General features: G+C 37.2%; 1 protein-coding gene across 1 annotated transcript; it reads left to right on the plus strand.

The window, feature by feature from the left end:
• Window positions 1–4238: 4238 nt before the first annotated feature.
• On the plus strand, window positions 4239–37056 carry LOC131042097 (linoleate 9S-lipoxygenase A-like). The gene is made up of 9 exons (XM_059212383.1): window positions 4239–4461; window positions 23736–23914; window positions 24174–24414; window positions 32879–33235; window positions 33365–33450; window positions 35673–35780; window positions 35878–36182; window positions 36269–36514; window positions 36615–37056. The coding sequence occupies exons 1-9, from the start codon at window positions 4239–4241 to the stop codon at window positions 37054–37056; spliced, it is 2187 nt and encodes a 728-aa protein (XP_059068366.1).
• The last annotated feature ends 35033 nt before the right edge of the window (window positions 37057–72089 follow it).

The following is a 72089-nucleotide window of genomic DNA, read 5'->3' on the forward strand; positions in this document are numbered from 1 at the left end:
GTTTGTCATTAGAAGAAAGTCTTCACTGTTCAAGAAGCTTCGCTTGGGCAAGATAGGGCTCCGCAAGGGTGCCTAAATGTTCTCCCATCTAGGCTCTTTGAAGCCCAAAAAGGTTTTCTATGATCAATTACTCACCATTGAGGTTCTCAAGGAATTTGAATTCTCCATGGCTAATGGCAAGGCCCTTGGGTGTGATTGCTTTCCTTGTGAATTTTACAAAGATTTATGGCCTTGTGTGGGACCTCATTTGTATAAGGTCTACCTGGAAGCCTTCCATTCTCAATTTTTTGGTCAGTTAATTAACAAAGGGTGCATCAAGTTCATACCTAAGGAAGGTGACCTCAAAGACATTTATAGTTGGTAGCCTATTACTCTAGTCAATGTCTCCTATAAGATTATTGCCAAGGCCCTGGCTCTAAAGATTTATCATCTACTTCTACAGATTGTCTATCTTGGGTAGACTAGTTTCATTAAATCTAGATTCATCCTATATAATATCATTGTGTTGTGGCAAGGTATGAAATGGGCTCGTCGATCTAGTGTCATCTTTGTCAAGATCAACTTTACCAAAGCATACAATTGAATAGAGTGGCCCTTCATTCTCACCATGTAGGGAGCTCTTAGTTTTGGACCCTGGTTCATCTAGTCTATGAAGATGCTATTTGAGGATACATATACTTGCATCACCATCAATGATCACCAATCTCTAACCTTTGGGCTGTTCAAATCTATTCACTAGGGTTGCCCTTTGGCTCCTTCCTTGTATGTTATGGTTGCTAAGGGCCTTGGGTATTTTATTGCTATCTCTATCTCTACTAGGTGGGCCAACGAAATTTCCTACCCGAGTCACCTTCACAAATTATCAATGGTCATTTTGTAGATGACTCTTTTCTCACCCTCATTGAAGATAAGCACAATGTCTTGGAGACTCTCCAATGTCTTAACACTTTTTGTTTGGCTTGTACGTCAATAATTCACCGGCACAAAACCCAGTGTTATTGACAATCCTTTCTTCTGAGTCCTCCCTAGATGCTCCAATATGGATGGAAGTAGATAGGTCATGGTGAAATATTTCAACTTCTAAGTATCCCTTTTTCTTTTGAGGGCTCTTATGTGGACCTCTCAAATGTAGTCCTCACTAGAATTGAGAAAACGTTGGCTTATTGGATCACCAAGGCATTCTGTTTAGCTGGGAAATTTCAGATTTTCTCTAAGATTGTTGCAGTCACCCATGTTTATTACTCATCTTGTTAAGATCCTTCGAAAGCTTCTTACAATAAGCTTGAGAATTTTTTCAAAGACTTTTTATGGGCCTCGGCGGTTGATCATCATGGCTTTCACAGAGTGGCTTGGAAGTTTCATTGTCTCTCGTGTGAGTCTAGTGGACTTGGGTTTCTTTTTACTTAGAAGAAAGGGGTCACTTTATGTTCTAAATGGATCATTTGTGCCACCTTTGGCAATGAGGCTTGGAAAATCCTTCTCTAGCATTGTATTTCTTCAAGGTTTCTTGTATACATATTGAAGGCACTTTCATTGCATTTGGCATGCTTGGGAAGTTGTTAAACCTTGGCTTAAATGGGATGGGTTCAGTTTCAAAGATGGCCTTTTTTTCAAGTAACACAATATTTGGTAGTCTCTACTCATTCAGCTTTAAAGGCTTCCCCTAGCTTGTGTCCTTGGAGTTCGTGCTCTACACTTTCGTAAGTGCGACATCTGCACACCCTAGGACCTTTTCTCCAGAGTTACTACGAATCTTTTCTCTTGGGAAGATATGTGAACTCAATTCCAACTCAACCGACCAGATCAACAAACATTTGACATGGTCGTGTCTACTCTACCTTTGAATATGCTACACAAGTCGGGTATTCACTTTGTAAAGCCCTAGTGGAAAGATTGGCATTGGTTCCTTGGTACCTCTTTTTACTGTCTCAAACCTCGAATGGGGAATCATTGGCTCTCTTTGCACCCACCTATGGTACCTACCTTGAATCTTTGGTGGCATTTGTAGTCCTCTCAAGTGGTTTAGAGTTGTAGATTCCATAATATTTAGTTTGCTATCATTGAGCCCAAGCTTGCTCAGTTTGCTTGGTGTATTCTTTTTCAAGGCTTGCTTTTGGACTCTCGCATAAGGCATATGAGTATTCATGATCCGCGTTGCCTTTTCTATGGACAAATTGACACTTTTATACACATCTTTTGATTCTGCCACCATGCTCAAAATCTGTGGAGTTGGATCCATGATTTATTTCTATCTTTCTAGCTAGAGCCCTTTTTCTTGGCATACGACCTTTTTGACCACATCCCTTCAAATTTACCCAAATTTTACATGCTTTCAGGGTGGAAATCCTCTTTACAATATAGAAAGATAGAAATGTTGATTTGTTTTCTCATAACTCAATTGACATTCATGTTTTTCTTTTTACTAAAGCATATATATGTGTTGGCAAATGCACACTCCATTGAGAAATTGTAGGTGATTGAAGGTATTTTCATTGATGGCAACCTTACAATTCTATGGCATTGGCACCGACAGATAGTTCACCGGCAGCGACAAAGATGATTACTGACACCCTGACCGACAGGATTTTATTTATTGCATAATATATTTAATTGTAATATCTTTTTGTAAGCCGACATGGCACATTGTAATAAGACTCATATAAGTATGAGATCTTGTAGGAACATTTAGTATGAAATGGTTATGATAGATGGATATAATGAGTGAATATTGTGGGTCACAAATCCCACCGAGGTTTTTCCCACACCGGGTTTTCTTGCCAAAAATATTGTGTTATGGTGTGCTTTCTATGTTGTGTTTATTGTTCTTATTTACTACATTAATTCTGGTTTACCAGTACTCTATTTTGGAATAAAATTTACTTAATAAGTTCAAAAAATCCATTAATTGGTTAGATACTGATTCACCCCCCCTCTCAGTATCTTTGGGAATCCTAACAATTGGTATCAGAGCTTGGTCCTCTATTTTCAAAAGCCTAACAACTTGAGGAAGATTCTGACATCGGTAGAGATGAAAAGATTGAAAAAGATAAGGAGAGATTAAAATTTAAGGCTAAGGAACTCAAATGTAGACTAGATCTGAAACTAGACATCCTCATCTCTTTGAGAAAAGAGATATCAGAGGCTCTTGTTCTAGGATATAACACACCGGAAGAGAAAATGCACATACTCACCGGTACCATTCAAAGGACAAAAGAAACATTAAAAGATAGTGAAAGGTTCACCAACAACCTAAATTTTGCATTAGTAGATTTATATCAGATTGTAATCCACTGGTTACAAGTATCCAGACAACAACTACACTCAATTGACATTGAATGACAACCTTTGTCATTGATGCCAAAGGGGGAGTAGTAGGATGAGAAAAATGATTGACAGAAGACATCATCTGCTCAGGGGGAGCACACAGTTTTGGAGCAGACAATTTTGGAGCACACAACTTTGGTAAGATTTTTGGACAACACATTTTGGATACTATTTTGACTTTTGCTCATGAGTGTTGCCATCAATGCCAAAGGGGGAGATTGTTGGCAAGTGCAAACTCCATTGAGAAATTGTAGGTGATTGAAGGTATTGTCATTGATGGCAACCTTACAATCCTATGGCACCGATAGGCACCGACACCGACAGACTCTACACTGGCAGCAACAAAGATGATTACCGACACCCTGGCCGATAGGATTTTGTTTATTGCACAATGTATTTAATTGTAATATCTTTTTGTAAGTTGACATGGCATATTGTAATAAGCCTAATATAAGTATGAGATCTTGTAGGAAAATTTAGTATGAGATGGTTATGATAGATGGATATAATGAGCGAATATTGTGGGTCACAAATCCCATTGAGGTTTTCCCCACACCAGCTTTTCTCGCCAAAAATATTGTGTTATGGTGTGTTTTCTATGTTGTGTTTATTGTTCTTATTTATTGCATTAATTCTGGTTTACTGATACTTTGTTTTGGAATACAATCTACTTAATAAGTTCAGAAAATCCATTAACCGGTTAGATACTAATTCACCCCCCCTCTCAGTATCTTTGGGAATCCTAACAATATGTAATAATGTGATGCTTCAGATTCAAGTGCAAGTTAAAAAGGTTGTGTTGGAGGTAGCCCATCTTCGAACCTTTCTAGAGCATTGGGGAAATGCTCCTTATACGGTTGCCAAAGTGCCTCCAAATCCTTTGGTCGACACCTTTTCCATTCCTTCTACCTCCCATGATCAATCTCTACCTTGTGGCCGCCGATGTGGATGTAGCCTTTCCATTCACTGTTCCTGGATCCTGCAATCTCAGGGTCCCTATAGTGAGTCTAGTGGTGATAGTGCTTTTAACAGGTGGCACTCTACCACGTGGGGGCTTTGCCTTCGAGTGGGGCTCATGGGGTGTGGACCGGAGTGCTAGTGGTGCAAGTGGGTGGCTAGCTTCCAATGGTGACAACAGTTTGTAACTTTTGGTGGTGATAGTGGATGACTTAGTTCCTCCAAAGGCTTCTCATGTCTGGCTTTGGCAATCTCGCCCACTCACAAGGTTCAAGACAAGGAAAAAGAAGATGCTACTACTAAAGAAGGGTCATCCCTCCCAAATGACAACCTTGACCTCATTGATGTATGGGATCCTAAGGATAATAGAGATCCACCTCCTTTGGTCACTACTTTAGGCGTTAGCTATTTCTCTTTGTGTTTTTTTCTCTCCAAACTTGACCCGTGTTTAATGTGTTTTTTGACAATTTGGACTCTACTCATTTGACTTTGAAAGGTGATTTTGTATCCCCTATTTTTTTATTTAAATAGTATACTTTATCTTACTTAATAAAAATGGCTACTATGAATAAAAAATGGTACTGTTGAATAAACCAATCATAATTTATATTTTTGACCGTCTAATTGCAAGCAATACCAATTTATTGAGAAATGTTAGATGAGTGTGTAACTAGTTTTATATCACAAGGGAAGTCCTAAATTTGAAAGGTTTTCAGTTGTCCCCTTTCTGTAGTGTGAATTTCCACAAATTTTTGACAAAATTTGTGAGCTTCTTTGTTGCAACGAAAAAGCATTTTTATATCACTACATGCTCACCCTAACTTGACGCTTCTCAAAATCATATGTGGACATTTAAAAAAAAATCAACTTTACAAAACTTACTTGTCAAGTCCCCTACTTAAAAATAAAATTTTAAGTCTACACAGTCAAAATATGCTGCCACATCAACGTGCATTTTTGTGAAGGTGTCCAAAATGGTCCCAAATTGCCATAAGACCCATAGGTGTGCACTAAGTCATGTTTACACATGCGTTGATGTGGCATCACTTTATTGGTTTTTTTTTGAATTTTAGAAGTACTTTTTTGAAGATAAGCATTGACATGACATTTTGAGAGCACCACTATTAGTCTAAAAGTGTCCATGTACTATAACATGTATTGATACCCCTATCCCTTATTGATTCCCCCTCCCTAGTCCAAAACATGAAAGGTTTTCAGCTGCCCCTTCCGTACTGTGAATTTCCACAAGACATTGACGAATTCTGTGAGCTTCTTCATTGCGACGACTGTAGACTATTATTTCTTCAGCCCTCACGACAATTTGCAACAACACAAGCACCCACTATGCAAGACAGAATTATTGGGTTGACATTTAGAAGTTGAAGAAGCACGTTGAAACCAAAAATGAGAAAGTTTTTCACTAATTCCAATCACAGTAAGAATGAACAAATAAATATTGAAGGCACTGTAGTTTTGAGAAAAGCATCGATTATGGATGTCAAAGATTATAGTGCTAGTATTGGAGACAGAGTAGTGGAGCTACTGCAGAGAAAGGTGTTTATTGAACTAGTCAGTGTTAGCCTAGCAGAAAATAACAATCCGAAATCTCTGTTAGCAACAGATAGAAAAAAGAATGGAAAGAATGGCAATCTGAATATAATTTGTATTCCAATAAAAAAACTGTACATTCAAAATAAAATAAACAAGCAGATATAAAGAGGAGGCAAAAACATTTGTAAACTGTTATACAAAACTGTCGGAACAGAAAAACCTAATAAATAAACTAATGAAAAATTAATCTAAACAAAACTAAACTCGTGAAGAGAACTAAACCCGTGAAGAGATATTAACATCCCCCCCTTAAACTGAAGGGGTTAAGCCAAGCATTTCTCTGAACATCTCAAACTTTTCTCTGCCCAAAGCCTTGGTAAGAATATCTGCTGGTTGATCTGTAGTGGGGCAATATTTAAGGTATATGGTGCCATCTTTCACATAATGCCGAATCAAATGAAACTTTGTATTGATGTGCTTGGTGCGATCATGAAATACTGGACTTTTAGCCATTTTGATAGTAGATTGATTGTCAATGAAGAGTGGAGTTGATGAAATCTATGGTGTCTGCAAGTCTTCAAGAATTCTTCGAAGCCATAAGATTTCCCGAGTTGCTTCAAAGGTGGCCATATATTTAGCTTTGGAAGAAGAGGCAGCTAGAACATATTGCTTTTTAGATCTCCAAGAGATGAGAGTAGATCTAAGATACATTAAATACCAAGATGTAGATTTTCCATCTGTAGAATCACCCGCATAATCAGAATCAGAATAGCCAACCAAAGAAAATTGGTTTGTCTTGGAGTATTTGAGCCCATAGTGCTGAGTACCTTGCAAATAGCGAAGAATGTGCTTGGCAGCTAACCAATGAGTTTCTCTACGTTGTTGCATAAACCTTGAAAGAACTCCAACAACAAAAGAAATATCTAGACGGGTAGTTGTAGCATAAATCAAACTCCCAACAAGTTTCCTATAGATAGTTGCATCAACTAATGCTGAAGGGTCATCTAAAGAGAGCTTAAGATTTTTCTCCATAGGAGTACTAAGGGGTTTACAATCAGTCATGCCAAACTTATGCAAAAGTTCACCAATATATTTTTGTTGGGTGATAAAAATAAAATGAGGTGTTTGAGTTACCTCAATACCCAAATAGTAATGAACATGGCCCAAATCTGTCATATCAAAACCTTGCTTTAGTTGTTCTTTCACATTTTGAATATTATTCTCATCGGGACCAGTGATAAATAAATCATCCACATAAACAATAAGATAGACAATAATCTTATCAAGTTTTCTAACAAAAAGTGTGGCATCATCAAATTCAAAATGCTAGAAATTCAACTTTAAAAGATACTCGGTAAGTTTTTCATACCAGGCTCGAGGAGCTTGTTTCAAACCATATAATGATTTGACAAGCTTGCACACTTGATGTTCTTTTCCATTGACTACATACCCATCTGGTTGAGTCATATAAACTGATTCTTTGAGATCACCATTTAAGAATGCCATTTTAACATCCATTTGTTGAATTTTCCACCCATATTGAGCTGCAAGGGCCAACAAAGCACGAATGGTGGTCCATTTTGCTGTAGGTGCAAAGGTTTCATCATAATCTATCCCCTCCTTTTGAGCATAACCTTTGGCAACAAGTCGGGCTTTGTGTTTGTCAAGTGTACCATCTGCTTTATATTTATTCCTGAAAATCCACTTGCAGCCAATAGGTTTACAACCAAGTGGAGGATCAACCAACTGCCATGTGCCATTTTTCAAAAGAGCATCATACTCATCTTGCATAGCTTTCCTCCATACTATGATATTTTTGGCTTCATTATAGGATGATGGTTCAGAGTCAATTATGAGATTGAGTTCACCAATGGCCTCCAAGTTCTATTGGTTTGAGCTTGGAGCCTTGCTTTGTAAGAGCTTCTTGTACTTGTTTTACCTATTTCATCAGGTCTTAAATCTTTCAATGTTTGTTGGACTTGTTTTGCCCACTTATGAGAAGACTTTGGTTGCACAAAAGATGTGACCATTTCATTACTAGATGTTGTATTAGTGTTTAATAGTTCAGAGAGTTCAAGCTCATCATGATGGGCTTCTTCTTGGTCATTTATTGATGGAGCAACGTGAATTAGATCACTTGGAGATATAGATTCTATATGTGGAATCTCACAAGAGTTTTCTATCAAAGGAGACAAATTTGTAATTGTATCAAGCTGTTTGAATTTACATTCATTATTTTCAGCAATGTTGGAGGTTTCAACAAATACAACATCACATGTAATAAAGAAAGTTTTGTTGACTTCATCATACAACCGATATGCTTTGGAAGATTCTGAATAACCAAGGAAAATACACTTAATACTGTGATGCTGTAACTTACTTCTTTTGTCCTTATGAATTAAAGCATAGCAAGTGGAACCAAAAATGTGGAGATGTCGGACAGAAGGAGGATATCCAAACCACATTTCATATGGAATAGATTGATGTAATGCAGATGATGGAGATCTATTACGAAGATAAACTGCAGTTCTTGCTGCTTCAGCCCAAAAATGTAATTTTATTCCTTTAAAATATAACATTGCACGGACCATATTCATGATAGTTCTATTCATTCGTTCAACAACACCATTTTGTTGAGGAGTACCTGGAACAGTAAGATGATGTTGGATCCCATTTTGATGTAGATAGTCCTCAAAAACTAGAGAAGTGTGTAGGAGAAAAAGCGAGACTAGGCTAACATGCCCTAATCCTACCTTTTGACACACATTGTGGAATACGAAAGAGCCTAGAGGTATCACACAATTGGCTACTTCTTTTTGTGGAAGAGAGAGCCACAGGCTACCTATTAGGGTTTCTATTCCTTTGTTGTAATTGAAAAATAGAATGATGTAAGTTCAATTCCTAACCCCAAAGTGCAAGTATGAACTAATAACAAGATTGCAGAATTGAGATTAAACAATGGAAAGCTGTAAACACAAGGACAAGACAAGAATGCAGATGCGTACCCAGAGTTAAAATATGAGTGAAAATGTTTAGGATGGGGACGCAGGCACCACTGTCTTGATTTTGCTCTTGAAACTGCTATTTTTGATGTCTGACAGAGGGACTAGGGCACCTAGCGCCACTGTCCCAGGGACTAGGGTGCCCAGCACCCCTGTCTTGGCAGGACCAGGGCGCCCCACGCCCCTGTCCTGGTCTTTTGCCCTGAAGTTTGGTGTGTAGCTCAGTTTTTGTTTGCTTCTGTCGGATCTGCAATATGCGGCGTCGTCCGAATCCCAAAATCTGCACTTATATCTGAAAAAGTACGTTGGGTGGCTATATAGGGTTTTACCTTAGTCAAACCCCCGCTTTGGTGATTTCCACCTCCACGAATAGCCAAGTTGTATTGTAAAAGTAGTGTGCATGCAGACCTTGTGTGTGTGCAAGATCCTAAAATGCAAGTAAGCAAACTAGAGCAACCTAGAGCAACCTAGAAAGTAAACCCTAATTACTTGTAAATGATAATGTAAATGCTCCAAATCAAGATGCAAAGTGATCTAAAGCATGAATACAAATGATATAATGAGGCTTATGCAAAGACATGAAAACAACATGAAATCATACCCAACCCCAAGGGAGGGGTACAAGCCAATCTTCAGTCGGTGATCCCCTATTGCTCTTCAATGTCTTCAAAGCCCTAAATGGATGAATGAAATTGATGAATGCTTGATGGGTAGATGTTGAATATTGTTGAAGTCTTCAAAGATCTGCTCTTTCGCTGCATAGAAGGTCCCTCAAACCAAAATTCGGATCCTTTCAAATGAAGAGAGAGAGCTCTTATATATGAAACCCTAGGTCTTAATTTCAACTTTTGGCCGACCTAGAGATTGAATCTCTCGCCAATTTCTTGGGGTTAAGCTTTATTTTATGATTGGATTGCGCTCCTAAAATTTTAGGAAAAATGTCGGGGACCATGTGCACTCCGGGCGCCATGGTCCCGACAATTTTTCACCAAATTTTTGGGGTCGTCGAATATGATAATTTTAGAGAGTATCCCGAAGTTACAGGTGATTTTGAGATGTTTTGACCCCCGAAATCAAGCCCCAAAGTTCAAAATAGGACCTAATTAGGGTTTTTGATTAAATGATGTATCGGAGGAATAAAATGAAAGGGGAACACTTTAATGAAAGGGCCCAACTGGAAGATGATGAAATAGGACCTTAGACCTAATTAATTTGATTAATTAGGTGCTAAAGGGAAAATGCGATGCAAAGTGCAAGATGCGCCAAGGCGGGAGCTAAACCAAGTGTGAAATTGTACCACTTTAGCAAGTGCGTACAATTTTCGATGCTACATTTAGCCCCCACTTTAGCAGTCATATGAGTACTACGTGCATATGCAAGCTAAAGTACAGGAAAGTAAACATTATTTGAAAAAGGATATATCCATAAGTCTGTCGAACGAAGCCCCCAGCGGTATCTATAGTACACAGTTAGGAACCGCACCCTACAAAACACACGTTAGATCACAAAATCACCTAATGCTTACTAAGGAAAGTGATGAAATTTGCGAGTAGCTATATGCCCCCTGTTTCGGCTTGCTTATTAGGGAGGTGAAACAGGATAGCATGTTTACTTACGACAAATTGTGTGAGAGATTATTGATGAGAGATGTTCACTAAAGAGGCTTCATCAGAGCACATTTTAGAACATCCAGGGAGTAAGGGAACAAAAACACGATTCCTACACAACAAACAGTTCGAAAATCGCATCTCCCAAACTCAAGTTATGATGAAATGTGTGATAGAAGAAAATTAGGGTTTTGAAATCAAAGGTAAAGGAATGAAAATATATACCTCAAAAGTGACTATTGCATTTGTCACTTTGTTGATTTCTGAGTATTGTTCATTGCAGTGGAGCCCACATAGCCATCATCATGCCTTCATGACGACTGAAGCGTCCCACGAGGATGGAGATCATGCGAGAGGCCGTGATTGGTGACGAGCCAATAGACGAGGTGAGTTGATTGAACTTTGACTTTGACTTTCTACATTTGTGTTGACTTTGAGTTTCTGTGATCAAATGCGGGCCTTAGATTCTAACCTTGGGTCCCACCCAGGGTGCCATGGTCCTATCAGGGCGCCATGGTCCTATCAGGGCACCATGGTCCCTAAAGGGTGTCATGGTCCTCTCAGGGCGCCATGGTCCCTGACAGAGTGCCATGGTCCTTGAAGGGCACCATGGTCCCTGATAGAGTGCCATGGTCCCAATCAGGACTTGGCAAGGGGTGTCAAGGTTAGCTTTCGATGTTCGATAGTTTTAATTTTTTGCATAGATGATTTTGATGATTGAGTACTGATTACACTGATGTTTTTGCATTGCAGGGTCTCCCATACATGAGAGAGCACACTGCAGGGCAGATTCTTCGCAGTCTGTGAGATCAGATTCCTCGGCTGACTCAGGCAGAGAAGGATACGTTATCTATGGTGGGTTTATGGTATGTGATCCTCATGCTGGCCATTCGATTCCATCCTGCGATGTTGATGGCACTTATGCAGCGATGGGATCCTGACGCATGTACATTCCATCTCCCAGTAGGAGAGATGACAGTTACACTTGAGGATGTGTACCGCATACTTCGCCTACCTATCAGAGGAGCCATCGTGACATACGCGACCGATCGGTCAGTGGAGGACTATCAGAGGGAGCAGATATACTGCATAGGGCGAGTCATGCCGAGTGAGATGAGAGGTCGCATCATGATCAGTTGGCTCTTACATCCTACAGGAGAGGTGCCCCTTGTGAGACGTCTTATGATTGCCATCATTGCACTAGCCGTCTGCCCTAATGGGTGGGGTACACACATGCATGGGGGTCTCACATGGTGCATCAAGGCTATGGAGAGACATAGGAGAGTATATGCTTGGGGTCAGAGTATGCTTGCACATCTCTATCACGACCTTAAGGAGTATGTGTTTGGACAGTGTTGTAGCTTGATGACATGCACACTTCTGCAGTTGTGGATATTTGAGCACTTTACATGCACCAGGCTTGTCGGCTATCCGATGAGTGTGGCTAGCGAGCGACCTAGGGTGTTTGCCTATCCACTTACCAGAGAGTGGAGATTTGGGGATCTACTATATTGGAGAGTGACATTCGATAGATTGACAGTTGAGGTGACAGTATGGAGACCATATTTGCGGATGCACAGATGGGATGGAATGGAGAGGCAACTAACATGCTTACAGAGGAACCGCCTACTGAGAGGACAATACTCACATATCATAGTCCCATTCTACTTTGACTGAGTACAGAGGCAGTTTGGGCTAGAGCAGTGTGTTCCAGCTGATGTACCTATCTATACTCAACACTCACGAGTCCTTCCCAGACCTAGAGCAGTAGGGAGACCTACGACAGATGATATCGAGATTATAGATATAGAGGGGTCCGATCAGGATGTGGTTACTGATTACTCCGCAGATCCTGGAGCATAGCGCAGGTATCTCTCATGGTTTGTGAGGACATACCCAGGGCCTATCTTTCCACCAGATTACCCGACAGGCCATCCAGGTCCACGGAGACATGGAGACCGAGATGAGGATCAGGGATCTAGATCGGAGGAGCCAGAGGAGGGAGAGGGTCATGAGGAGGTAGGAGATCCTGATCCACCCATAGGAGATTAGCCTAGTGCCGAGGAGGAGGAGGAAGGAGAGGAGGATGACACAGATAGGGATGATGATGAGGAGAACGAGGATGTGGGTGAGGATGCAGATGAGGATGAGGATGATGAGGAGGAGGAGGATAGAGATGATGAGGAGGAGTCAGATGCAGCTCCCCACCATTCAGGAGATGATACCATAGCCTTGGATCCTCCTCTTATTCCCCAAAAGGGGGAACACGAGGCGATACAGAGACCTATACCCATCATGCACAGATCATTTGAGTGTGGGGAGCCTAGTAGTTCCCAGTCACAGATGCTACCATATCACGATCCCTACTGGCGTGAGGGAGATCCAGGTATAGTAGGTTTATATTGATTGATTAATGTTTTGATGATATAGCATGGTACTAATACAAAATCTGTTCTACTGCTACAGCTAATGTGCAGGAGTGGCATTCCTTGATCCAACAAGCAGTGATAGATATTTCCATGATGGCATAGATCCCTAGTTCCTCACAGGTTGCTTATAGGCCTCAGGGGAACGCGGGTCGGCATGAGGACTTGTTTTCCCCATTTCAAGTATAGGTGGAAATATGGAGGGGGAGAGAGAGAGAGTTCTATCAGAGAACCTTCAGTGGGCACAGCGTGACCTAGCAGCAGCTCAGGCCGAGGCTACCTCGTATTGCGCGATCCTTATGGATAGGGATCGTAGGAGTTCCTCTCGGAGTCATTCATGGTCTATATCACGCTATACACCTATGGGTCCACCTTCACGGCCAGATCAGGAGGGAGCGTCTAGTCATCACTCTCCAGCCACTAGCCCTAGGGATGGGAGATGATCTCATGATGTAGGATAGGTCACATTTTGGATGTATAGTGACCTACTTTTGTATATGAAAACACGATCCACACACACACATATATGTATATATATATACATGCTTCTCTTTGTCTCAAACATGTTATCTTTAATGCCTAAAACAATGTATATTTTGATTAAAGTTAATACATTTGGTAGATGTACATGTATGTTCTGAATTTAATTTCCATGTGATTGATTTCTCAATGCTCCATGATTAAATTGATACATGTGTGACTTAATTAAAATATTTAATCAAGTACTACATTGATGTTAGAGAAGAAATATGTGTTAAGCCTAAGAATCATATAACTAATGTGATTTAATTTAAACTAAAACACAACATGATACAATTCTACTTAACACATAAAGACATTGTATAATATGCCAGGATAATGGAAATGTAAATCTTTCGCAATTTACATAAATGAATTCAAGACAAACTATAGAGTAAAGAAACACGCTTGTCAAGAACAAAGCAACATAGATTAAACAAAATATCATTTAATTCTATTTGCTCTAACAAAGATATGCTAACATATTATCCAATTTTGAAGGACTGAAAAGAAGATAGATGAAATGAAAGATAAGGAATGAGGAATTAAGCATAGTATCTATGCAAGTGCATAGCATTTATAGATTCTTTAAGAGGCGTACCGTCTACATCCGCTATTTTGTAAGCACCTGATCCATAACCTTCAATAACAATATATGGTCCAAGCCAATTAGGACTAAGTTTTCCCTTTTCTTCAGGTAAGGTATTCACATTGTGCTGATTCTCATAGAGAACTAAGTCACCTACTGAGAAGGAACGTTGAATAACCTTATCATTATAGCTTCGTTGTAGAGTTTTGTGATACGCTTGAATATGCTCAAGAGCATTTATACGCTGTTCATCAAGAATCTCAAGCTGTTGAAGTCTTTGTTCTCTATAAGAGTCATCATCTACTATACCTTTGAGAGAAACTCTAAGTGATGGAATCTCTAACTCTAAAGGCATAATAGCATCAGCACCATAAACAAGATTATAAGGGGTAGTTCCTGTAGCAATTCGTACACTCATTCGATAGGCCCAAAGAGCATAGATTAGCTGAGTACTCCAATCCTTACCATGCTTATTCACAGTTTTGCGAAGAATTTGTTCAATTATCTCATTGGATGATTCGGCTTGACCATTTGATTGAGGATAGTATGGTGTAGAAAATCAATGTTTGATATGATATTTCTCAAGGAATTTCTTCACGTCCTTGTTCTTAAATGATGTCCCATTATCTAAGATTATAGTGGAAGGTATCCCGAATCGAGAAATAATGTTTTCTAGAAGAAATTGACAAATCACTTCAGCAGTAGTAGAGCGAAGGGGAACAACTTCTACCCACTTTGTAAAGTAATCTATTGCGGTTATAATGAAAGTGTGTCCTTGAGATGAAGGAGGAGAGATTTTACCAATGAGATTCAACCCCCATGCAGAGAAAGGCCAAGAAGCTACATGAGAATGAAGTGCTTAGGTAGGAGAATGAGTCAGATTATTGTGTTGTTGACATTGATGACATTTCTTAACAAATGAAAAATAATCCTTCTGCATAGTTTGCCAATAGTATCCCATACGAAGCAATCTTTGAACCAAGGATTTGCCTCCAAAATGCCCCCCACAGGCACCTGAATGTGCCTCTTCAACAGCAATAGGGATTTTCGATTTGTTAAGATAGCGAAGGAGAAGACCGTTATAACCCCTTCGGTAAAGAACATTAGAAAGAATGATATATCTAGTAGACAGCTTGCAGATTCTAGCCCTAGTGTTCCTATTGGCAGAATCAGGAAAGGTACCATCGATCAAGTATCTTATGATATGCGAATACCATTCATCTGAGTCTATAAAGTCACAACATGTCACCAAGCTAGAATCATCTACAATAGCTGGAGAAATAAGGTTGTGAATAACAAATTTAAGATCAACCACAGGGGCCTCTAAAGATACAAGAGAAGCCACACATGCCATTGCGTCCGCATGTCGATTATCTTTTCGAGGAACAGGTTCCATGGTATAAGAATCGAATTTTTGTAACAAAGAGATAGCAAGGTCTTTATATTGTGATAATTTGTCTTGTTTTGCTTGATACAGTCCTGTTACTTGTCTTATAATCAATTGAGAATCTCCATAAATATGTATGTGCTTTACATTCAAAGCCAAGGCTCCCTTTATTCCTACTATGAGAGCCTCACACTCAACAATGTTATTGGTACATAGGAAATTGAGACGATAAGATAAGGGAATGGACTTCTTTGTAGGAGAAATTAGAACAACACCTGCCCCCGATCCCGTACGACACTTAGAGCCATCAAAGTATAACTCCCAAGTTTCATCTTTCTCTATACAAAGAATGAAGTCATCGGGAAAAGACTCAAGGTTAGGGAAGGAGAAAGGTGAAGGGGTCTCAACTAAGTGATCGGTCAACGCTTGCCCTTTAATTTCTCTTTGTGAAACAAATTTAAGGTCAAATTCAGTTAACATCATAACCCAATTAGTTAGGCGTCTTGATAAATCAGTTTTAGAGAAAAGATGCTTCAAAGGATCAAACTTTATCATGACGTGGACTTTTGAATTTAAAAGATAATGTCTCAATTTCTGAGTCGCAAACACCAAGGCCAAGCATTGTCTTTCTATTGTAGAATATCGGGTCTCATAATCGAGTAAGGTATGACTTATATAATAAACCAAACATTCCTTACCATCTTTATCATGTTGTGCCAATAATGCTGCGAGAGCATGAGAGGAAGCAACTGTATAAAGAAGAAAGGGTTTAGAAGGTTCGGCAGGTTGAAGGATAGGAGGATTAGCCAAATATACTTTTAAATCTTCAAATGCTTGCTGACAATCTTCGTTCCATTGAAAAGTGATATTCTTTTTGAGAAGTTGAGTAAAAGGAAAAGTATGATCCGCAAGTTAAGATACGAACCTATGAATAGCTTGAATCTTTCCTTGTAAGCTTTTGAGTTGAGACACATTTCTAGGAGGTGGCATGTTGACAATAGCATCTATTTTCTTAGTGTCCACCTAAATCCCACTATGCGAAACTATGAATCCTAATAGTTTTCCACTATCCACACCAAAAACACATTTTCGGGGATTCAAGCACATGTGATATTTATGAATTCTTTCAAAGATTTGATGAAGGATCTTAATATGATCTATACAAAGAATAGATTTGGCTAAAATATCATCAACATAATCTTCTAAAATCTTATGCATATAATCTTGAAAGATAAGGGTCATCGCTCGTTGATAAGTTGGGCTGGCGTTTTTAAGTCCAAAAGGCATCATCACCCAACAAAACGTACCCCAAGGAGTGGTGAAAGCAGTTTTGAATTGATCTAGAGGATTAATGAAAATTTGATTGTATCCTAAAAAACCATCCATGAAGGATAACAAAGCATGTCCTGCTGTAGAATCAACTATCATGTCAATGTTTGGGAGAGGGAAATCATCTTTTAAAGAAGCCTTATTTAAATCTTAAAAGTCAGTACACATTCTTATTTTATTATCTGATTTAGCCACAGCGACAATATTTGAAATCCACGGGGAATAATCAATAGGGCGGATAAATCCAGCCTCCAATAATTTTTCAATCTCAACCTTAACAAGAAAAGCTACCTTAGGATTCATTTTTCGAATCTTTTGTTTCACAAGCTTAGCATTGGGAACTAAGACAATATTATGAGTAACAATCTTAGGATCTATACTAGGCATGTCAGAGTATATCCAAGCAAAGACCCCAGGGAATTCATGCAATAAATCTGCATATTGTTTTTGTTCTTCTTCATCCAAACACTTTCCAATTTTAATAACTTTTTCTTCATTGCAAGGATCCATCTTAACATCAATGGTGTCACTTATGAGAAGATTACTTTGTTGAGGAATATCCTTTAACTGAGGGAATTCTTCCACAATCTCATCATTATCAATCTCTCTCTCAAAATAAGCTTCAGTGTTCAAACAATAAGGAAATCCCCTATTGTGATGATAATGAGGAAGGGTATCATATGCTCCTAAAAACTCAACTAAAGCATCATCGGTAGGAAAGACATCCAAAGCATAGGCACACGAAGGATCCCCATCAATATACTCAGGGTGTCTCATTGGTAGAGACGTAGAAATAACATTAACATTAATACATGGTCTCTTAGAAGCTTTAGTGCGCTTGTAGGGATTATAACCAAGTCCAAAAGTCTCATCATAAAGATTATTCCCTAGAGGAACCTTTATCCCTTGTTTGTGAGCGCCACAACCATTTCCATTATACCCATACTTAGCTAAAATATGAAAACCATGACCATAACAATTAGCCATTTCAGAAAGAGAAGGTGGTTTTTCATAAGACAAAGAATCAAATTCTTCAGAATTAGAGGTGTGAGGAGAAGAAGTTTGAGAAGCATCCACAAAATTATTGTTCATAGGTTTAGGTAAGGTTGATTGATCTTTAGTTTCTTCCTTCTTTTCAACTTTAAGCTCTCTAGGAGGAACCCTATACTCACCTACAAAGGTGGGATTGAAATCAAGAGATCCCCAATCATCTTCTGCGAGAACCTTCTCAAGATCAAAAGCCTTTTCATGTGTAGATTCAAGTTGAGAAGAATCTTCTTTAGGAACTTCAGACTCATCCAAATAATTTTGATTATCAGAGGATGATGATTCATCCATAGGTATCTTGTTTAAAGAGTCATCACTAGAAGAGGAAGGTTTAGAAGAACTCCCTTTGGAAGTAGATGTTTGCAAACAAGCTTGAAAATTAGTATCACCTATCAAGGTATATGTCTTATTGTTATAAATAAATTTAACTTGTCTATGCAATGTAGAGGGGACAGCTTGCATACTGTGAATCCAAGGTCTCCCTAATAACAAGTTGTATGTTAGATTTCCCGACATAACATGAATAGGAGTAGGCAAAGTAACAGGTCCCACTGTGATGGGTAAGGTGATAATACCTAACGAAGACTTAGCCACATTATCAAAGCCTCGAATGGGACGAGAGTCAGGCTTAATAAGGGATGTATCCACATTCATCTTATGCAATAGATTAATGCTACACACATTAAGGCCAGAGCCATTATCTACCAGTGTTCGTCTTATAGCAGTGTCATTTATGATAACCACAATCATCAAGGGATCATATTGATGTTGAATTTCACTAGTAGGCAATTCATCTTGAGTAAACACAATTTGAGCTTTAGGATTCATCACAGAGTTAACCAAAGACACTATATTACTAGATGTATTAGGTGGAGGAACATTCAAATCTTTCAAGGCATCTTGTAACATTCCATGATGAGCGGAAGAAGTTTGGATCAAATCCCAAAGGGATATCTTAGCAGGGGTAGCTTTAAGTTGTTCTATGAGATCATATTCCTTACCAAGAACTTGTGAAATACGTGGAGCTTGCGGAAGAATTGGTTGAGGATTAGGAAGAGAAACTGGATTAATAGGAGGAGGATTAGGCTGCCTATTATTTCTAGTATTATAAGTATGGGCAACCGCATGATAACTCTCTCTAGTTAATTGCTTGGCATAACTATAAGGACTTATAGGTTTTCTTCCTTGCACAGTGATGATAGGTTTATTCGGAGTAAGAAAGGAATCATGACCATAGCCTCCTTGAATAGTAAGGAGAGGTGATTTAGGAACTTGAAAGGTAGGAGAAGGATAAGCACCTTGGACTTCAAAGAGAGGCTTATTATGCTCTTTCAGGTTTATCATGTTAATTAATTTAGAAGTTTTGTTCTTGTTTACAGATTTTGACAAAGCCACAAAGTCATCAAGAGAATCATCCAACAAAACATGATCATATCTATTAAAAGGTTTATCTTTTGATTCAAAAGGAGACATCTCTTCATAGAGGGGATCATTGAAAACAACCACGTTACTAGATTTAGTGGAAGAGTTGATAGGAATGTACCCTTTAGAGGAATCATTCGACTTATCTTTCTCATCACAACGAAATGGCATAGTAACAATGTTTATGAGTTTTTGGTAAAATGAAGGTTTGGTATCTTTAGGGTTCAAAAACTCATCTAAAGCTTCATCTAATTAATCTTGGCTATACTCATAATCAACATCATTGCATACATCATCATAAATATAAACATCTTGCAAATAAAAATCTGACATTTTAAAAAAAATTGCATAAAACTTACAATGCAAAGAAACAAAGAAACACACTCTTTCTTTTCCCTCTCTTTTTTTTTTCTTTTTCTTTTTTTTTATGAGAATGAAAATGAAACACACTAAATCTAGATCTAGATCTAACAAATTCAATGCAAGAGAAAGCAATAATAAGTTCACGTCGGGTTCACCAAAATGTGTAGGAGAAAAAGCGAGACTAGGCTAACATGCCCTAATCCTACCTTTTGAACCACATTGTGGAATATGAAAGAGCCTAGAGGTATCACACAATTGGCTACTTCTTCTTGTGGAAGAGAGAGCCATGGACTACCTATTAGGGTTTCTATTCCTTTGTTGTAATTGAAAGATAGAATGATGCAAGTTCAATTCCTAACCCCAAAGTGCAAGTATGAACTAATAACAAGATTGCAGAATTGAGATTAAACAATGGAAAGCTGTAAACACAAGGACAAGACAAGAATGCAGATGCATACCCAGAGTTAAAATCTAAGTGAAAATGTTCGGGATGGGGACGCAGGTGCCACTGTCCTGATTCTGCTCCTGAAATTGCTATTTTTGCTGTCTGACAGAGGGACTAGGGCGCCCAGTGCCACTGTCCCAGGGACTAGGGCACCCAGTGCCACTGTCCTAGGGACCAGGGCACCCAGCGCCCCTGTCCTGGTAGGACCAAGGTGCCCCACGCCCTTGTCCTGGTCTTTTGCCCTAAATTTTGGTGTGTAGCTTAGTTTCTGTCTGCTTCCGCTGGATCTGCAATTTGCGGCATCATCCGAATCCCGAAATCTGCACTTATATTTGAAAAGGTATGTTGGGTGGCTATATAGGGTTTTGCCTTAGTCAAACCCCCTCTTTGGTGATTTCCACCTCCATGAATAGCCAAGTTGTATTGTAAAAGTAGTGTGCGTGCAAACCTTGTGTGTGTGCAAGATCCTAAAATGCAAGTAAGCAAACTAGAGCAACCTAGAAAGTAAACCCTAATTGCTTGTAAATGATAATGTAAATGCTCCAAATCAAGATGCAAAGTGATCTAAAGCATGAATACAAATGAGATAATGAGGCTTATGCAAAGACATGAAAACAACATGAAATCATACCCAACCCCAAGGGAGGGGTACAAGCCAATCTTCAGTCAGTGATCCCCTATTGCTCTTCAATGTCTTCAAAGCCCTAAATGGATGATTGAAATTGATGAATGCTTGATGGGTAGATGTTGAATGTTGTTGAAGTCTTCAAAGATCTGCTCTTTCGCTACATAGAAGGTCCCTCAAACCAAAATTCGGATCCTTTCAAATGAAGAGAGAGAGCTCTTATATATGAAACCCTAGGTCTTAATTTCAACTTTTGGTTGACCTAGAGATTGAATCTCCTGCCAATTTCTTGGGGTTAAGCTTTATTTTATGATTGGATTGCGCTCCTAAAATTTCAGGAAAAATGTCGGGGACCATGTGCACTCCGGGCGCCATGGTCCCGACAATTTTTCACCAAATTTTTAGGGTCGTCGAATATGATAATTTTAGAGAGAATCCCGAAGTTACAGGTGATTTTGAGATGTTTTGACCCCCGAAATCAAGCCCCAAAGTTCAAAATAGGACCTAATTAGGGTTTTTGATTAAATGATGTATCAGAGGAATAAAATGAAAGGGGCACACTTTAATGAAAGGGCCCAACTGGAAGATGATGAAATAGGACCTTAGATCTAATTAATTTGATTAATTAGGTGCTAAAGGGAAAATGCGATGCAAACTGCAAGATGTGCCAAGGCGGGAGCTAAACCAAGTGTGAAATTATACCACTTTAGCAAGTGCGTACAATTTTCGACGCCACAAGAAGTAAATTCTCCACCATTATCTATTCGAAGAGTACCAATTTGAGATTGAGCTTGTTTTTCAATCATAACATGAAACCTTCTAAAATTTTCAAAAGTTTCTGATTTTTGCTGCAAGAAATAAATCCAAGTCATGCGACTGTAATCATCAATAAACAACATGAAATACTTAGATCCTCCCACATAATTTATTGGTAAAGGCCCGCATAAATCAGAATGAATAAGCTGCAATTTTCTTTGTGCTCTCCAAGTGGAGTGAGGAAAAGAATTTCTATGTTGCTTGGCAAGAATACATGCTTCACATTCTTCAATTGTTTTAGGCAAAACAGGTAAGCCATCAACACCATGCTTTTGCAAGATATGAATGTTATCATAACCAATATGCCCAAGTCTTGCATGCCATAAAAGAATAGGAGATAGACTACCTTCTTCAGTAAGATATGCAAAATTTTTAGAAATAGAAGTGCCATTTAGTTTTAATAATCTCCCATCCTCACATCCAGTGAATACAATTTGATTATTTGATTGTTTTCTAACAACAACTTGCCCATCTTTTAATAGAATAGAGTAGCCTTGTTGTCGAATCAATACTAGTGATAACAAATTATGTTGCAATTGAGGAATAAACAATACATCATGAAGCACAAAGTCTGGAAGATTAGGCAACTTAAATCGAACAGTTCCTTCTCCAATAGGTTTGAGACTTGATTTATCAGCTAAATAAATTGGACCACATGCACTTTCATGAAATTCCTCAAAGTAATCATGCTGAAATATCATATGTTGTGTGGCTCCAGTATCTAAGATCCAAGAATCATACCATGAGGAATTAGATGCAAAGTCAAAAATAGAAAGCACATATTGATCACCATCACTATCACAAGCAAATTGGGCTGCTCCTGGAATTTTATCATCTGAATGTTTATCATCATTATAAACTTTTATTTTATCTTTTTGCTTAAAAGTATTTTCTTTAAAACTTTCTATCTTATCCCATGACAACTTGCATTCATGTGCTTCATGACTTCCTTTTCTACCACATCTTTTACAATATAAATGTTGCCTATCATTTTGATTATCATTTTTCCTCCATTGACCTCTACCTTTGCCTCTATCATTATAACCTCCTCTTGAAGAGCTCTTATTTAGAGGTTTTTCTTGGTGAGCAAAACAAACATTTTCATTAGTATTATCTATTTTCCTTCCAAAAGCTTTTTCACGTTCAACCAACTTTTCAACCAATAAATCAAAAGTAATGGTTTTCAATTGGTTACTTGCTTGAAGGGACTCTATATAAGTAGAATGTGTAGGAAGGAGTGTCTTAATAAAAGCAGTGAGATAAATATCAACTTTTCCACCAACAACATTAACATCTTGTTTTATGGCTCTAATTTTAGAAGCCAAACTCATAACATCACCATTTTTTAATTCAAGATTGAACAATTTTAATTGTAACTGAATAAATTCTAATTCTAAATGAGAATCAAATAAATTTTTTAATTTGTCAAGGGCTTCCCAAGCAAATTTGCATCCCTGTATATGACGATATACATCTCCATTAACTGAATCTCTTATCAAAGCCAAGGCTTTTGAATTTTTATAATTCCAAATTTCTTTTTCTTTAACATCTGTTGGTTCTGTAGGTTGGGTATCTCCATCACATATTTTATACCATAAATCATTAAAAATTAATGTATTTTCAAATTTTCTATGCCATTCCAACCAAGTATCTTTTCCAGTTAATATTTCCCCAATCAATGAAACAATGGACTACATTGTAAATTGAAAATAAATGTATATAGAATTTGTAGAGTTTGCAAATTTATAGGATTGCTCAAAATCTCTTGCCAAACTTTACCAAATATAACAAGATATAAAATTCTTGTACAAATAAATAAATTGATTTCACTTGAATCAATTTTTTTTGTTTCTGTATTTTGATTCTATAGAAAGCTGCAATCTTTAAATGCTTCACATAAAAATATACTCCAAACTCCAAAGCTCTAATACCACTGTTAGCCTAGCAGAAAATAACAATCTAGAATCTCCATTAGCAGCAGATAGAAAAAAGAATGGAAAGAATGGCAATCTGAATATAATTTGTATTCCAATAAAAAAACTATACATTCAAAATAAAATAAACAAGCAGATATAAAGAGGAGGCAAAAACAGTTGTAAACTGTTATACAAAATTGCCGGAACAGAAAAACCTAATTAATAAATTAATGAAAAATTAATCTAAATAAAACTAAACCCGTGAAGAGAACTAAAACCGTGAAGAGATATTAATAGTCAGTTGTGATCAAATAGATAATGGTAACGTATGCCTTACTTTTCTTTGATACAGACACATATACACTGCAAAAATATATGTAGTAACAAATTGTGTTTTATTTATATTGCAGAAACCGACAAGGGTAAAGTTAGCCCTCATAAGGCCGCCTTAGACTGGAATTGGCTAGGCTTGGGAATAGTTGTTAAGGATACAACCCACAAAATCACTTTCGAGTGGCCCACTGACTATGGGACTCCTGGAGCTATACTAGTCACAAACAAGCATATGCGAGAATTTTTTCTCAAACATGTTTGCATCCATCTTCCTGATCAAGGAGAAGTTAATTTTCTTTGTAACCCTTGGGTTTATCCTACATGGATGGCCAAATTTTGTTCCAGTTTGAGTAGTGGACGAATCTTCTTTGCAAATAATGTATGCTACATGTTATATACTTCATGTGTTTTATAATATCCGTTTGAGTGGAAAATCCTAAAATATTTGAAGACAGATTTAGAAGCAAGCATTATCATTATTATAACAATAACGTGGAAATGTGTAATGTCTATAGATCTATCTTCCTATGAAAACACAAGTAGGGCTGGTGGGTTGGAGGGGTGAAGAGCTGGTAAAAATGAGGGGAAATGGTACTGGAAAGGGGGAGCCTTGGGATTGTATTTATGATTATGATGTTTACAATGATCTGGGTGACCTTCAGAATGGGAAGAATCTTGAGAGGACAATTCTTGGAAAATCCCTCGACTTCCCATATCCACGGAGATGTAGAACTGGCCGTAATCGCACAAGAATAAGTGAGTCGCTCTGTTTTATGATTACCCATAACCAATCTTTTCAAATACTTGTTATACACAGCTCTCTATTCTTATCGTTAAGGATTTAACATCTTACATATTTAATCTACATAAGGTTTTCATAATCCATGAGATTTCAGTTATCTATTTTCGGATTTGTTGATGCAAAAATTTATACACAATTGAATTTTTTTTTTTTTTCAGTAAAAGTGGATTATTCCACTAAACTTTTTTATTAATATTTTTTTTGTATTTTTTACACAGGATTCAAAGAGCATACCAGAGGAAAGAACCCTGGGAAGAAAACCTCCGGTCACAACTCATAAAATAAACCTATAGTATCTGGCAGATCAGTTTATACACCTCGTGCAAAACCACATACAAAATGCGGTCACAACACATTTAATATCAGTTTTACATAGAGCCCATATAATTTTCAAACATAGACTCCACAGTTTCTTTCAATGGAAGAAGACAAAATTTTCCAAAGCCCTCTGCTAAATCCCATGAGCCAAAAACCTTCTTGCCAAAAAAGAAAGTATCAAAAAACCTTTGGAAAAACCCTATTGTATCAAATACCATGAGCTCAAACACTCCTCTAGACAATGAACATGAATACTGGAAATGAAAGGGGAAAGCGGGAATAATTATCATCATAAAATTTTACATCAACATTACTCAAGAAAATCACATAACTATTGCTGCAAACCTTCCCATACCTTAGAAGGAATTTCCTCAAAACCCACCTCTCACTAATTAGCATTGCTATCAATGGCTAAATTTTCCAAATAATCTGCAATCTTATTAACTTCTCTATAACAATGGGATAACAAGAAAGATTCAAACAATTCTAATTTTTGTAAAATTAGATCAAGTATATACTACAAATTCCAAGAATTTGATTTCTTTTTCATAATACATTGAATAATCACTATAGAATCACCTTCAATTATTAAGTCCTTAATTCCCAAAGAGATTGCCATATCCAATCCAAAAGACAAAGCATGAAATTCCGCATAATTGTTAGTTTTAAAACCAATAGCATGACACTTAGCTCGAATAAAATTTGCATTGTGATCATAAATTACCATGCCTATCCTAGCCGGCCCAGGGTTACCACGAGAGGCCCCATCAAAATTCATTTTAAAGTGCCCCAGTGGAGGAGGTTTCCATCTAGTAGAGCATCTCTTACCTATTGCATCATTCTTTTTAAAAATTGAACCATGAGAGGGTAAAACCGACAACATCTTCCAAGCTCTAGTAACTCTACTATCCCAGTGCGAAAAAGAAGTAAGATTGTCCAAATTTTTATAAATAAATGACAAAGCAACCTCAAAGATTGAAGACTCAATTTTTAATAGAACCTCAGACACAGGAGAACTTGTTTTTTTAAATATCCTATTGTTTCACTCTAGCCAAATATTCCAAATCACAATAGATGAAGATATGATCCAAAGGCATGCATAAAAAGATGAGGCAAACATAAAGGGCCAAGATCTAAAATGGGAAATGAGATCCTTACCAATAACAAAGGATATATTTAACTTCTCAAACAACCACTGCCAACATTCATAAGCATAATCACAATGTAGGAACAAGTGTGAAGAAGATTCTAAATTTTTGTTACAAAGGACACAAGGGAAAACAACAATAATATCAAGCCTATTAAGTCTCATACCTGTAAGGACTCTATCCTGAACTGCCAACCAAGCAAAAGCTCCAGCTTTAGAAAGACAAGCCGAATGCCAAAACAACTTATAAGGCCAGGATGATAAATCTTTAGCAGCCATAAGAGAGTTGTTACCATCTTTAACAGTGTACTTACCAAAAATATTCTTTGTCCAAATAAGTTCATCCTCAAAATCAGAAAGAAATACAATTCTATCCCCCAAAATCTTCTCAAAATCTAATTTCATACTTTGATCAACATCTAAGAAATCAATCGACTTCCATCTAGCTAGCTTAAGAGGTCCACTAGTCACAATTTCAAAATAATCTCCTACAAAAATACCCCAAAGGGAGGAAAGAATAGTGATCAGAGGAGACCAATCCCTAATATTCACCAAAGGTGTGTATCCATTCCATACTTCACCCCAAAATCTGACCTTTCTACCATTATGAACAATCCATGAGAGATGAGGCAAAATAATTGATCTACATTTACAAAGGAAATTCCAAATGGCAGAACCCGAAGGCAAATTTGAGACATTAAAAATGTACTCTCTCGGTCCATTATTTAAATATTTGGCAAACATAATCTGTGCCCATAAGGAGCTAGGCTTGTCATATAAATTCCAAACCAACTTAGCACCTAAGGCTAAATTCTGATTCTGTAGACTCCGAATTCCTGTTCCACCAAGTTCTTTAGGCAAACATACTTTATCCCACACAACTAAAGGGAATTTTTTCTTGCCATCTTTATTATTGTTCCAAAGAAATTCTCTAAGGGTATCCTGTAAACTAACAATAACTACTTTTGGAGACTTCAAAATAGACATGAGATATATGGGAACACCATTCAAAATAGACTTGATGAGAACAATTTTACCTGCCAAAGTTAACCATCTATGGTTCCATGAGAGAATTCTTTAGAAATGACCGAAATAATCTTATCCCAAAAACCAATCTTATCCTGTTTAACAAAGAAAGGAATGCCAAGGTAAGTACATGGAAGATTTCCAGTCTCAAATCCTCAAAAGGATTGCAACCTATGTTGAACCAGTTGTGATGTATTAAGGAAGAAAATCTTTGATTTATCACCATTCACTTTCTGACCAGAAAATGATACATAATTTTGTATTATTCCTTTAATCACTTTTACCTCAACTAACGAAGCATGTCCAAATAATAGAGTATCATCTGCAAAGAGACAATGAGAAATATTTTGGGGAATATTATGAATCCTTATACCTTTCCAAAGCCCCCCCACTTTAGCAGCCCTAATAGCCCAACTAAAGGTTTCAGCTAGGAGAATAAACAAAAAGGGAGAAAGGGGATCTCCTTGTCTCAAACCCTTGGTGGAAGAGAAAAAACCACAAGGAGAACCATTAATTAAAACTAAGAATCTTGCATAAGAAATACATGCACGAATCCATTTGACCTAGGCTTTGGAAAAACCTAGCTTCTCAAGAACAACACATAAAGCCCCCCACTCTACTCTATCATAAGCCTTCATCATGTCTAGTTTAAGTATCATGGCCAGTGTTCTTTGGGTAGAAATAGAATGAAGCACCTCATGTGCTACAATTGCACCCTCTGTCGTCTCCCTTCCAGGAACAAAACCACCTTGCTCCAATGAAATGATCCTAATTAGAATTTTTGCCAACCTAAGGGAAATTGCCTTCGTAAATATCTTATACAAAGTGTTACATAAAGCAATGGGGCAGAAGTCAGCAAAAGTCTTAGTATCCTCTTTTTTAGGAATAACTGCAATCATTGTAGTATTAAGTTCTTTTAAAACAGACCTATTTCTCCTAGCTTCCTTGAGAGCCAATAAAACATCATTTCCCACAAAATCCCAACATTTCTGAAAAAATAAAGGAGTAAAACCATTTGGTCCCAGAGCTTTATTCAGATTCATGGCAAAGACAATACTCTTAACCTCTTCTAAGGAAAAGGGAGACATCAACATCTTATTTTCTTCCAAAGATACTAAAGGAGGAATATTAGATATAATATCATTGCTGAGATTTTCATTTTCTGAGATTTTCATTTTCCAAAGATAATAATGACTCAGAAAACCTAACTGCTTCTGAAGCAATATCCTTTGGCTCTGTCAATAAATTCCCATTCTGACACTGAATACAAGATATCCTATTCTTACAGCTTTTAATCTTAGTTGAAGAATGAAAACAATTTGTGTTCTTATCACCATCTGAAAGCCATAACTCTCTAGATTTCTATCTCCAATAGATTTCCTCTCTAGCTAACACCTCTTCAAGCTGTAAGTTTAGTGACTTCAATTCATCAAAAACTTGTGGCACCATACCAGGTTGAAGCACATGAGTATTAAGACACTCAATCATATCTTGAATCCTTTGTTTCTCCTGAAAAATATTCTTAAAATGCGAGATATTCCATTCTCTAATATTCAATTTCAAATAACTTAACTTCTTAGAAATCTAAAACATACAGGACCCAAAACAGAAAGGAGTAGAATTCCACCATTTCATAAGTAGAGGCAAAAAGGAAGAATCCATAAACCACATTGGCTCAAATTTAAATGGAGACTTAAAAGAAGCCCTATCCTCAATAATTGATAGGGAAATTGGAAAGTGATAAGAAACCGAGACCGGTAGAATAGAGGAAAAGAATTCAAAATCTGAATCAATCCAATTCTCAGATAACAAAAACTGATCTAATCTCTCAACAATCTGAGAAAAATCCCTTCTCATGTTTGTCCATGTGAAAACCCCATTCTAAGACTTACAATAAAAAAGGCTCATATCAGAAATGAAATCCCCAAAGTCATCCATAATCTTTTTATTAGGGAAAACACCTCCTCTTTTCTCATCTAAATTAGTGATAGCATTAAAATCACCCCCAAAGATAATAAAGGAACCATGTCTTAAGGGAGAAGAAATCCTCTTTAATTCACCCCATAACTTACTCTTCCCTTGAATTCCTGATGGAGCATAAATATTAAAAAGCTAGAATTTAACCTTTGAAATCTTGCTTATAACTAAAGTCAACATCCAATTTGTCGCATATGCCACTAACTGTACCTCAATATTATAATTATTCCAAAGTAGTGCCAAACCTCCTGAAGCACCACAAGAAGGAGAAGAAAGAAAATTTCACCTTCTCCAATATGAAAAAATTGAATCAGCAGACTCCTTTGACAACTTTGTTTCTTGCAACATAAAAATATCACACTTAAATAAGTCCATCTGGGACTTAATTAAGTGTATCTTGCTAGGGGCATTTAAGCCCCTAACATTCCAAGAAATAATTCTCATTGTCCTCGAGGGGAGGCCAAAGCTCCCTTCTTCCCATTAGTCAGAGAATTTTTGCTTTCCACAAAGCAACCTTGCAAATCATGTTTCACAGCACCTGACCTTGTCACAGGAGGACTAGTCATAGATCTTTTACTCCTCTTTCTTTTTACATTTACAGGAGTTAGACATGTTTTCTTAGGCCTACCAAGAGAGACCAAACGCCTCCCTTTCCCACCAACAGGAGAAAGGGACAAAGTCTTTTGAATTCCAACATCAATTTCCATTTGAGTCTTAAGATTATTTGGAGGCCTACCTCTCCTAGGAGAAACCACTGATGGTGAAAAAACCAGAGTTGTTTGGACAATTGGTAAACTCTTGCATGACTTTGGAGAAGCTAGGGTAATTGGATTATCTTCAAAACCCAATTCTATTGCAGCCAAAACCGCAAAAGGATTAGTAGATTCCGAAATTGGAAGGGTCAAGTTTATACCCCCCAAATCATTCTCAATTGAACAAACAACTCTATCAGTAATGCCCTCATCCATCTGATGTGCATGATTGTTAAAAATATCATTTACTTGCTGAACCAGATTCTCATCTGGCATAATAGCTGGGACAACCTCTGACAGATTACTATTCCCTAAGGAAGATTCATTAGCCATATTAATTTCAACATTCAGAGGGGAATTATTAGACACCAAATTCTTAATTTCCTGAACTAAAGAAGCATCATTAGGAAGACCTATGGCAGGTACCTGTTTAATAGTTTCCATATCAATCACTACATTTTTATCTAAATTCACATTCTTTGAAGAATCAAAAACCTCTTTATGAGTGCATGAAGGCAAATTGTCATCCTTACCTTTTATGTGATTATTTGGCATCTTAGGGCAATCTATTATCAATGAATGATCTACTTCATTTATTAGGGGATTACCATCCATCACTATACCCCCGTTATTAGAAAATGTCTTCAAAAAAGATGAAAGTGAGACCGAACCCAAAGTGTGATCATTTGGTTTTCCAGAATTATGACACAATGGATTATTTTCAAGATTAATGTGACCTGTTTCTACCAATTTATGCAAAGAGACATTTCCACATCCTTCAACCGAAGGTCCCACCGACAAACTATCTTTATTAAGGGATTTAGGGACAGAGCCAACAACCTGCTGGTTTTTCTTAAAATTCATAAGTAAGGGAGCATCCAATAGTAAAGGAGACTTAAGAAGCTCTGTATCTAATTTCTCAACTGACTGGCGCCAAATACCATCATGAGACTCGATATTACAATTATGGGGGCAAACATTGTTAGGGTTAATAAGAACACAAATTTTTACTAGAACTTCCCCCTCCACAAAGTCCATTTTAGATGTTAAAAAAGTTCCAATAGTATTTCCAATTTTCTCAAGAACATCCGGATGCATAAATTCAAAAGGAATTTTTGGTAAACCAAACTAGAAAGGAATAAGTTTCGAACTAGACCAAACAGGAAAAAAAAAAGGTTTCCATGCTGCAACTGAAATTAAATGTTTTCCAAACCAATGATGCGTAGTTCTTAATACCTCATCTCTGAAAGAAGGAGAATCAAAGACAATAATAAAAGCATTCGCAAACAATAATTGAAAATAATGCATATCCCCCCATCTTTTCTACAATTTATGATAAAGCTTTACCTAACTAATTTGATCACCCCAAATTTCCCTAGAAATAGTATTTGAATGCAAGCAATTCACTTTCTGATCGACATAGGAACCCAGAATATCAATACAAGGGATAGGAGCCCAAACCTATGATGAAGAAACCCTCGGTAGAATAGGATCGGTAGGTATCTTACTAACCTTTTCCGGACTAGCTTCCTTGAGATTCACATTTACCTTATTTCCCACCTACTATGAAGAAACAGAAACCCTAGCCGTAGTCTCCTTATTTGCCAAGCCAACGACCTTAGCAAACGTTCGCTGATTTCCCAGATCCAAAGACCATTTCTCCAAAAAACCCTTCAATTACTTCTCAGAATTCCCTTGATTCTCACCATTATTAAAACGCCCTCGAGTGAATCTCCTTCCATTGTTATTCTGCCTCCATGCCACACTGCGTCTGTTCCAAAAGAAGCCTTGAAATTATTTTGAAACTGGCCAAAAAACCTTGTTATTTCCGCTCCGGTTTACCTGTATCGCCATGTCCTTCCATCTGCCATTCGTGTAGACCCACTGTGGAACATGAGGCGGGTCTTCCCAACCCACATCCGCCCATGAACCCAAATGCCTTCTATCGGCCATGACTGTATTCATTTACTGAAATTTGTAACCCTAAAAATTTGTTATTGTTGCAGCAAACCCTAACTGTCAAATATTCACTCCATTGAACTCCTTGGAATAGCCTGGTAGACGGTTCTATTCATTGTCCAGTGGCCGAGCTTAAACTGTATAGCAGCAAAGACTTTCAATTTCACCAATTCTTGTGACGCATTACAAGGTGATGACGCTCAGATCTATTGAAATTCTGTTCCGATCTGTTATTATCCGCCTCCAATTTCAATTCATTACTGGTTAAGACAGTCGATATATATAACCGTTTACAGGATGGGTGTGTACAGAAATGGTGTAAACCTTCTTGTCTCGCAGATGTGGAATTGATGTGTCTTCTTTGTTTGCTGCGACTCTTTTGCTAGTTGCTTGATACACAGTGAATTCAGCACTAGTCAATCAACATATATTGCACCACTTACAAGCAAAGAAAACCGTAGACCATCTTCAAAAATTGCTATCTTAACGCTGGTCTGCAACCAAACCTCCGTGATCAACACCATCAAGCTGTGTGGGTACCGTATTGGAGCATCCCAGACTCAAGAGATGAAACGAAATTGTGGCAGGAGCAGTCGCGGATAGATTAGAGGTGTCGCCGGAAGAAGCCCTAATTACGGCAAAATTTCGCAGTTTTCTATTATACCCGAATAAAATTACTCTGTTAATCCGATGGACATAGTGAAAATGTTCAAGCAACAACGATAATCTATTCCATGTAATCGGCTTTGTTAATCTTGTTGTATATCGCTATTCTCCTACTTGAGCCTGATCTAATTATCTATTACCGCATTCAGTATTCTGTATTTTCTCTCCAAGATTTCCGAAAGCAATGATTGAATATTCGTCTCCTCCTCCAAATGCACCTCGCTTACAAATTCTGGGGGGATAATCTTCCACCGAATGAATGGCATACGATTTTATATCTATTGACCGTTCGCCTTTCTTCACTCCGCAATAAAAGACATTTATTTTCTACAGGAAAAATATCAAGAGATATCATCGCATTCACATACCATCATCTTACTACACAATCGAAAAAATTTATACACAATCGAATTTGAAAACACACAATCGAATCGAAAAACAGCTGAATGAAATCTTACACTTTTATTAACATAGATTATAGTTATACTGATCTCCCTTGGCTTCCTTGAATTGAAGTGAAAGGTTTAAACTGCTTTACACTTGAGCAGACTTATAAATTTCCGTCTCTTGCAGATCAAGCTTATGAGAGTCGAAAGCCGGAATGCAAATTGGCAGCACTTATATCGTCAGGCTTCTATATCCCGTCAGACGAGAAGTTCCCTCAAGCCAGTCTTTCTGACTTTCGAGCCCATTTCTTCAAAGCTTTCTCTAAGAAATTCATTTCTGATCTTGTCACAAATCTAAATGTACTTAAGAAACACTTCTGCAATTTGAAGGAGGTTAAAAGTCTCTACAGTAAGGGACTTTTCTTGCCAGCTGAAATTACAATTAGTTTGGCCAAAGCGGTCGTTCCCTTTCAGATGATAAAAGGGATTTTGGATACAAACGACCAGGCTGTGCTAAAATTTCCAGAACCCAATATAATAAGCAGTAGGTAAGGTTCAATTTTAGTTTCATACTTAATATTAAGCCGTAACACTGGATTACAAGTTGGGTCACAAAAATAAGATTGGAGATAGATTCTCCCAGATGGTGTTATGAATATAATGTGTGATTCAGGAGATGATAATGCGTGGAGGACAGACGAAGAATTTGCTCGTCAAACACTTGCAGGGATTAATCCTATGGTTATTAAACGTTTGGAGGTAAGTATGTCACAACTGATTCTATAAACTAGAATTATGTTCCAACTAAATAAATAAGTCGACTGCTAGAAAGGACAGGACTGTCGAATACACCTGTGGAAATTGGAAAGCTTTTAGTATGTATATTTTCATATTAATTAATAGATCTAAAAACAATTAAAATAGAAAGAATATATAGATAGATGTGTTCTTATGTGACATTCGTGTCTTCGATTAGACGCACTGATGAATATAGATTATATTTTCAATACTTATTTTATCATATAAAACAAAAAAGATGAGGTAGTTCAATGTTCTCTGTGTGAAGATAAAACATTACAGTATTAGGTATCTTCAATGTATTGACTATGTTTGTAGCTTGTAGATATTAGTCTGGATTTGTGCTTGTCAATAGAAAAAGGAATCGAATCTAATACATGATTTTGATGGATGCAATTCTGTCATTTATCTAATTTTATTGCTTTATCAAAAGTGATTGGTTTATAAGTTCTTGGATGTTTGTCATCAATGTATGATTGACATTACACTTTTGCAACTTGATTGGTATTCTACTTGGTCTTTTTGATCTCCTTAGAGAGGCATTGGATTGTGGAGTAGATAAGTAGCTTGAATTGGGCCCATCAATACCATCTCTTTCTTCCACATATTTCTAGTGAAATATCATTACTGTCTTTCTATTTTGTCAAATCAAAATGGTGAACATTTGAAAGGTGGCACTCTTTCTCAAAAATGACATTTCAAAAGATGTGAATTTTGTTTCCCTTGGGATCATCTAATTGATAGGCTTGAATAGAGTTGTCATATTCAACAAGGATGCAATTTTCTACTCTTAATATAGTATTTAATTTAATTTCTCTTTGGGAATGTGTTCAGAGATAAGTTCTATGTTTTTAGTCAAGCTCTAATTGACCAAATAAACTATTGAAAGAATTGCTTTTTCCTCTAATTTATATCTGATAATACAAGCCTTGAGCATTAATTTATCTTTTCCTTTTGGTCTCGTACTCATTCTTGTATATACTCTATTTTACCAATGAGTGTATTGAATAGAGAGTTGCCTCTTGATCCATTGTTGTTTGCAAACGTCTGACCAATTTAATTGAGGTTTACTACCCCTTGTTGTCCTATTCGAACTCAGTCTTTAATTTATTTTGCACCATGACCCAATCTCAACATGGTCTATGAACTTTTTGAAAATAAAAATATTTCAGACCCTGTTGTCCTATTCAAACTCGAACTTTAATTTATTTTGCACCATGACACGATCTCAACATGGTCTATGAACTTTTTGAAAATAAAAACATTTCAGAGATGTTCTTTACAAAGTAATTTCATACATTCTGGGTGATATCATTAATGCATATCATGAAGTGCAAATATTTCCCTATGGAAGTTATCTTAATTAGTCCACAAAGATCAAAATAAAATATCTCAAAGATTGTAGTAATTTTGTCCCAAGCTTATTTTTGGCATGGTTGCATTTTGTGTATTTTCAATCAATGTTTCATTGATAGAAAAATTATCAAACATAGTGCTTTGCTTGATTTGTTGTACACGAGCATCTATGAGATGTCCAAGTGTTGCAGTACAACAAACAATTAAATAAGGTTTGACAAGAGAAAATAACTTTACATTTGATTATATTATTCACAATAATTATCAACTTCTGTCGACTTAATTGAAATGACACCCAATATGTTATTTGGTATTCTTTATTTAAAAGTTTAATTGGTCGTCTTACATAGTTGGCTTCTCATGTGGAATGTGGTTTGTAAATGTTCGAGGGGTTGAGTTTTCTTGGTTAAAATGTTGTGTTTTCATTGGAAAGTCCCAAGTTCAAATCTCCATATTGACATCTAAAGTGGAATTCTAAATTTTAACTTTTGGTCTTTCATAGTTGGCTTCTAATGTGGATATGAATTCTAAATAAAGTGGATTTCTAAGTAGTAACTCTTGACCTTTCATAAGTAATTTCTAGTGTGCTTGTTTGTAAAGAACCAATATTGTTCTTAAAAGAGAGGTCACAAGTTCAAATCCCACAAGAGGGTAAGGTATGTATGTTGGCATCGTAGACTATAAAAGCTCCTTTCCCTTTCTTTTATATTGATGCCAGAAACACTAATTGATTTAGCTGTACAATTGATCTCCTCTAAAGAAAATGCTTGTTCATTAATGATTTACATATAATTTTATTGACTTGAGGGATGGTTTGTCCGTGACAGCGCTTCCCGCCATATGGTAATTTGAACCCACAAATCTACGGTCCACAGAAGAGTTCAATCTCAGAGGAACACTTGCTTCCTTACTTGGATAAAATGTCAGTGGAAAAGGTACATTTCTAGTAAATTTTAGATTGCTATTGCTTTGAATCGTAGGTTTTAACACTCTATCCATGTTGTTCATCAAGGATATGTCGGCTCATGGCAGGCCATTCAAGATAAAAGACTGTTTATATTGGACTACTATGATGCGTACATGCCCTACGTGGAACGCATTAACAGCCTTGAGACAAGCAAAGTCCATGCCAGCCGCACCGTCTTCTTTCTTGGGGGTGATGGAACCCTAAGGCCTATTGCCATCGAGCTGTGTTTGCCTCCCACATCTGTGGAACAGGGTGACAACCGCGTCTTTACTCCCAACTATGCTGAAGAAGATAAAGGATGGTTGTGGGAGTTGGCCAAAGCTCATGTGCGATCCAACGATTCTGGTTATCACCAGTTAGTCAATCATTGGTAAGTAATTATATAATAGAATTGCATTGTAATTATATCTTTCATGCAAAAATATTGTGGGATTCACTGACGCTGTAAAATTTCAGGCTCAGAACACATGTCGTGGTAGAGCCGTTTATTATTTCTACTCACAGAAATCTGAGCAAACTGCACCCCCTTCACAAGTTACTTGCCCCTCACTTTCACAACACCATGGACATCAATCTTGCAGCTCGTGAAAGCTTGATAAATGCGGAAGGCATTATCGAGAAATGTTTCAGTCCGGGCAAATTTGCAATGGAAATCTCTTCCAAAGCATACATCGATTGGAAATTCAATGAGCAAGGTCTACCGTCTGATCTTAAAAAAAGCTAACTCATGAATGTGAATGTTTTAGTCACTCGACATTGTAATTAGAGATATTGATGCCTTGCTTTTGGTGTGCAACTGCAGGGGTATGGCTATAGAAAATAGAGCAGGTGGGCTAGAACTTGTGGTTAAAGATTATCCATATGCTGTTGACGGGCTTGAAATATGGGATGCCTTAAAATCTTGGGTGTCGGAATACTTATCAGTTTATTACAGCAATGATGAGAGTGTAGAGAGTGATGAAGAAGTGAGAGCATGGTGGGAAGAGATCAGAGAGGTTGGGCATGGAGACAAGAAGCGTGAAGAGACAGGATGGTACAAAATGAAGAGCCTGAAAGATCTCAAGGAAGCAATCACCACCCTCATCTGGGTTACCTCTGCTCACCACGCTGCAGTGAACTTCAGCCAGTATGACTACGCTGGATTCATGCCCTATCTCCCCAGTACTACCCGGAAGCTCGTTCCACTCAAAGGATCTGATCAGTATTCCAAACTCCTCAAGGACCCAGAAACATTTTTTCTCTAGACTCTTACAGACCCTACCACAGCCACAACTACCATGGCTGTGCTGGAAATTCTGTCCAGGCATTCCACCGATGAGGTTTACTTAGGCCAGGGTTCAGCCAAAGAATGGGTTGATGACAATAGGGTTTGAGAAGCTTTTAAAATTTTTTACCAGAACCTGCTGGACATCGAGACAAAGATTACTGCTAGAAATGAAGACCCAAACCTGAAAAACCGATGTGGTGCCGCAAAGCTTCCCTACACACTGCTGTTTCCAAACACTTCAGATGTAACTAAAGCTGGTGGTCTCACCTTTAAGGGAATTCCTAACAGCATTAGTATATGACAGTGCTGAAAAGTTTATAATATTTGTGGTTTTTGAGTGAGTGATGAATGATCACAATTTACTGTTTTGTGTGACTATGGAAAGTTTTATGACATTATGTTCCATCCATTTTTCTTAAAAGAAAACTATGCACTTAAAGAATTGTTGAGTATATCCTGCAATTCTATCTCAAATGATTAGAATTTTTTTTTCCAAATCTTACATATGGAGTAGTAGTTGGTTTCAGTTGATCAATTTGTATTGTGGTGTTTAGGCAAGCATGAATAATATTTTATATATAGTTTTGTCTTAATGAGCTTGTTTTTTAAGCAATTAGGGATACATTATAACTAGATTTGTAATATCAAAGAAGTTTGCTTCATTTTGTTTCTATTTATAATGCACAAGATTTTTTTGTTTTGAATAATATGATTGCATTGACAACCACATTCGATATGAAAGCACTCTCAAAGATTGACATTGTTGCAATTTTAAAGTGTTACAATATCATTTTTTTAAATGTGTAGCAATTATTTTTCTTGGTAACATTTTTGTTAGTAAAATATTTGTAAGTGAATCCTTTTTTTCAAATTTTTTGAGAGAAATATCATTTTTGACCAAGCATGCAACATTCATGTGTGAAATGAGGTGGGATATAACACATAGTTGCAAGCCTTTAATCACTATCTATATATAGATATGAGATCATGTACATTTGGATATATCAAAAGGCCCCACAAGTTTAGGTTTTTTCTACTAAAGATGTACTGATTGTTTAAAATTTGTGTTGCACTAGTTATCCTAAGAAAGTTACTTTGTAACTCAAGAGATAAAAATATTGTGGCTACAGTATGGTGAAATCTAACATAGTTAGAGCTTTTAAAGATTGGGCTCAAGAGTAGTTGCAAACAATATTAGTATATTTGTGAGCTTGAAAATTAGACATGCCTAGCATAGAAAAATACCCCACCTTTAACCACAGTGCTGATAAATTTAGATATATGTGAGATTTAAAGACATTACCAATGATAGTCTTTTAAGGAAAAAAAAATGTAGCAAACAATAGGAATGGAAAATTTTGGAGAAAATAGCTTACACATTTTGAAGTATGTGACTACATCAAGAATACAAAGTCTATAGGGCATGATTATAAAATCTCTTATACAATTTTCATCATTTTAACTCTTATATACCATAATGATCTTGTCATTGAGCTAATCATTTTGATATATAACTTCAATAAGCCCTTTAGTTGCACCCAAGTGACCTAAAAGTAGTTAATAATAACTTTTCTTCGCCTTAGATAAAATTGATATATAAGTAAAAATCATCAAGGAGATACTTTCGGTCATAGACAAGTTAGACATGTTGGACAAGATAGAAGAAAATTAATCCTAAATAATTGGGCTTTGCAAAGAAAAAAACAATGTAATGTATATTACCCTTCCACAATTGCAGCCACAAGACAACATAGTGCTAAGGAAAACAAAAGTGTACACAACTCAACTAGACAAGGTTTTCTTTTGACATAACATGCCTTTGAAGGATGACACATTTCAGGAAGTGTATAACATCCATCCAAGCTTGATTTTCTAATATTTTCTAGAGATGAATAATAATAGCTAAATATATCAAGTAGAATAATGATCTTATCCTACATTAAAAATCATGTGGCAAAAGAGCTCTATATAGTTTGATTCTTGATCTAGAATATTAAGTCATAAAAAGCACCAATAATTTTAGAAGGCTTCAAAAGCACCAAATTAGGGAAGAATCCACTAGTTTTATTTGTCTCTAATTCTCATAAAGACTTCATAGTTTTAAAAAATGTCAACTAGTTGAGAACACCATAAACCTTTTTTTAAAAAAGTTTTTTGATAAGTTCCTTAAAGGAGAAATTCAAGGTTGGAGATTCTTTTAACCCAAGGATGTGTGATTATGGGAATTCTACAATATTCAATGTGTATTGTTTTTTGTCTTCAATTGGGTGTTCATTTTTCTAGTGTCTTTTTAGGTCATTTCACACATATTCCTATCCTCCTTTGTAATAACAATTTGATAATACAACCTTATCAAACTAATGTAAGACCATGCAACAAATCTTACTATAATTCATTATGTATTACATCAGTTTGGATTATGACAATGAACAGGATATCTACAACAATAAATAAATAATATATTTAGGATTAAATATATTTGGACCAATTCAGAGGTGATGTCAGTAGAACAAAATATCATAGTGTAGGGAAGACAATACAAAGTTCATCAATCAAAGCATGCAAATATTTTTCATAACTTGTTGCATCAAGCCTAAGACATCATAAGGGAGAATGAGACTGGAGAAACTCTCAAATGAGACCTTAGTGTATTTCATTAACTCTTGAAGCTTCACCATTAAATATAATCTGATGTACACATTTCATATAAGAAATAGAGTATTGGGACATCTTGTAGCCATTGTGTCTCTTTTCTAAATCTTAGAACTAATATATAGACATATTTAATAGTTATTATGAGAGTAAAACTTTTGTAGTAGTGGTTAATAATTGATTCATAAGTAGAGTTGATAGATGATCACGGTGCACAAAGTTGAGTCCCACTTTGGGGGAAGTGCGTGCATTGGAAAGCATGCCGCTAGGAACGGGACCCCGTTATTTAATAAACAAGGGCTCATTATGCTTCGAGGACTCGAGGCAAAAATTAAAAAAATAGGCCCCCATTGTTAACAGGCCCCAAACCATAACGGGGCCCCATTTAGAAACATAACAAGGCCTTGTTATTTAAGTAAATAAAATAATGGGGCCCCGTTTACAAAATGGGGACCCTTTTATTTAAATGGAAAACATGGCCCCGTTTCTTAAATTTTGAAAATAGAACCTGCCATGTGCATCGAGTTTTGGTTCGGGAAAGACATGGAATGCCCAACCCTTAGCCTTGGACCTACAAGTACAAGGTTGTATCAATGACATGGTGAAATACTGACTTCTAGCATATGTTTGATGCCCATTATCATGGAATTTTTCAACAAAATTAAAACCCATTTTAGATTACACAATGTAGATTCAAAATATATAACTTTTTTTAATATTTGATTATTTTTTCTATTTTTTAATTAATTTGTACTAAATTTGGTCTATTAACTTGAAATATTAGTTTATCTTGTTTATTTAATAAATTTTTTGTTTTAATGTTTTTTGAAAAAAAATTATATGTCATAAATCTACACAATTCTTTTCAATTTAAAAAAAAAATTAAAAATGATAAGTTTAGGTCAAATTATGTGGGTCGTACATGACGAGTTTTTAAAACAACAATTAGGGCCAATAAAAAATTAATAAAAAATAAAATATTCAAAAAAATATGCTCATCATTATTTAGTGTGTTACAAATCATTTCCCAAGAAGGTTTGGAAAGAAACTTTTATTTGTGTCAAAAATTTTGGGTCGTACACGTGCATGGTATGGTCATGAAGTGCAAGCATTTTTAAAAAGTGTTTTTTAGAAATCCCTTCTGAAAGTCAATTTATATTATCTGGGTATTAAAATAAATTACATATTTGGAAACTAGACTCTGAGTTCTATATTTTGTATTATTGACTTTTTTCAAGATTCAATCTCTAAGTGCTTCAAATTTTCAACTCAAATGTGGTAAAATATGAAAATCAGGGAAAACACTTCCACTTTTTGGCCAAAAAGTGGACTCAACCTCTTGCACTAACTAGAAGCCAAGAGTTTGTAGGAGAATAGTTATTTGTGAATTTGGCATGCACGCTTTAAATAAACCTATGGTAGACAATGAATCAATCTATACTATGTATCTAATTTAAGTAATATGCATTTGATAATCATTATATTGTTTGAATCAATGGAAATTTCTTTTATGTGCTATGGTATTTCTATTGTGCTAACTCTCTGCTACATGGTTAGATAGTCCTATCTCTAGACCCTCCATCTATGACTACAATAAGTGGTATTCGAGAAAGTTTTGATTCCTTAGGGAGTAAATACATTACAAAAGATTCTAGGGTGAATTTATCATCAACTTGAGGAACCCTACAAATCTTTTCTAATAAAGAATTGATTGTGAGACAAATACAACCTTACAATCAAATCGTTGACCTAAGATAGTTGCACCAAATCCAAAGAAAAGATAATGCTAAGGATAATGCATGTTATGGCCAATATTTGTAGAAGGATGGAAGAAATACTAGAAATGACAAGAACCAAAGGTAGTCAAAAATTGAAGCATAACAAGACAAGAGATAAAATAAGAGTAGGAATCCAAACTGCTTTCGATGACACCTCTAGACCATAGAGAGATTTTCATTTTCTACATGTATCATGAGGATAATTTCATTGAATTTTAGGGGCTTAAATGCCCCTAACAAAAAATACCTCATTAAGAATAGTTAGATTCATGTGGGGTTGACATCATTTCTTTTTCCTCTTCAAATAATTAGGGGCACATGGCCTCAACATCGATTGAAGCTTTAAGTGGTCTTGCAATCCTTTAGAAAAAAACACATTCGAAAGTTTCCAAGTTACAGTCGAAAGAAAATTTTATCCATTGCAAGATTGTTTTTTCCAACACTTCATTTCACTTGTTAAATGTTTATGGTCCTTCATCCATAGTGAGTAAGAAAAAGTTATGGGAGATGCTTTCTTCCATTCTAGCATCTTTTCCTAAGGATCCCTTCATTCTTGGTGGGGATTTCAACACTTTGTTATCTCTCAGAGATAAAATTGGAGATATAATTCTTCCTTTGGCTTCTATGAAGAATTTTCAGGATTTTGTGTTCAATAATGGACTTAAAGATTAGATTCTATCGATTGGAAATTTTACTTAGATGAATAGAAGAAACAAATTCATTCATATTGCAAAGACACCTGATATATTTTTCTCTAATCTGAATTGGGTGTCCAAGCTTGGCCCTTGTTCAACTTCCATTCTTCCCCTTCCTAGGTTGAATCATTTTGCAATTCTTTTGGAAGCTTCATTTGTCTCTCTCCCTCCTAGGTCCAAATCGTCTTTTAAATTTTAACATATGTGGTTCAAGGACTTGTATTCTATCTCTCTCCTCCAAGAGTGGTGGTAGAATGATCCTATGTTTCTAGTTTCAAATTAAATTGGTTTGGAATGCTTTCATTATGCTTCTCTCAAGTTAGCAATCAAGCAAAAATGATTCTGAGAGGTTCCATCGTGGAAAACCCATGAAAATTGGTGGAAACCTCTATCCCACTAATTCCCACAATCCTTACAAAGTAGAGCTCTTGATTTATTTACTTTTACAAGTTATTAATGACAGTTTCTTCCATATTACAATGTGACAATTGAAAACCTAGTTAAATGAGGGTTTGGTGTTAATAATGCTTGTTTCTAATTTGCCAGTGGAAGTAGTAATTTTACAGACCACCTAAAGTAAGGTGAAGAGATTGAAAATCCTAAAACTATTTGTATTGAGAAAGCTATGGTTTGAGTGCGCTCATTATGCCTAAGGGAAACATGCCTAAGGTTGTAATCTAGGACACACCTAGGTTGGATTAATGAGATCATTTTGAGATTGTATAAGCGTGTGTTTACAACAGTTCTTCCTTTGCATCATTATTGGTATCAGAGCTAGTAAAGATTAGTAAATCCAATAAAGATAAGAAGATAGTCAAGACAGTGTAAAGATAATTATGATCAAGAATCAAGAATGCCTCCAAGAGTGAATTCACCTGAGAGGGTGGCAGAGAGAATAGCCACACAACTTGTAGAATCCTTTGCTAGAGAAATGTGGGAGATGAGGATTAGCCTAGAAGCAAGACTCACAAGAGAAGAAACCAATCAAAGAAGAGCAGTGGTCACAGGAGACATGAGTGACCAAGAAGAGGGGGTGGTTGAAGCAAATCCATTCCAAGAGGAACCTCCAAAAGAGGGATATTGAAGAATTGAGGATGGAAAGAATGTTAAGGCTATCAAGGGTGAAGGACCTAAAGTAACAATGGAATTTCTAGTATATGTAGGTAGCTTGAATGGGGAAGAACTCCTTGATTGGATAGGGGAGTTGGACAAGTACTTTGAGTTTGAGGAGGTGCCTAAATAGTGGGAAGTGAAGTTGGCTAGAACCAAGTTGAAAAGCCATGCATCCCTATGATGGGATTATGTGCAAGAAGAAAGAATAAAGAAAGGAAAAACCAATATTCTTCTTGGAATAGGATGGTTGCCATGTTTAAAGGCAAATTATTGCCTAGTGTCTATGCCACTCAGGGTATGTGCAGGATCATGGTGTGCCAAAACAGGCCCTTAAGTGGCAATGAAATTTCAGAAAAATCAGAGTTATGCAACTTGACATGAAAATTTGAATAAGTTGTGAACATTATTTTTAAAAAATGTAAGAAAAGAATATATAGAAAATTGAATGTAGTTTCTAAGCTACTAGTTGTTTTTTGGAAAAAAAAAATCCTATTTGATGAAAATTTCAAATTTCAATGCAGTGGTACTAAAATTTCAGGAAAAAAATAAGAAGTAGACGTATGTCTGACCACCCTAATCACAATCAAATCTTAATATTTTTTTATAATATTTATAATATAAGTATTAGACTCATTTCTGGATGTGACACATATTTTTTTTTAGTTTTTTATGAATTAAATAATTATTTATGATTTTTTTACTACAACTTTTCAAAAATTCAGAAACTCCTATGTCTGACCACCTTAACTTGGTCAAAACCTTATGAAATTTAATTTTTAAAATTTTTTCCCTATAGTAGACGAAGCATAGGATGTGACGCATGTTTTGGTTTCAAAAAATGTTATACCATTTGAAAGTTGTGAGTGTTTTTCAATCAGTATATCAATCAGGACAATTGTCAGAATTCAATTAGAAAATAAATAATAATTATTTACTAAAGTTGAAATAAGACAAGCCTTATATTGTTGGAAATCTGGGAACGTCCTTAAAAATCCCTTTTCATTTTATAAATTTTGGCTACAAAAAAAGTCTTCAGCCACTAGTGTAAAGTCTGGAAAACTAGGGAATACTGAAAAACACATTTTTTCAGTTGACTTTCCAGGCTTGTAACTTCCAAGCCTAATACCAAAGCATTCCTGAGCTGAAATTTGAAATTTGAAAATTTGAGTACAAAAATCGGATATAGGATAAAATCAGATATCGGATAAAATTGAATATCGGATTTTATCCGATATCCGATTTTTGTACAAAAATTTGCGATCCCCGATGAATTTCCCTTTGCCGCCATTTATGAAGTAAACTGCCACATGGTAGAAATTCGATATCTAATTAAATCGGATATCGGATTTTATTAGTCATATTTTAAAGAGGGAGAGAAGGAGAGGGAGAGAGGGAGAGAGAGAGAGAGAGAGAGAGAGAGAGAGAGGGACGGAGAGAGAGAGAGAGAGAGAGAGAGAGAGAGAGAGAGAGAGAGAGAGAGGAGGAGAGGGAGAGAGAGAGGGAGGGAGAGAGGTAGAGGGAGGAGAGGAGAGAGAGAGAGAGAGAGAGAGAGAGAGAGAGAGAGAGAGAAGGAAGGAGAGGGAGGGAGAGAGAGGGAGAGAGAGAGAGAGAGAGAAAGAGAGAGAGAGAGAGAAGGAAGGAGAGACAGAGAGACCATATGACTTAAGGGGACCTATGGTGTTGTTAGGGGTCATATGGTGTCTTGGAACACCATAGGACCCCTTAAGACACCAAATCATGTTGTTAGGGGTCATATTGTGTCTTACGACCCATAACAACGACCCCTAATGATAGTTATGTGATATGGTGTCCCATGAACCCTTATGACCTCTCAGGGCACCATATGACCCCTAATGACACCATATTGGGTCACTTTGGGTCATATTATGTCCTAACGGGTCATATTGTGGTCTATGACCCCTTAGGACACCATATGACCCCTAACAACATGATTTGGTGTCTTAAGGGGTCCTATGGTGTGGTTAGGGGTCATATGGTGTCCGTAGGGGTCATATGGTGTCTTGGGACACCATAGGACCCCTTAGGACATAATATGACCCCTTAGAACACAATATGACCCAAAGCGACCCAATATAGTGTCATTGGGGGTCATATGGCATCCTAAGAGGTCATAAGGGTTCATGGGACACCATATCACCCCTATGGACACCATATCACCCCTAACGACACCATCAGACCCCTTAAGACACCAAATCCTGTTGTTAGGGGTCATATTGTGTCCTAAGGGGTCCTATGGTGTCCCAAGACACCATATGACCCCTATGGACACCATATGACCCCTAACGACACCATAGGACCCCTTAAGACACCAAATCATGTTGTTAGGGGTCATATTGTGTCTTACGGGGTCGTAGGACACAATATGACCCCTAACGGCACAATTTGGTGTCTTAAGGGGTCTTATGGTGTCACAAGACACCATATGATCCCTAACGACACCATGGGACCCCTTAAGACACCAAATCATAACATTAGGGGTCATATTGTGTCTTACAGGGTCGTAGGACACAATATGACCCCTAATGACATGATTTGGTGTCTTAAGGGGTTCGATGGTGTCGTCAGGGGTCATATGGTGTCCATACGGGTCATATGGTGTCTCATGAACCCTTATGACCTCTTAGGACACCATATGACCCCTAATAACACCATATTGGGTCGCTTTGGGTCATATTGTGTTGTTAGGGGTCATATTGTGTCTTAAGGGGTCCTATGGTGTCCCAAGACACCATATGACCCCGATGGACACCATATGACCCCTTAAGACACCAAATCATGTCGTTAGGGGTCATATTGTGTTCTACGACCCCGTATGACACAATATGATCCCTAACGATATTATTTGGTGTCTTAAGGGGTCCTATGGTGTCATTAGGGGTCATATGGTGTCCATAGGGGTCCTATGGTGTCTTGGGACACCATAGGACCCCTTAAGACACCATATGACCCCTAATGACACCATATTGGCTTGCTTTGGGTCATATTGTGTCGTTAGGGGTCATATTGTGTCTTAAGGGGTCCTATGGTGTCCCAAGACACTATATGACCCCTATGGACACCATAGGACCCCTAACAACACCATAGGACCCCTTAAGACACCAAATCATGTTGTTAGGGGTCATATTGTGTCCTACAACCTCGTTCGACACAATATGATCCCTAACGATATGATTTGGTGTCTTAAGGGGTCATATGGTGTTTTGGGACACGATAGGACCCCTTAAGACACCATATGACCCCTAATGACACCATATTGGGTCGCTTTGGGTCATATTGTGTCGTTAGGGGTCATATTGTGTCTTAAGGGGTCCTATGGTGTCCCAAGACACCATATGACCCCTATGGACACCATATGACCCCTAACGACACCATAGGACCCCTTAAGACACCAAATCATGTCGTTAGGGGTCATATTGTGTCCATAGGGGTCATATGGTGTCCCATGAACTGTTATGACCTCTTAGGACACCATATGACCCCTAATGAGACACCATAGGACCCCTTAAGACACAATATGACCCCTAACGACACAATATGACCCCTTAAGACACCAAATCATGTCGTTAGGGGTCATATTGTGTCCATAGGGGTCATATGGTGTCCCATGAACCGTTATGACCTCTTAGGACACCATATGACCCCTAATGACACCATATTGGGTTGCTTTGGGTCATATTGTGTCGTTAGGGGCATATTGTGTCTTAAGGGGTCCTATGGTGTCCCAAGACACCATATGACCCCTAACGACACCATAGGACCCCTTAAGACACCAAATCATGTCATTAGGGGTCATATTGTGTGTGTGTCTCTCTCCCTCTCCTCCTCCTCTCTCTCTCTCCCTCTCTCCCTCTCCTCCTCTCTCTCTATCTCTCTCTCTCCCTCTCTCTCCCTCCTCCTCTCTCTCTCTCTATCTCTCTTTCCCTCTCTCCCTCTCCTCCTCCTCTCTCTCTCTCTCCCTCTCTCCCTCTCCTCATCTCTCTCTCTCTCTCTCTCTCTCTCTCTCCCTCTCTCTCTCTCTCTCTCTCCCTCTCCTCCTCTGTCTCTCTCTCTCCCTCTCTCCCTCTCCTCCTCCTCTCTCTCTCTTTGTCTCTCTCTCCCTCCCTCTCTCCCTCTCCTCCTCTCTCTCTCTCTAAAATATGACCAATAAAATCCGATATCCAATTTAATCGGATATCGGATTTCTGCCATGTGGCAGTTTAGTTCATAAATGGCGGCAATGGAAATTTTTTTGGGGGACCACATATTTTTGTACTAAAATCGTATATTCGATAAAATTGGATATCGGATTTTATCAGATATCCGATAAAATCGGATATCGGATTTTATCGGATATCTGATTTTGGTACTAAAAAAAAAAAAAAAAAAGGGTTTGTGGGCCATTCTGTTGATTCCAAGGCCCGACAGTTTGGGTCCTATGTTTTCTATCGACGATCACGGGGTTGCAGATAGCTAGAGACAAATTAGTTGTTTTGGGAGATTCTTAAAGTGAAAACTTACATTGTCAATCACGAAGGAGCATATGTGTGGAGGAAAATGAGGAGTAGTAGTCGTCGGAAGTCTAAATGCAAAAGAAAAATTTCAAATGACCAAGTTGAAGTGTATAGAGAAAGAGATAGAGAATGTCATAGGAGGAGAAGACAAGGTATGCTAAATATTGCTAATGTTACTTCAACTGAAGAGGAAATTGAAATTGAAAATGTGCCACAAGTTATTGAAAATGAAAATGTAGATTTTGAAATGAAAATATTGAAAATTTTGAAAATGTTGAAAGTGATAATGAAAATGCTCAACATGTGGAAAATTTTGACATAGGAGGTGAAAATGTGGAAAACTTTAACATTGAAGGTGGAATTGCCTCACCAAGTGAACCATATGTAACACCTAATTACTTTAGAAATGAAGACCCTCTCATAGATGAAAGACAAATTCCAAATCCAAGACCTTCAAGAACTCCAAAATGGTTATTTGAAATCGATGAGAATATTATTGCGAATCTTGAAGGCAAGAGGTCAACAAGAACCGTTCGGTTGTGGGCTACAAAACTTTTCAACCAAAATTTTATCAATAAGACATTGACCGAGCAATGCCAAATCTTTGTTCAATTGCTAAAGATGATAAAGATGAGACCATTGCTAAACAAATTGAAGATTCGTATGAACAAGAAAATGGAGAGAAATTCTATTATTGCAAAAAATCTATTTGATGCTCTCAATTCTATTGGAAAGAATACCAAAGAAGGAGATAAGAGAGCCACTCGAAGAGCAATTACAACCTCCTTAGTAAGCCATCAATTGAGGAAGGCTCGTCAAATGAGACAAACTTGTGTTGATTTTAACATAAACCATAAAACTTTGGATAGAGCACTTGCATGAAGACAAAGACTTGATGATCCACTTCAACAAGATACATGGGCATTTGGTGGGAGGCTTCCACGTGTTGATAGAAAGTTGATTGAAAATGTGAAGGAAGAGATTCAACAATTTTGGCACTCTAATTCTAGAGTGTCACCCAATGTAAAGGATGTTTTGAAATTAAGAATCGGCAACCGAGACCGCACACCGCATCCCAAACATTTTTTGGAATCAAGCCAAACAATGTTGTACAAAAAATTTTGTGACTTACATCCAACTTTGCAAATATCACAAAGGGCCTTTGAATCTTTGAAACCATTTTATTGTGTTCCTCTTAAGATTCACAATACTTGTTGTTGCAAGTACCATGTGGAGTTTGATGAGCTAAAAATATGCTCATAATTTGGATGTTATGATAAACTTTTAAATGCCTTTACTTTTGTTATTTCATGGATGTTAAGACTTTATTGAAACCTTTTTGGGATATCCTGTAGCAAGATACTTTTATATTCCTGCAGCTCATTGTGTTGACTTGATTGCATTTATTGCCCCGTTGACTCCCTAAAATGACTGGTATATCGTATACAATTTTTGAATGATGAAGTAGATTTAAATGTGTGATTAATGAATAGATATCATGTATGTGCCATACGCCTTTTTCTGTTGCCTGTTACCTTTTGTTTCGTAGGTTGTTGAAGAACGATTGAGTCAAGCGTAGCCGATCTCGGCCTTATAGTAAAGTCCATTTCCTGCACGACTTCGAGGGAGCTCTGACAAGGACTCTTTGACCGAACCATGGGAAAAAATTTTAATGGCAGTTAATCTAGAAAGAGTGGAGCGCTAGATTCTCTCTACATCGGGTTGAACACATAAATTCATTAATGAAGTTTGTTCCTTGATTCGGGGATATATTTTACTTCCACGTCTTTCCTTTGTGGAGTTAGTTAGTTAGTTACTCTCCTGTTTTTAAATAAAGTCCTCCTCCTGTGTGGAAAGGGGAAGAGAGTTAGAATAAGATAGAATCAGAGCAGTAGATATCATATAGGAATCAATATGATAATAAAAGACAGAATTTGTTGTTAGTTTCCATATCAACAAAACAATGTATATCATTCTATTTTTATGAATAAAGTTCAATGAAGTTCTGAGTTTAGCATCTACGTAATCAGGAGATGCTTGCTAAGGGGGCCCACTTAGTAGGTATCTGTAGCTAGTTAGTTAGTTGTTCTTTTCTGTTAAGCTTCAGTTTGCTTTCATCTTTAAAGTTTTTATACAAACTCACCTTTACATTGCTCTTGCAGCACAAGGAATCCATCACTGTGCCTGTTCCTGTAGCATAAGGCCAGTTCTTAGTTTGTGTTTCAGTTGTAGTTATCATGATTTCTGCTCTAATCAGATCATAGTTGAGTTAAAGAGCTTTGCATTACCTTCTTGTAGTGTAGGTAGAATTTATTTCCTATATGTATTTCTGCTAAGATTTGACCAAAATGAGTTCCTAGTGCATATATTTTGTTGCGCCATTTAAAGTATACGTCCCCTAGTTTGACAAGTAAATGAATGTCTATAAAGAGAGATATTGGTCACCTGTTGGAATGTCCAATTCCCAGGAAAGGTTTTACTGTGATTTTCATATCCTTTTGTGGGCACGATCATTTTTGGCGCCGTTGTCGGGGATGGCATCTAGCTAAGAGTTTATCAGAAGTCATTTTTAGTATTAGTTTAGCTTGTTAGTAAAATTTTCTAGATCCGTCAAGCCACTATTTATCATATTGCATGCATAGAAGAAGAAGAGACGCCCTGGGAAGGTTCCTCCCTGAAAATCTATTTATTGAACTACCATTTGATCCAGCTGACAACAAACCTAAGGAAAATCTATTCACTCTGTTATTCCAGCAACCAAATATGGCAAATAATCCACCTCATAATCCACCTCCTGCATTTGAGTTTCCCATTGTTCCCCAGGGAGATACTGACAATCTTAAAAACATTCCCTCTTCTTTGCTTCCAAAGTTTTATGGCCTGGTCACAGAGGACCCAGAAATCTTTCTGTTTGAATTTGATATCCTCTGTCGCAGTTATGACTACAACACAAACGCTCATAAATTGAAGTTATTTCCTTCCACCTTGAAGGAAGGAGCTCTCAGATGGTTCATGAGTCTGGGAAGAGGTGTCGTCGATAGTTGGGAGGTCATGCAGACAACATTCCTTGACAAGTATAAGGAATATTGTAAGAGTGCCAGCAAAAGTGATGACATATTCTGAATTCAGCAAAAGGATGATGAAAATCTGGAAGATTATATTTCCAGATTCTTGTTTTCACTAAAGAGGAACTCAAACCATACTCTCAACGAGGACTCTCAAAAATTACTGTTTCTAAGAGGAATCAGTGATGCCTATATAAATGCCCTGGACCTGATAGGAGGAGGTGATATAACCTAGCTGCCTTGGGATGATATAAAGAAAATATGTCTTAACTACTATCGAGCAATAGTTAAGAAAGGTCAAGGTCATCATGCTACAATAGGGAAGTCTTCTTCTGCTGGAGTTTCCTGAATAGAGATAAAAAATTTTCTATCTGACTTCAAGCAGGACATCATTAATAATATGGCTACGCAACTGGACACTATGCAAGCGCGAAAGAAACATGAGGAGGCTGACGCAGTTTTAGCTGAGTTCTGTCGATACTGCAGACAAAAGAAGTGTGACTGTAGATGTAAGATGGTGGCTAATTTGGAAGCCAAATAGCTACCTACTGACTTCAAGCCATTAGAAGGAGATGATGATCAAGTGTTCTTTGTTGCACAAAGGAGACCATGGGCCCAAAGACAAGGTATGCCTCAAGACCCTTTAACTTTTGGTAATTCTTATTCTGGATATAATAACCAATAACAACATGCATATGGACCACTACCACCCTGGAATCCACCTCAACCAAATTGGCCTAATTATCAGAACCAGCAATGGCAATCCTCTCAAGGAGGATGGTAGCAGCCACAAGGGCAATGGACCCCACCTTCAGGAAATTGGCAGCGAAATTCCCAATGGTGAAGCCCTCAGCAATGGCAAAACCAGTCCTCTGGATTCTTGCAGCTTCCATAGCCACAACCACAAGCCCTTATGCCACCTCCTACAGTAACCGTCACAAATCCTGGACCTCCAAAACAAACACCTATGCCTGCCCGACCGTTGCCCAATCTCAATAATAAGCAACAGCAGCAGCCTGCGTATCTTGCTGAAGCCAACCAATATCAAGATTATGTCTTAAACGTTAATGACATCCATTTGAGATCTGGAACTACTTTACCTGCTCCAAAATCGCCTCTGATTACTGAAATATCAGACGCTCCCCATGAAGAATCTACTACACCTGTTGTTCCTACTAAGTACATGCCCATAACTGATACAGTTCCTAAAGAGTCTGTTCTGTAAAATCAAGACAACCCACCTTTTCCTCAGAGGTTGCAAAGTACTACATATAAATCCATGGAAGAACCCACTTTTGACATTATGGATCAGCTCAAAAATGTGCAGATTCAAATTCTTTTATTTCAGGCTATTAAGGATATTCCTATTTTTGGAAAAGCTATTAAAGAAGCCTGTTTGAAGAAGTCTGGATGAAAGAAAAAAGATCTTCAAACAATTCATGTACTAGGAAAATTGGCTGATATAATATTGGGAAATGTAGTTATTTCAAAGTATATTGACCCTGGAAGACCTGTAGTGCAGATAAATGTAAATGGCCAAATTGTAAAAAATATTTTGATTGATTTAGGTGCTGCCATTAATGTCATGACAAAGCACACTATGGACTCCCTGAACATTTTAAACATTAGATCTACACCCACAGTTCTGCAGCTTGCAGACAACTCCACAGTTAAACCTGACGAGACAGTAGAAGATGTAATTGTCAGTCTTGAATCTTGAGAGTATCCTGCTAATTTCACAATATTATCAGTTAAGACAACTTTAGAAGGATATCCAGTTATTCTTGGTAAACCATGGTTAGCAACTGCTGATGCTTTTATAGGATGCCATTCTGGAGATATGACTATTTCTAATGGGCAGTCCACAAAGAAATTGGCTCTGTATCTGCCTGCTAGACCTCAGCCAGATTTGTCCCAACCTGTTTGGCCAGATGTGGGGGAGGAAATTGAAGAAGCCAATTCTTTGGCTCAATTAATGATGATTCAAAATGACCCATTCTCACAACTTCAGAGTGAAGATGCCTTGCTGTTTCAAATTCTACAGTACAACTCTGATACTGGTAGTTCATTTGATCCAAATGGTACTCATTTACAATGTTTTCTGCAGCAACCATATTCTGAAAATTCACTGCCTAAACTTCCAGCAATTTTTCACAATTTGCTTCCACAAGATATACAAAAATTACTAGTAGACTCTATGAGTAATCTCACGGAGCAGATAGAATTGTCTCAAGGTCATTGTTTGAACATCAATAACAAGCTGTCACAGTCTCAACAGGTTGACCTATTAAAAATGCTACAAGAATAGCATAAAGCTTTTGCATGGGAATATGGAGACATGCAAGGAATAGATCCTCGAGTTTGTACTCATAGGATATATATCAAAGAAGATTGTTCACCAATTAGACAACCTCAAAGAAGAGTAAATCCAACACTTAGAGAAATAGTTAAAAGTGAGCTTCAAAAGTTGCTTGATGCTAGTTTTATTTATCCAATTTCTGATAGTCAATAGGTTTCTCTATTAGTCATTGTCCCCAAGAAAGGTGGAAAATAGAGAGTATGTGTAGATTACAAAGAATTGAACAGTACCACTAAAAAAGATCAATTTCCACTAACTTTTGTAGATCAAGTACTAGACTCACTATCTGTCAAAAGATATTTTTCTTTTTTGGATGGTTACAGTGGGTACAATCAGATAAAAATTGTCCTTGAAGATCAAGATAAGACCACTTTTACTTGTCCATGGGGAACATTTGCTTATTCGGTCTTGCCTTTTGGCCTATGCAATGCGCCAGCAACATTTCAGAGAGCAGTAATTAGTATCTTTGCTGATATATCTCATGAATGTATGGAGATTTACATGGATGATTTCACTGCCTATGGAGTCACATTTGAAGAAGCACTAGTAAATTTAGAAAAAGTATTGAAAAGGTGTAGAGAGCAAAATTTGTCTCTAAACAGTGAGAAGTGTTTTCTAATGATGGAAGAAGGTATTGTTCTAGGTTATCATGTTTCAAAGAATGGAATTTAGGTCGACCCTATTAAAATTGAAGTAATTCAGAATTTACAAACTCCTGCAAAACAGAAAGATGTCAGAAGTTTTCTTGGTCATGCATGGTATTATAGAAGGTTTATAAAAGATTTCAGTAAAATTGCCAGTCCACTTTATACTTTGTTAACAAAGGATTCCCAATTTGAGTGGACAGAGGCCTGTGAAAAATCCTTCCTACAACTAAAGGACTTGCTTACTAAAGCCCCTGTTCTTCAAAGTCCAAAATGGAATTTTCCTTTTCACATACATGTTGATGCCTCTGACTTTGGCATAGGAGCAGTTCTGAATCAAAAAGAAAATTCAGTTGAACATGCTATTTACTTTATCAGCAAGAACCTTCAAGGTCCTAAGCTCAACTATACTATCACAGAAAAGGAGTTGCTTGCAGTAGTGTGTGTTTTGAATAAATTTAGGCATTATGTCACAGGTTATCAGATATTCATCCATACTGACCATGCAACAATCAAGTATCTGATGAACAAACCTGCCATCTCTGGTAGGTTGGCACATTGGCTCCTGTTGTTACAAGAATTTGACATTTCCATAATTGACAAACCAGGGAGAGCCAATGTTGTAGCTGACTTTTTATCAAGACTTCAATCAGCTGCACCTGTTGAACATGAGATCATTGATGATAGGTTCCCAGATGAACACTTGTTTTCCATCGCTGCACATATACCCTGGTATGCAAACATTACCAATTATCTAGCAGCAAACAGAATACTAGACCACTTTTCTCCAAAAGAAAAGAAATTGTTAATAGAGAAAAGTTATAACTTTTCTTAGATTGCAAATAGTTTGTTTTATATTGGATCTGATCAAGTAATGCGAAGATGTGTAAGAGAAGATGAAACATATGACATATTGCATGCTTGCCATGATGAACCATGTGGAAGACATTTTGCAGCAAAAAGAACATCAATGAAAGTTCTTACAACAGGGTACTACTGACCAACATTACATAAGGATGCTGTGGCTTATGTAAGAAAATGTGACAGATGCCAGCGAATGGGAAGACTAACTAAGTCTGATGAAATGCCACTATATCCGCAGATAATAGTCACCCCTTTTGATAAATGGGGGATGGATTTTGTAGGGCCAATTGATCCACCATCAGATGGAAAGTCATACATTCTAGTTTGCACGGACTATGTAACAAAATAGGTCGAGGTAACAGCTATGACTCATGCCCGAGATAACAAAGTTGTTGAGTTTCTGTATGAACAAATTTTCATAAGATTTGGAGTTCCCAGAGAGCTTGTAACCTATCAAGGAGCTCAGTTTATGTCGAATCTGATCACTGCACTGATGAATGACTATAAAATCAAACATAGGAAGTCCAGCCTTTATCACCCTCAAGCCAATGGTCAGGCAGAGGTAACAAATAGAGAAATTAAGGTGATCCTCACAAAGACAGTGTAGATCCATAGAAAAGATTGGAGCAATAGACTTCCTGAAGCAGTTTGAGCTTACAGAACTACATGGAAAACAACAACTGGGTTTACACCTTTTGAGCTGCTTTATGGGAAAACAGCCATGTTACTCATAGAATTTGAACACAAAACTTTGAGGATAGCTCTTCAACTCAATATAGACATATCTAAAGCATAGAAAGACCGTCTCCTCCAGCTAAATGCTTTGGACGAAATGAGAAAAGCCACCCTGCAACATACAGAAACAATCAAACAACAAAGGAAAAAATGGCATGATTAACACATCAAAACCAGGAAATTTTCTGTTGGAGATTGGGCTCTGTTATATGATTCTAGATATCAAGAAAACCAAGGTAAGCTCACAACACGCTGGCTTGGCCCCTATGAAGTTGAAAATGTGTTTGACAATGTAGCTATGCAGCTGATAACAATAGACCCAGTCTGCTTCAAATTGCTAGTGAATGGCCACCGACTCCGGTTGTACCACAAACCAGTCTCCAAGGAAGAATTCATGTAGCAGTTCGTTCAGGTTCCTCCCGCTACTCTTCCTGTAGTCGAAGACTTTAGCCTTTCTCCTGCAGCGTTACCGTAATTTTCAAAATAAGCATGCTCATAATAAAGGTTTTTTTTTTTTTTTTTTTAAAAAAGGAAACCCCTTTTTCTCCATTTTCAATTATCGCCCCCATTTCACTTCTTTATCTTCCATTTGTTCATTTCATTCGCCCATCTCACCCATCCACGTCATCCATCTGCATCAACCTTAATTAAGATATCTTTCCCACTTGTCAATTCATGTAGATGCCGTCATCTTTCTTCACACGTACGTGCAATTATCAAAGGTACGCCATATCTTTTCTTATTGCATATTTGATTTGTTTCATCCTCTTCATTTGCTACTATGCATGTACCGGTCATTATTACCCGACTCTCTACTTGTTCTTTACGACATATGAAGACACATGTCATCCTTTAAGAAGGGAGTGGGGTAATCCATCTGTTAAAATCTGTCTTTTCGTCACTGCCATAACTACAAAATAATCTTTCTTTAATACTTTTCTGGTACTTTCCAAATATGATCGCATGTCCTTCTTTATTGCATAATTACGATTAAGACTGCTAGTTCAAAAAGTTTATTTTTGGAAAAAGAAAGAAATGTGATGGCACGAAAGAAGAAAAACTAGAGCAGAAAAGGAAACAGAGAATTTGAATCTTCAGCAAAGAATTGAGTTCAGCTAAAGGAAAACTACAAACATGGGTGGTCAGTTGGTGCGATATGAACCTGTAGCTCATGAAATGTTATTGCAAAATCCGCAAACAGTCTACGCATTCAGCCTCTGTGGGTGGTTAAATTATTTCTTCAGCCTAAATGATTTTGATTAAAAGGCTGCTGGAGAATTTTTAAGAACCCTTTCTAAAGGGAGAGCCATCGTATGGGGTCTAACGGTTGTTGCAACTGAAAATAGAATTGCAGAAGTAACTGGGCTTCTAGCCGTTGGAGAAAACTTTTCTTCAGACGTTGCAGCTGCAAGGGTTGAGTTTTCAATACCTACTGATGGATCTCTGGAAGTTTCCAAGCAGGGATGCAAGTGTGTATCGTTGTATCCTCCTTATTTAGAGTATGCTACTTACATAATCAGGTATTTGATCTGTGAAGGCCGTCTTTCTTATCTGCATTCTCATCATTTTAAATTATTGAGCCATATGAGGCATGGGTTAGTTATAAATGTTCCTAATTTCTTGTTAAAATTTTTAGAACAAAGTGCCCATGGAACTCAACAGGGGAAAGATAATTTTGTCGCTCATCATGGCCTTATTAAATTACTAATTGAGCGCTCTTTGAGGGATGTCTCACCTCTCTCCTGGCAACAATTTGTTGCCCAAAAGAGTTTGCAAATCCCATAACCACCTAGGGTACTTACCCCAAGGCCTCAGAAAAATAAGAAAGAAATTGCATCTACCAGTAAAATAGGGCAAGGGTCACCTACTCCTGTAGCACCTGGTCCTGCAGCTTTCGCACCTGAATCCTCTGCTAGGGTACAAACTAGGTCTGCCACTAGGAGAGAGCAGGGGAAAACAAAGGCAGAAGGGTTCCCAAAAACTGACCCTCATTCTCAGAAAAAGCAATGCCCTTCTCCTGCAGCACCTGCCCCTGCAGTTGTTTCTCCTACAGCAACACCTGTTGCTATTACTAGTTCACCGTCATCCTCTGATAGGGCAAAGCCCTCTGAACAAACAAGGAAGAAGAAAGCTACCAAAACACCTCCCGTAGCCGCATCAGTGCCAAAAAGGGTTTCCACAAGGAAACAATCTAAGACCTCCCCTGCTTCACTGCAACCAGAGGTGATTGTAATTTCAGAAGGATCTATTGAGTTCAAATTTAATGTTTCTCAGAATGTGTCCGAGAATGCTACCTAGAGTTCATTCGTTCCTGAAGAGGAACAAGTTGAGACAAAAGAAACAAGGCATAATGAGCAAGGGTTACCAAATCTTGATGATTTGGCTACTACTGCCATGCAATTTTCAGAGGAAGCATAGACTTCTCCACCGCAGCAACAAGAAGAATTTATCTTGTAGCAAGAGCAAGAACAGACTGAACAATTGAATGTGCCTAGTGAAGTTGTATTCCACCTTGTAATTTGTAAAGCCATTGTTTTGTATAAGAGAACGTTTTTAATTGAGTTTCGGGAATATGTTAAAGCTAATTGGGAAACAGTTACATTGCAAACCCTGACTTTCCGATACATAGCCCAGACTGATATGCAACAAAGTCTATGGGGAATAGAAAAGAGGAAATTGAAAAAAAAAATTAAAAGTCAGAAGCAGGAAATTGCTGAGTTGAAAGCAAAAATGGACGAAATGTTAAAAGTAACTGGTTAGATTATGGAATGTAGACCACCACCAAGAGTTTATGCTCTGTGCCTTAAAGAACAGTTTTTATGGTTCCAATTGATGAGAATTTTCAGAAACCAAGATCCTATAATTCATACTGCCAAGGAATTCTATGAAGCATAGCAGGCAGCCCCTAACTGGTTGAGGAATTCTTTGTGTGAATTCTATTTGCATGGCTTTTTAATACCATTTGAAACAGAATGGAATCCTCTTCCATATATTGGTGATATTCATTTGAGAGCATTTATGTCATGGGCAGCAAATGAGGCGAATTATGGTAGGTAGTGGAAAACATATGAGGAAGCTGAGAAAACAGAGCCTGTTCCATTACATTATCAAAGTTCAAACCCCCATGTAATGTTGAAAGATTGGTTTGATCTAACATATGGTATTAATAATGTTTCAGCAAGAGAGAAAATATTTGATATCAGAAAACAAGTATATGATTAATTCCAGGCATAACAATATTCATTTTGGAAATTGACATTCACCAGAAGTGAGAAAAGATGGGAGAGATTAACTGTTGGGTTAAGAAAATCAGAACCACATGGTCCCCTAAATTTCACAGCAGCTCTCAAACGAACAAGTAGATATATTCAATTGGGTCTTCAAACAAGATTTGAACTGTGGTTGCCACTAACATTCAGACCCCCTGTGCTAATGTGGCCACTTTATCCTCACCAGGCTACAAATCTTAACAATGAATTAGAAGACCAAAGGTATGAAAAATGTCAGAATTTCAGAGGATTTTATTAAAAGTTTAAAAATTCATTTCAAAGTCATGCAGCAACCACCGACTTCAGAGAAACCACCAGGAAAGTTAATGCTGGAGGACCAGCATTGGACTAAGTAGGGGGCAGTGATGAGCTTAAAATATGCTCATAATTTGGATGTTATGATAAACTTTTAAATGCCTTTATTTTTGTTATTTCATGGATGTTCAGACTTTGTTGAAACCTTTTTGGGATATCCTGTAGCAAGATACTTTTATATTCCTGTAGCTCATTGTGTTGACTTGATTGCATTTATTGCCCCGTTGACTCCCTAAAATGACTGGTATATCGTATATAGTTTTTGAATGATGAAGTAGATTTAAATATGTGATTAATGAATAGATATCGTGTATGTGCCATATGCTTTTTTTTGTTGCCTGTTACCTTTTGTTTCGCAGGTTGTTGAAGAACGATCGAGTCAAGTGCAGCCGATCTCAACCTTGTAGTAAAGTCCATTTCCTGCACGACTTCGAGGGAGCTCCAGCAAGGACTCTTTGACCGAACCATGGGAAAGAATTTTAATGGTAGTTAATCTGGAAAGAGTGGAGCGCTAGATTCTCTCTGGATCGGGTTGAATGCATAAATTCATTAATGAAGTTTGTTCCTTGATTCGGGGATATATTTTACTTCCATGTCTTTCCTTGATGGAGTTAGTTAGTTAGTTACTCTCCTATTTTTAAATAAAGTCCTCATCCTGTGCGGAAAGGGGAAGAGAGTTAGAACAAGATAGAATCAGAGCAGTAGATATCATGTAGGAATCAATATGATAATAAAAGACAAAATTTGTTGTTAGTTTCCATATCAACAAAACAATGTATATCATTCTATTTTTATGAATAAAGTTCAATGAAGTTCTGAGTTTAGCATCTACGTAATCAGGAGATGCTTGCTAAGGGGGCCCACTTAGTAGGTATCTGTAGCTAGTTAGTTAGTTGTTCTTTTCTATTAAGCTTCAATTTGCTTTCATCTTTAAAGTTTTTATACAAACTCAGCTTTACATTGCTCTTGCAGCACAAGGAATCCATCACTGTGCCTGTTCCTATAGCATAAGGCCAGTTCATAGTTTGTGTTTCAGTTGTAGTTATCATGATTTTTGTTCTAATTAGATCATAGTTGAGTTAAAGAGCTTTGCATTACCTTCCTATAGTGTAGGTAGAATTTCTTTCTTGTATGTATTTCTGCTAAGATTTGACCAAAATGAGTTCCTAGTGCATATATTTTGCTACGCCATTTAAAGTATACGTCCCCTGGTTTGACAAGTAAATGAACGTCTACAGAGAGAGATATTGGTCACCTATTGGAATGCCCAATTCGCAGGAAAGGTTTTACTGTGATTTTCATATCCTTTTGTGGGCGCGACCAGAGTTTTCAATGTACCATGAACTTTTATGTCATATTCGTTCTATGAAGCATACTAATGAGATGTTGCAGGAGTGTGGTGCAATATTATTTCCAAGATCATCAAGAGACTTGCAAGATCTATTTTTATGCCCTATAGATGATGGCTGCTATTTCTATAGAAATTTTTGTTTGAATGAGAAGTGCTCAGAATGCAGTGGGTTGTCAAAGTTTGTTTCATGTTTTCATGAGGGCAGTGAACACGAGTTTGGAAATAATTATGCTGAGAAAAAAAGATACAAGACAGTGAAATATACTATGAAGAGTGGAGGTGAAGGTTCTAGATGCGAATTAGTCTCAAGAAAAGTGAGTATTACTGATTTTATTTTGAATTTTAAGGAAAATATTTTCTACAAGTATGCAAGGCACACCCATAGCTCTCAGTGGTTGGATCAATAGTTTAGGATGTGTAAGAACTCTTTCTTGATTGACACTATTGTATCGGTGGTTGATTTTGTAGAGAACTATACATTGCAACCACAGAATGAGGTACAGTCTCAATACTACAATTCATTCTAGATTGCTATTTTTGTTCACATTACATATAGACATGCTCCTGATAGTACAAAAGAGGACAGGAAGACAATCAGGGAGTATCATTTTTATATGAGCGATGATAGATCACACTTCTTCGAGTATGTGCAACATTCTTTCGAGAATTTTTTTGAGTTCTTGCATGAGAAAGATATTGCAATTGACCGACATATAATATGGTCAGATAACTGTACAGGTCAACTCAAGAATGGGCATATGTTTTATTGGTTGAGTAGAATTCATGTGGAGAGGCGTATACCTCATATTTGGTGTTTTTTTGAGGCGGGGCATGGGAAGGGAGAGCATGATGGAGCAGGTGCATGTTTGAAGAGAGCTCTAGTTAAGGAGCAATTGAGGATTTTAGGTGCAAATTTCTCTGATGCATGTTCTATTGTTGATTGGTGTAGTTCAGCATTATCGCATGGAGGTACTCTTGATTCAGCAGTGAGCAGATTCTTTTGGTTGGTTGAGGAGGGAACAGTGGGAGATAGATTGGATTGTCAAACAATTAAAGATTCTTCAAAGATGCAATCATTTCTCAGCTCAGATGTAAGTACATGGACCATTTGGACACGAGCGTTGGCTTGTTTTTGTCAGAGTTGTCTTCGGTGTGATTGGGATCAGTGCGAGTCAAGTGAGTGGGTTGATACATGGGTTCCCCACTATCTAACTCCTTTATCTCAAACAATACCCTTGTCAAATGATGACATGGAAAGTTCACTTGAGTATGATCATCTATCAGATCTTGTACAACCATGACATGTTTTTGCAGTTGTTGCACCGTAAGGGAATGAAGAGAGATCAGAATATTGGTTGGCATGATGTGTACAGAGAAAACAAAAGCTAACACAACCAGTGACAGATGATGATGGGTTCACATATCCTACAGGTTCAGTTGTTGTTGTGGGAACTTGGTTGCGAACATACATGATTAGAAAGAATGGCATACCTGCATTTGAAGACTATGAGAGACACAAAACCATTATAATGTATTCACACCTTATTATAGCTACAAATGTCACGTTGTTGAAGCATCAAGCAAAACCGAAGACCAAAGAGCTATGGATAGTGACTACTGCTGATCATGAAACAATACTGGATACTCTTAAACAAAGAGATGACCCTTCAGACACACTTGAGTAGTAGGTTTTTAATGGTGCCTTATTTTTTTATCATGCATTTCATTTCAACCAATGATCATTAAACCTTAATGTTCAAGTTCGTTACATGTATATTAAGGATGTGTTCAAAATGTAGGTTTATTGATGAACATTTTTTTGTGGCAACATGGTTTTTGCATGCACATAGCGAGTACACTTGATATAATTGGAAGGGACATATCTTTGCAACACGACTTATTATCATGCATTTGATGAGCTTTACAATTTTTGTTATTAGAGAACACTATTTGATAATTTTTTATGATATAATTATCGCATAACTTTTATGCTCATGAAGGTATTTTTTGATGATATTCAACAGTATCACATTACGATTTTTCCGTCAACATAGTGGGTTATGTTGATATAATTCAAAGGGATATATTTTTATGGTATATGATCCCACCTTTTCATTTATCATCATGCACTTCAGTTGAAGTGATTATCATAAATCCATTATGTTCATCCATGCATTTTATGTGTAGACTAACAATTCTTAAAAATACAGGTTCATGCTAGATCATTTGTCATTGACGAGACCCTCTCTTGGTGATGGTACATATTCTTTTGTGCATTAATGAGATTAAATTGTGGGTCTTGTTGTATTTATTATCATGAAGATGATTCAAATGCATGTGGCCAGGACACATCTGCAGTGGATCAAATTGTCATGACAGATGATCTATTGAATCAAACATTTGACATTGATAGTCAGGTAAATAGGTTAATGTTGGGCCTTCGACATCAACACCTACTAGTCAAAGTGGTCATCGAACTTTCACTCAGGTAACCTTGTCTATTTTTATTCATTAATGGTTTATAAAATAAAGTCAGTTAGATTTTGGCAATTGAATAACATTGTTTCATTTTCAGATGCTGACATCAGATGCACCTAATATTCTCTCCACAATGGAGCATGGTGTTCTCTAGGAGTAGCATCTTTGATGCTTTTGACAGTAGTATGAGTCAGATTAATAACTTTCTAATTTTATGCTTCCCATAGGGCTTTGCAACTTCAAATTGTGAGTGTGCCCCTGTTACAAATGAATTGTACTTTAATCAACATAGATGGTCTATGATGGCTTTTTTGTAAGACTATATGGTTTTATTACATATATTGTACTTTAATTGACATATAACAATATCCAAGTGGTGGTTGGCATGAGCTTGAATATGGTAAGTTGTATGCATCTTGAAGTTGAATATGATATGTTGTATACATCTTGAAGTTGAACTTTGATTAGACTTTGTCAGCATTTGATGAATCATAAATGTCATTTTATTATTAATCTTGTGAGTGTGAGGTGTAGGAATAAATACCAATTACTTTGAAAGTCATTGATGGTTGTTCTCATATGATAACCACCAGATGGTTGTGCCTTATGAAGAAAAGCTGAACAAATAATAACTAATTGAGAACATCAATTCAAATCTATAATCTGGACGATACTAATAACAGATCTTTGTATATTTATTTTTTCTAATAATGAAATAGGTACAACTGTATTGAGATAAAATGAAGCTTTTTTCTCATATGAAGATGTCACATTGGCAAATTGGTCTTTATTATAATACACAAGACATAAGTAAAATCAAAATGCTCTCAGGGTACAGTTTTGGACTTGAACCATATTGCATAAATCTCAAGGTTTCAACTTGATTATCATTAAAGGTTTCTGATTGTTTACAAAATATCCCTTCATATCCCTTCATGGATGTCACATGCATAGGGTATGACCCCGAGCATCAGATCGAGTGGGGGGGGGGAAAGTAGGAGCATGTGTAGGGAAATAATGTCTAACTGGACATGTCGGAGTTGACGGTTCGTCATTGCGACGAGCTGAATGAGAAATCGACCAGGCGACAACATTCCATTGAGTGAGACTGACGATTTTTTTGCCAACCGAAAAACTGCTGCCCTAATAAAACCGTAGGGCAACTTAAAATACCGAGATAGGCTTTTGTAGGGACCCCTCTCATGGCCCCATAGGTTCAAACGGATCATTCGTAGGTGCCACAGATTCTGAGCTAGGGCCTGTCAAAGTTTGACAATTTTGAGCACTTAGGGCGCTCAAGGGACGACGTCGGTAGGGTATGACCCCGAGTGTTCGATCAAGTGGGGGGGCAAAAAAAGAGCATGAGTAGGGTAATTATGCCTAACTGGACATGTGAGAGCTGATGGTTCATCTTTGCGATGAGCTGAACGAGAAATCAACCAGGCAACAACATTCCATTGAGTGAGACTAACGATTTTTTCGCCAACCGAAAAATTGCTGCCCTAATAAAACTGTAGGGAACTTGAAATACTGAGATAGGATTTTGTAGGGACCCCTCTCGTGGCCCCATAGGTTCAAATTGATCATTTGTAGGTGCCATAGATTCCGAGTTAGGGCCTGTCAAAGTTTGATAATTTTGAGCACTTAGGGCCCTCAAGGGACGATGCCGGTAGGGTATGACCCAGAGTGTTCGATCGAGTGGGGGTGGAAAATAGGAGCATGCATAGGGTAATTATGCCTAACTGGACATGCCGAAGCTGATAGTTCATCATCGCAATGAGCTGAATGAGAAATCAACCAACGACAACATTCCATTGAGTGAGACTGACTATTTTTTCGCCAATCGAAAAATTGCTGCCCTAATAAAACCATAGGGCAACTTGAAATACCAAGATAGGATTTTGTAGGGACCCCTCTCGTGGCCCCATAGGTTCAAATAGATCATTCGCAGGTACCACAGATTCTGAGTTAGGGCCCGTCAAAGTTTGATAATTTTGAGCACTTAGGGCGCTCAAGGGACGACGCCGGTAGGGTATGACCTCGAGTGTTCGATCAAGTGGGGGGGCAAAAAAGGAGCATGCATAGGGTAATTATGCCTAATTGGACATGTCAGAGCTGACGGTTCATCATCGTGATGAGTTGAACGAGAAATTGGCCACACGACAACATTCCATTGAGTGAGACTGATGATTTTTTGCCAACCGAAAAATTGCTACCCTAATAAAACCGTAGGGAAAATTGAAAAACCAAGATAGGATTTTGTAGGGACCCCTCTCATGGCCATGTAGGTTCAAATGGATCATTCACAGGTGCCACAGATTTTGAGTTAGGGCCCGTCAAAGTTTGACAATTTTGAGCACTTAGGGCACTCAAGGGACGACGCCAGTAGGGTATGACCCTGAGCGTTCGATCAAGTGGGGGGGAAAAATAGGAGCATGCGTAGGGTAATTATGCCTAACTAGACATGTCAGAGCTGACGGTTCGTCATCACGACGAGCTGAATGAGAAATCGACCAGGCAACAACATTCCAATGAGTGAGACTGATGATTTTTTTGCCAACCGAAAAATTGCTGCCCTAATAAAATCGTAGGGCAACTTGAAATACCAAGATAGGCTTTTGTAGGGACCCCTCTCATGGCCTCGTAGGTTCAAATGGATCATTCGTAGGTGCCACAGATTCTGAGTTAGGGCCCGTTAAAGTTTGACAATTTTGAGCACTTAGGGCACTCAAGGGACGATGCCTGTAGGGTATGACCCCAAGAGTTTGATCAAGTGGGGGGGAAAAATAGGAGCATGCATAGGGTAATTATGCCTAACTGGACATGTTAGAGCTGATGGTTCATCATCACGATGAGCTGAATGAGAAATTGACCAGGCGACAACATTCCATTGAGTGAGACTGACGATTTTTTCGCCAACTGAAAAATTGCTGCCCTAATAAAACCGTAAGGGAACTTGAAATCTTGAGATAGGCTTTTGTAGGGACCCTTCTCATGGCCCCGTAGGTTCAAACGGATCATTTGCAGGTGCCACAGATTCTGAGTTAGGGCTCGTCAAAGTTTGACAATTTTGAGCACTTAGGGCACTCAAGGGACGATGTCGGTAGGGTATGACCCTGATCGTTCGATCGAGTGGGGGGGAAAAACAAGAGCATGCATAGGGTAATTATGCCTAACTGGACATGTTGGAGCCAACAGTTCATCATTGTGATGAGCTGAACGAGAAATCGACCAAGCGACAACATTCTATTGAGTGAGACTGACGATTTTTTTGCCAACCGAAAAATTGCTGCCCTAATAAAACCATAGGGAAACTTGAAATACTGAGATAGGCTTTTGTAGGGACCCCTCTCATGGACCCGTAGGTTCAAACAGATCATTCATTGAATGAATTTTATTGTATTGTTGATTAAATGAATTGTATTGTTTATGAATTGTATTGTTCATTGAATGAATTTTATTATATTGTTGATTAAATGAATTGTATTGTTCATTAAATAAATTGTATTGTATTGTTCATTAAATGAATTATATTGTTCATTATAAAAACAACACTTACGATGAAATGAAATGAATTGTATTGTTCATTAAATAGCCATTATTAACCATTGTTAATTATTGGAATGAAGATTAAAGATTTCCATGATAACACCACACACAGATGAGCAACAATTTATATGATCGAATATCAACTTTTGTATATATAAAAATGTTGAATGATTACAAATGTATGTCCATACACAAATATGGCATAAACACCAACTGAAACAAAATTTATGTCTAAATACGTGAATGTATGTCCATATACAAAATATACATGCCAACTAGACATGTAAGCATCCCAAAACTATCTATAACATCCTAAGCTGCTGATGGATCATCAAAATCGATCCTCTTTGCCGCACTGCTCGGCTCTGAAGGATCCTGCACAAGAAAAACAAACCACGATTAATATTAGTTATATTATATAATTCACATTCGAAAAGTTAGCATAAAAATGAACTATTTAATTGAACTATTCATGTTTACCTCATCTCCATGTTTTCTCTTCAGCTTTGCAGAACTCTTGATGTATGTCTTCGGTAGAGGAGGTATGTTTTGAATATTTTCATAAACAACCTACATATGTTTAGAAACATGACATTGATACAAGTTAGCATATAATTGTCATTGATAATAACAAATCATATCTACTAATCAAAAAATAAAATAAACACACATCTACTTGAGGCATCTCTTCTTCTTCTTCTTCTTCAGGTATACTGGGTGTAGTCATCAAGGATGTGAAGCCAAGGATTCTTTGTATATATACACAACAAGTATATGAAACTATCAATCTATGTCTAGACATGTATAATCACTATAAGTTATTTAAACTATTCATTCAATCATATTTGCATTCAATTACCTTTCCCTTATCTCCAATTGCACTACCAGATCCTAGATCACACTACACCACACTTGTGCTGCTTGTGCCCTACAAGAGTAAAATAAGATATACATTCAAGTTACAACATAATCTAATTAATACAAATATAAATGATGAGCATGTATGTACAATAAAATACAAACGACTAGGTGCAATAATATATGTACCGTCAAGCTATCGAGGCCAAATGAAATGGCCGACAAGGTGCCCTCCTGAATCTGTCTCAACTCATCCTCTGCCATCAACTATTAAATAGACCATGTAAATAAAAATTAGTACTTAATATTATCTAATTTATTAATATTTAATTAAAATATAACATCAACTGTGAAAACACAAATCTTACCAATACATTATCAATGTATGATGATGGTGCCTCCTTGCATCTAGCATGTGAGGACTCCCCAGGGTATCCTCCAGTCTGTGTAATAACCTCTGGTGCATCATGTATCGCATGCACCTCATAATCTGCACCGTCCACAACAGGATCAACGGGCTGTCCAACTGGACCCAAGCATACGTGCCCACACATGACACAACTATGGGGCACGCATATGTGTGGACCTGAGGATGACGTGTTAGCACCACCTAATGCACCGCTACCATCAAAAGTAGGGTGAGCTACTGACGTAGCCTGAGAAACCAAAAGGCTACTCAAAGAGTGAATAGCCGATATGGTCCGTGAAGCTGCCTCACAAATGATATCAGGATGCTGAACTGTAGGTGGGGGATCAACAGGAGGAGGGGGGACATATGGGCCCTAGACTACTCTGACTGCCCTAGGTCTATTTTGGGGCATACCTAAACCTACACCCTGGAAAGGTTGGATGTCAAAGTAGTTCACATGTTTCTGTAAAACAAACTCAGCATACAATTTTTTTATGAAATAGAAGGGGATATCAAGATTGTTGTTGGGTGGTTTGTCGAAAACCATCCACCAACGATCCCAAAAGTTTTTCACAATCCCATCATTTGTGCACCATTTGATAGAAAGTTTTGTTTTTTTGGGATCTACAGGTTAACCAGTATGGGGATTGACAAACAATGAGGCAATTACAGCTTTGGATATCTCAAGATCCTTGATATCCTTATACGACAAGCCATCTGCATGTTTTTCCTTCATAGAATCTTGCCACCAAAGGGCAGCATTGTGCTCCTCAGTCATGGTTTCCATACTTTTTACGATCGACATGAGAGGATCAAGCAATGGGTTTAGACGAGGGATCCTATGATATACTTCTGCAATCCCCCTCAATTCATTCAAATTTTGTGCAATCAAATCTTGAATTGAGGGGGGGTTTGGCAAATGAGGGTTTGGTTGTTGCAGTTGTGGTTGGTCAATGTTTTTATTGTTATCTCCCATTTTTAACCTAATTGAATGTAAACAATTAAATTTAGTTAACAAATTTAAACAATTAGGTATTTGATTTTAAAAAAACCTAGTTTTCATGAAAAAAAACCATATTTTCAATGAAAAATCAAATAAACATTCACAAAAAATACAAAAAATGAATGAAAATGATTCAAAACGACAAAATTCTTACCTCTAATCCATTTTTTAGCAATTTTTTGTCAAAAAACCGGATATCGGATGGAGCAGATATTGGATTTTGATGAATTCGCGCGACTCGTGAGTTAAAAATGACTCACAAGACTGCTGCTATCTAAATATAAAAGTCTCAGAAAATCGGATATCCGATTTTATCAGATATCCGATTTCAACACTTAAATTATTTTTAAATAACACATATAATATAATAATATATTATATAATATATTATTATATTATATAATACGTATTGTATTATATATAATATAATATAATATAATATAATATAATATAATATAATATAATATTATATTATATTATATAATATTATTTTATATTATATAATATTGTATTATATTATATTATATATAATATAATATAATATTGTATTATATTATATAATATAATACAATATTATATTATATTATATTATATTATGTTATATTATATTATATTATATTATAATATAATATAATATAATATTATATTATATTATAATATATAATATAATACAATATTATATAATATAATTTAATATTATATTATATAATATAATATTATTTAATATTATATTATATAATATAATATTATATTATATTATATATAATATAATACATATTATATAATATGTAACATATAATATATTTTTTAAATTAAAATTACAAATAAAAATCGGATATCCGATTTTATCCGATATCGGATTTGCATAGGTAATTACCAGGCCAAGGTGTACTGACACCTAGGCCAAGCAAAAAGTCAACACGGATTTTCGCATTTTTAGGCGAGTGAGGAAGACTATTTTTTTCACATTGCCACTTTTTGGCCCCCCTTGATCCTGCACTAACCCCTCAATTGTATAGGAAACTACAAAACTTGAAACAAAAGGACATGGATGTGAAGGGGTACACTGAATAATTCTACAAGTTGAGCATTAGATTAGGTAATATGGAGGATGATGTTGATAAGGTTGCAGTATATCTTAATGGGATGAAATATAGCCTACCAAATGACTTGAGTCTTACAAGCCCTAGGACACTTGAGGAATGCTATCAACTAGCCATGAAGGCTGAAGAGAAGTTGAAAAGAAGGCATGAGAAGAAAAGTAGATGTAGGAGAAGGACTTTTAGAGGAAGAGGGTCATATGGTGGAAGAGGAGAATCACAAAGAAGCCAATGTGAGACAAGTACCTCACCAAAACAAGCCTCAAGTTCAAGAGGAGGTTTTAGAGGAAGAAGGCCTAATTCAAGAGGCATGTTTGGAAAAAGTGTTGGCTTGATGATGATTTTGTTGTAATAGGCTGATTGATGACTTGTATTGCATTGTCATTGATGGAAACCATGTTTTGTCAGTCATCTAAGTCTTTTAGTCCAACCGGTAAAGCCTAATCGGTAGTGGAAGCAGTTAAACAGTGAACCGGTAAACAGGAGAACAAACTAGCAAATAGGGACAGTGTGATGTTCAAGCGACTGGTACAGAAGATCAGTGAGTCTATGACCGGAACCGCATCGACAGATTTGATGGAATGAGCAAGTTATGATGTTCTCAGTAGTCAGTCATGAAGAACACATAACCGGTTGAACTAAGTTGCTTAGATCCGTAAACTGGTAGACATAATATTTTATTTTTAAGTTATGAATTATGTGGCTGACATAAGGAAACCGTGATGAGCAAGATTGACTAGATACATTTAACCTAGAAAATTGTTCCAAGGGTTTGTAGCCGACTTAGCAGAGTTGTTTATAAAAAGGAGTATATTATGTGATGATGTATTGGACATGAGATATATAGTATGAATTTGATTGTGTGATGAAAGAAGCTCTCTATTGATGTTTAGTCGGTGATAGAAGTAGATCTAAAGCTGATCTAATGAGGCACATAGGTGCTAACAACAAATCAGTCATTTGTTGTTCCCTAATAGTTGTAGCGAGATAAAATCCTCTAACAAGGTCACTCTTAATAGGGTGCAGTAGGATCCTCAGAGTTTTGAAGGTTAAATCCCTTAACAGGGTCACACATTAACTTGTGTTGTGTAAATCACATAGTTGGGTAGCTCCTAACATGACTGGTCCTAATAGGCCCTATTGTAATAGCTCTTAACTGGGCTAAGACACTCTTAACTCAGTGTGCTCCTAACAGAGCAGTTGTAAGACCTTAACCAGTTAGATCCCTGTTTTACAGATAGTTGATCTTGTGGGTACCAATCCCTATCATGGTTTTTCCCATTTCGGTTTCCATGTGAAAAACATTGTGTTATGAGTTGCATGTTTTATTGGGTGTTATCTTATGTGGTTATTTTCCTTGCATTCTTGTTAAGTTTCAAATTGATAAAAGTGGTGATCAAATTTATGTTGTTGTTTATGCTTGCACTAATTCACCCCCCTCTCAGTGCCTTATAAGTATATCAATTGGTATCAGATCCTAATTCCTTTAAGGCTTAGATGCTTGGGAAGGATCCTTAAGGCTACCATGGGGGTTATGAGTTATAGAGAGATTTCTAACTAGCTCGCAGAATTTGAAGAATCCCTAGGTAAGTTAAGGGTCAAGTATAAAGCCTCATTGGCTAAGAGGAGAGAGCTGGTTGAATAGTTGTATGAAATTAGTGAAAGTAGTTCATCTGAAGAAGCTAACATTGATGCATTGGCTAATGAGGAGAAAAAGTTGAATGATGATAAGTCAAATTTGAGGAGAGACTTGGAAGCCCTTACCATTAGGATGAGTCAAGAGTTGGAAGCCAGGAGAGCTATTGAAGACAAAATAAGAGAGAAGGATCATGAGATCTCTAAGCTGAACCAGGAGATTGGTACCTGTCATGCACATCTTCATGAGGAAAAAGAAGAAAAGGAAGAAATACAGGCCGATTTAGCCATGGCTATGTCCCTTAGAGAAAGTCTAATGAAAAAGAATGAAGATCTTACTAAGGAGCTGGCTGATGCTAATGTGATATTGCCTAAATACAACAAGAGCTCTACTATGCTTGATGAGAAGATTCAGTCACAAAGGCACAATGGAGATACACATGGCCTGGGATACATTACCTTTGAGCAAGGAGAGCCTTCTAATACCAAGGACATCATGCATGAAGACAAACTTGCATCTACGACAAAGAAAACCACTAGTAAGACACCCTACAAACCAGTATGCTTCATTTGTCACAATTTAGGTCATATTGCTAATGTTTGTAGAAGCAGATCTAGTTATTTTAA

Source organism: Cryptomeria japonica, chromosome 2 (genome assembly GCF_030272615.1).
Source record: "Cryptomeria japonica chromosome 2, Sugi_1.0, whole genome shotgun sequence".
NCBI classification, from domain to species: domain Eukaryota; kingdom Viridiplantae; phylum Streptophyta; class Pinopsida; order Cupressales; family Cupressaceae; genus Cryptomeria; species Cryptomeria japonica.

Coding starts and splice junctions, on each gene's coding strand:
- LOC131042097 (XM_059212383.1), top strand. CDS start 4,239: ATGATCAATCTCTACCTTGTGGCCGCCGATGTGGATGTAGCCTTTCCA. Junction 4,462..23,735: donor AGCTTCCAATGGTGACAACA/GTTTGTAACTTT, acceptor TTTATATTGCAG/AAACCGACAAGGGTAAAGTT. Junction 36,183..36,268: donor CACCAGTTAGTCAATCATTG/GTAAGTAATTAT, acceptor GTAAAATTTCAG/GCTCAGAACACATGTCGTGG.